Source organism: Triticum urartu, chromosome 3A, assembly GCF_056163025.1.
Source record: "Triticum urartu cultivar PI428250 chromosome 3A, HENAU_Tu73, whole genome shotgun sequence".
Taxonomy (NCBI): Eukaryota; Viridiplantae; Streptophyta; class Magnoliopsida; order Poales; family Poaceae; genus Triticum; species Triticum urartu.
In genome coordinates this window covers 210,129,354-210,200,945 of record NC_141875.1, presented here as the reverse complement: position 1 = coordinate 210,200,945, position 71,592 = coordinate 210,129,354, and the positions used below count along the sequence as shown (strand labels likewise).

Sequence of the window (71,592 nt, the reverse complement as noted above, 5' to 3'; positions counted from 1 at the left end):
GGGAACAAGCACATGCGCTGTTTGGCATTCGAAGACCTCGCTTGCACCCAAATACACGATCTCGGGATATTTTATGTGATGGGCAATTCTCTGACAATGAGAAGGTTGTGATGATCTCTGTCATGTGGTCTATATGGCATTCAAGAAATAGGGTTACCTATGATGACGAACAGCTCGACCCATTCACTTCGGTCAAGCGCATCAAGGAGGATCTGGCATTGCTCGATATACCCGAGTCTCATGCTTCCATTCTTCCTGGACATGGCTGGGTACCGCCTGATGTAGGGGTTGTTAAGATCAATACGGACGCGACTTTGAGCATGGATTCCGACAAGGTGGGCGCAGGCGGAGTGACGCATTCCAGCACTGCTTTACTTGGCGCTTGGAGTAAAACCCACTTTGGGATCTCTGATCCGTTCATTGGTGAGACGATGGCGCTGCGAGATGGGGTGATCTTTGCAAACTTACGTGGATTCTCACATGTGATAATGGAAACAAATTGCCTGGAGATTGTTAAATCTCTAGAAAACTCGTGACTATAGCTTGTCTGTGGTGGCACTTGTATTATTAGAAATTGGAGAGTTAGCTTCCTCTTTTTCTTCTTTTGATATTCAACATGTAAACCGATCAGCCAAAGTACCGGTCCATCTTTGTGCAAAACATGCATGCAAAGTTGGACTGGTTCGAGACCCTCTTTCCTTCTTACCAGCTTGTTAGCTGATGATGCCAGGAGTTCGTTTGTTGAATAAATTTCTTTGATTGGAACGCAAAAAAAATATTATCCAACATCTGTAAAACGGTCAAATTCACATACTCACGAACATGCACTCCATATTGTTTATTCTATTAATATCGCTGTCAAAGAAGTATACTCACTCAAGGATAAACTTTTTTAGGGCTTGAAAATAAATTGAGAGGTGCTTTCCACTTTATACACGTTTATAAAAAGTTTACGAAAAGTCTAACGCCTACACGTGTGGACGTTCCTTAACTCGCCCACACGCCTGGATCGTCGTCCAGTGCCTTTTGCACGAATCTTGGCACGAAAAGATTAATTTTTTGTGCCACGTAGGATGGGGCTGGTGTGTGGGCGTTGGAAAATTTGCCCACACGCCCGCACCATGCTGTTTGCCAACTGCGTTGTGTGGGCGAACTAGTTTCTGCCCACACAGCCACCACTTAGGTCATGCGCGTGTGGGCGAACTGCTTTTTGTTCACACGACACTCCTATGTTGTGGACGGCAACTGCAGTTACGCGAACGTGGTAACTCGGAACACACATGGCAACTGTGATTCTCTGCTACACGGCAACTGCAGTTACGCGAACGTGGCAACTCGGTACACACATGGCAACTGTGATTCTTTGCTACACGGCAACTGCGGTTGCGCGCACGTGGCAACCAGATAAACACACATGGCAACTATGATTAACAATACATGGCAACTATGGTTGGACCACACGTGGCAACTAGGTAAACACACATGGCAACTACTGTTTTGACCATATGTGGTAAGTAGTTAATCACACACGGCAACTACGGTTTGATTACACGCGGCAACTACCATAAATTAGACATGGCAACTATAGTTAACCAAAACAGATAGAGTTGCCATGCTTTTACAACTACACTTGCCATCCCGAATAACTACATCTGCCAACCAGGATGGCAACTAAATAGTCATCCCGCGGGGTACCTAACGTAGCTGCGTCAGGACGTGTGGACATTTTTGCTTCGTGCCACATGTACGGGATAAAGATGAGTAGTACTTGTTGGGCGTGTGGCACGAAGTAGCCGCGCCCACATGTGTGGGCAATTCCAATGTCCGCCCACACGCAACTCGTGTGGGTTGCCTCCTACTCACACCACACACGGTGTGTGAGAGCATGTCATATATACCACACGTGTGGCAGTTAGCGGCGTTCAAAGTTTAAATAAGGTTTCAAGGTTGACGCAATGGAGATAAGTGCCGGGACAAGAGCAGGTGGTTGCGTTGTGGACCCTGGACAACAACCATTGAGCCGCCATCAGCGTAGGTGTGTCAAGCTGTCCACGCCTCCAACCTCTCTCTCTTCCACGGACACACAGTAGCGCTACAGACTCTCCACTCACCATCCTTGCTGCCTGCCACCAGCACTCTCCCCCTTGTTGTTTTGTGAAGCGACTGGACTGGTGTCATTTGGTGCGCGTCGCATTGGAGGAGTAGGAGCAGGAGTGCTGGACAGCAGTACCAGGCAGGCAAAAGCCACCTGTATGTGCAAGATTGGTTGCCGCTTTCTCCTTCTCTAGTGCCTTTAGGTTCCAGAAAGCTCTGGTGTGTTTTCATTAGGGTTTGCGCCTGCGCAGTTTGGTTGGCGTTGGACTCTCTTTTCTTGCGGTGGAATTTCGGGAAATGCTCCGGGTTCCAATCAGTGGCGAAAATCTCTCGCGGGTTTAAGGTACGCAGAATCTCTTCCCCCCTTCGAGTTTTCAAAAGAATGAGTGTGCTTGATTCTTGGTGTCAGTTTGGTTCTCCCTTTCTGGCAAATTTTCGGTTCAGTCAGCGTGGTCAAATTTCGGTTGACTCTTGAGTGGATGATGTTTCACTCCCCTCCTAGGAATGTTCCTCTGTTTCTTGTCCATTTTTCTATCTCCCTTTCTGGCACGGAGAAGGGATGGTTTCTAGATCTGAGCAGCTGGATGGGGGCTTCGGTGTTAATCCCAGTTCGGGAGTTATTTCGTCTGATTGGTTTCCGTTAGTATCTTTTAAAAGTTCCAAATTCCTTCCTCCTTTTCTGTTGCCGTAACAAGTGTGCCGTCAATTTCTTGTTAAGAGATCCAACGTTCTGCTCTCCTCTTTTAGGTTATATAATAATATTCCTGTTTTTTTTATGCATCCTATAGCTGAATTGTAAATAATTCAGTCTGTCTGAGCAAACTGCGAATCTGTGATTTTACTTTCCTTCCCGCTGATTTGTATCCATCACGATTTTTTTTACCTTTCTATTTGTGGATAGAACAGGAAATGCATGTTCTATGAGTTTGTTTCGCCGAAAAAGGCAGTAACTTGATTGCTGTCCTTTCAGCAGAGACAAGGAGAAATTGCCCTGAGAGGTAAATAAAGATGGAGATGCCTGATATTGAAGCTGGCACGGTAGTCACCGATTCTGATAGTTCAAGAAGGCCACAAGACAATACTGCGACATCAATCCCAAACAGTGGAAATTTAGAAGGTTCAAGCCACAGGGCTACAAAGACCACCAGGTTCAAAGACGACGACGACGGGGTTGTTGAGATTACCCTTGACATACAACGCGATTCAGTGTCAATCCAAGATGTCAGGCCAGTTGACGATGGTGGCTCAGCACACAGCGGTGCACTGGTGTCACCTTCCTCATCAAGGAGCGGCAAGCTGTCATCGAAACTGAGACAGGTGACCAACGGGCTAAAGCTGACGAATCCGAGCAAGAAGATGCCACCGACGCCTGCACCAAAGACCGTGAGGAAGAGATATGACCGAAGCAAGAGTAGTGCTGCAGTGGCACTCAAAGGCTTGCAGTTTGTGACTGCCAAAGTTGGCAATGACGGCTGGGCTGCTGTGGAGAAACGGTTCAATCACCTACAGGTTGATGGCATGCTACTCCGTTCGAGATTTGGGAAATGCATTGGTAACTGAAAACATCTTCAGTGAATAGAGGCAAGTATCTGAAAGAATGGTAATTCAAATATTGCTGCTTTTGATTGTGCAGGGATGGATGGGTCAGACGAGTTTGCGATGCAAATGTTCGACTCGTTAGCAAGGAAGAGAGGGATGGTGAAGCAAGTGCTGACTAAGGAGGAGCTGAAAGATTTCTGGGAGCAACTCAGTGATCAGGGTTTTGACAACCGTCTCCAAACGTTCTTTGACATGTTAGTAGTTTGTGCTGAATAATTTACTTGTTTTGTCGGCTTCGTTCTTGATAGATGCACTCTATGGGATTAATTAATCCAAATTTCACAACAACTCATATTTAGTACTTGACACCATTTTGTAATTTTGAATTAAAACTATCGCAGCGACTTATATTTGGTTATGATTTTGGATCTGTCCTCCATCACCATAGGTTGCATTCCTTTTATTCCAGACGGCTGAGTGTGAACTCTTTCTGGTTCTATTGCCTTGATGCAATTTGTTGAGTCAGTGAAAACTCCCTTTATCGATAAAATCTTAGTTTTGATTTGTTTTCATCATTTAATATAGCACTTTAACATGTCTTGACCTCTTTGTCCAGGGTTGACAAAAATGCTGATGGAAGAATCACCTCGGAGGAGGTTAAGGAGGTTAGTAGGAAGACCCCAAACTGAAAGATCTAGTCTTAATGTCCTCAGGGTGTAAATTTGAGGCATTAAGCAAATGATAACATGCTTTCGCAGATTATTGCGCTTAGTGCATCAGCAAATAAACTTTCCAAGATCAAAGAGCGAGCTGATGAGTACACAGCACTTATTATGGAAGAGCTTGACCCAAACAACTTGGGCTACATAGAGGTATGTCCAATAAACTAACTGTTGAGAATTGCGGCACAGTTTTTTCCTAACCACTCTAAACATTAACAGCTCGAGGACTTGGAGGCACTCTTACTGCAGTCACCATCTGAAGCTGTTGCAAGATCAACGACCACCCACAGCTCGAAACTTAGCAAAGCTCTTAGCATGAAGCTCGCACCTAGCAATGACACGAGTCCACTTCGCCGCCACTGGCAGGAGTTTTTGTACTTTGTTGAGGAAAACTGGAAGCGCATATGGGTCATGACTCTCTGGCTTTCAATCTGCATCACCCTTTTCATTTGGAAGTTCATCCAGTATCGTAACAGGGCTGTATTTCACATCATGGGCTACTGTGTGGCCACTGCAAAGGGTGCCGCAGAGACCCTAAAATTCAATATGGCCCTGGTCCTTCTTCCTGTCTGCCGTAATACAATCACATGGATTCGATCAAAGACAAAGATTGGAGCTGTTGTACCCTTCAATGACAACATAAACTTCCATAAGGTAATGTTAATATTATGAACCTGTTCTTATGTGCGAAAACCTCTTGATCTGATATCGTATAGTGAGAATGTGAGATGTGGTAAGCACATTTACTATCAAAGAACAAATTAGAGAGAGAGAGAGCTCGAAACGAGAATGATTTTTCCGGGCCTCTGCATCGAGCGATGCACACAACCAACGTTATTATATTATTCAACAGTCTGACAAAACAAATACATGTATCAATCCAAAGTCACCTTCCTATGATCTATGTCGCTACACCTACTAGTTTGATGATGTGCCCTGACCACGCATCAACGCACACCATCTAATCCAGTGGCCTCACCAAGCCGTCCAACGGCAAGCCGGGAGCACCAACCGTATAGCGGACCCTCAGCATGCACCGCATGCGCATGCTCCAGAATCCGCCGCTGCCATATTCCGCCGCCCAACTTTATGACAGATCAATGCATTGACCTTGGCAGGCCCAACTATCGTCAGACAGCGCCACTACCCTGCACGCGTCCAATGCCGAGACCCCGCTGTGCCATGCCGCCGAGACCCGTCGTTGCCGACGAGGTAAATGCCACACCGCGCCACCTCCTGATCAAGATCGACGCCAACACCAACCCAACATTGTCCACCAGCCAACTATCTCCCAAGGTAGCGCCTTCAGGAAGGGAACAACGCCGAAGGCCCCGTCGCCGCCTACTGCAGTTAGGGTTTTCACCCGGAAGACAAATAGCGTGGTGGAGGTAGAGCAGATCTAATGAACGTCTCCATGGAGAAAAGACGATGCCCACGGGCGTCGCCGCCATCGCGGCCGACTGGTGTCGCCTAGGGATTTCTCCCGATCTGAATCCGCACCTCCAGCTCCAATCGCATCGAGGACCGGCAAGTCTCACGACCCAGATCCGTATGGAGGAGCACAGAGCCGCCTCCTGACCTATCATCCCCGACGGACGGGCCGCCGCCGCCGCTATGACCGGAACGCCGTTCCGGGGCCCTTGCACCGTAGATCACATCCCATCCGAGTTCGCCATCCCCACGTTGTCAACGGAGTGTCGCCGCGCTGGCGGGAGGAGCATCCGCCGGCGGAAGATCTCGTGCCATCGTGTACAACCCCTCTAGGCAGCCAAGCGACAGTCGCGGGACGCGAGATCCCCGCTGTCCCCGTCAGTGGCGGCACACGGGCTTTTCCGGCGGCCACCTCTAGGGATGACGAGGGGAGAGGGGAGGATGGAAGAGGTGGTGGCGGCGCTGGCTAGGGTTAGCGCCCCCGGTCGCCCTGGAGGAGGCGACATGTGGAGCGCCTCAGAATCTGACCCATGCTCCGCACTGTTGATGTTCCCCACGAAGAGAAAAACAATGAAATGTTCATGATGAGAGAAGATTTTGCAAGTCACACATTTGCCTTACATACAACCTCGAACGAGTTGAAGGGATTTTTGTTCTCTTACAATCCTTTCAAACCATTTAGGACCATTGGATCCTTTCTTATACAAGAACCTACTATTATACCCTGAGATAACTTTGTCTAGTTTGTTTTCCACTTTTCTTGCCTGTATATATCTGTTTTTTTAAATGCATGCAGTATGAAATGTATTGTTTCTTGTAAAGCAAAAAACTAGCCTCTAATCCTCTCAAACACCTCTAATTGCTCCTACCTTGCTTTGTGTTGATTGCGTTTGCACTGGCACAACTAATGTTATTACATATTTCTCCATGGGCCCAATCACCTGGCCCTTTCCTATCTCATGAGATCTTGCATCCCTCATGTCCCCGCGTCGCCCTCCCGCTAGGGCGGCTCGGGTGGAAACCCTAGCCCCCGCCGCCGGGCACGTCCATCCTTCCCTTCCCCTCCGCCGCCGCTAGAGGAGGTCGTCGGGTGAAGCCCCAGGTGGCTGATGGCGGCGGCGGAGGCTCTCTTCTCTTCCCTTCCGCGCCAGATCGGTGAGGCGGGTCACCCATGGCGCCGGGGCGCTTTCCCCCGATTTGCGTCGCGGCGGCGCAAGGCGGTGGCGTGGTGCTGGGCGGGGTCGGCGGAGCTGCTAGACTCCGAGGAAGATCTGGTGGCGCCGGCCGTTCGATGGGCTAGCGGGGTCATGGTGGCCTTGGTCGCGGTGGCCGGCGGCTCAGCCTATCGGCGGCGATTGGTGTTAGAGTATTATATATATAGCCATGTAACCTTTCGTATTTACCCTATTGTATAAGGGGTTTCCTGCATATATTCCACACCTGTGCATGTATATATACTGGCCTATGGCCTTCTGGAAATACAAGTTGCATATTTCCTAACATGGTATTAGAGCTAGGTCAATTTTTTGCACGCTGCAACTCGTGCTATTGATCTCCGTGTCCGTCGTCGCTGCCTTTTTCTGTCCCGTAGCAGCCGGTCAACCCAAGGCCGCTCCTCTCCTTCCCTGCAGCCGCCGTTCAACTCCTTCCCGTCCAGATCACGCTAGCTCCAGATCCTATCATGCTAGCTCCAGGTCCTGCCCCGTGATCACTCTAAATCAAGTCAGCACAGGAGCCTCCGCCCGTAATCGATCTTCCACAGCCAGCCTGGTTTTTTGCCGCCCCTCATCGGACCCGGACGCCTCTCGCCGGAACAGGCCGCCAGTCGCCGGTCTTCGTCGCCTGCGTCCGATCCGGCCGTCCCTCGCTGGATTTCGCCCCTGCTGCTGGCTCTTGTACCATCCATCTGCTGCCGCCGCGAGCGCTGACTACGCTGATCGTTAGGACCCTCTGTCTGTACTGCTGTCTGCCGATGATTGCCAAAAAAAATGTCTACACCGTCAAGCTATGTCGCAGTTCCTCGCTGTCCGGTGATCTTTGATGGCACTAACTACATCGAGTTTGTTGGCTTCATGAGCATTCATATGCGTGGCATTCGTCTTTGGGGCGTTCTTTCTGGCGAGGTCCGTTGTCCGCCATGTCCGGTTCCACCTGTGGCCCCTACTCCGCCGACGCCACCGGTTCTTGCTGCCGATGCTAATCAAGCTGCGAAGGATGCAGCTAAGCTTGCAGATGACACTGCCGTCCATGCTTATGATGCGCAGGTTTCGACTTATGAGGAGGCTCTTCAGACTTATAATGAGGCTCTTTCTGCTTACACTCAGTGGCTTGATGAGGATGCCCGTGCCGCAGCTGTTCTCACTGCTAGTGTTCTGCTTCAGTTTGCCTCTGAGTTCTTGGGGCTCCCTACCCTATCTGAGATGTGGACCCGTCTTCGTCAGCGCTGTCAGCCCTCTGGTGATGCCTTATATCTGTCTGTGGTCCGACAGGAACATGCTCTTCAGCAGGGTGACTCCAGTGTTGACGATTTCTATGCTCAGAGTTCTGCTATCTAGCGTCAGCTTGATTCTCTCCGCACTGCTGGTTGCCGTACTTGTCAGTGTTGCCAGGCTGTGCGGGCTGATTTGGAGTTTCATCGTGTCTACGAGTTCTTATCTCGGCTCCGTAAGGAGTTTGAGCCCCGGCGTGCTCAGTTGTTTGCTCGTGGTCGTATCTCCCTCATGGAGGCGCTTTCTGAGATTTGTGCTGAGAAGACTCGCCTACGTGGTGCTGGTCTACTTGAGGTTCCCTCTGTGCTCGCTGCTCGAGTCCTTGTTATGTCGCCTGCTGCACCGACTCCATCCCGCTCCAGTGCTCCTCCGCTCTTGCCTACTCCTACGGGCGGCCAGGGTTGGTCTCGTCCTCACTACGGCTACTGCAATATGGATGGTCATGTTGAGTATCAGTGCTTCCAGAAGAAGAAACACCTGCGTAAGGCGCGATCATCAGCTTCAGGGACTTCTTCTACTTCGACATCTTCCGCCACTGCCTTGACTGAGCAGGATATTCTGCGACTTAAGCGTCTGCTTGCCGCTTCAGGTTCTCCTTCGACGGGTACTGCAGCTTCTGTGACTGATGCTTCCCGTACTGAGCAACCACCCTCTACACAGTCAGGTACATCCTTGTGGGTTATGGACTCCGGAGCTTCTTTTCATATGTCTTCTCATTCTTCAACTTTGTCCTCTCTTAAATCGCTTGGTTTTCCTGTTCATGTACTCACTGCCGATGGTACTCCTCTTTCTGTTGCTAGTCGAGGCAATCTTACCACACCTTCTTACTCTGTTCCTGATGTTGCTCATGTTCCTCGACTTACCATGAATCTTTTTTCTGCTGGTCAACTTACTGATTCTGGTTGTCGCGCATCCTTGACGTTGACTCTTGTTCTGTTCAGGATCGTCGAAAGCACACTTTGGTTGGGGCTGGCCCTCGCCGCCGTGACTCTCAGGGTCTTTGGGAGCTAGACCGGCTTCATGTTCCTTCCGCTGCTACCACTATCGCCAGTCCATCCGCTTTTGTCGCTTCAGCTACCGGCTCCTTCCAGCAGTGGCATCATCGACTTGGTCATCTTTGTGGCTCTCGCTTGTCGTCATTAGTTCGTCGAGGTCTTCTGGGGTCTGTCTCAGGAGATGTCTCTTTAGAGTGTCAGGGTTGTAGACTAGGAAAACAGATTCAGTTACCTTATCCTACTAGTGAGTCGGTGTCTCAGTGTCCTTTTGATTTAGTCCATTCTGATGTATGGGGTCCGGCTCCCTTCGCTTCGAAAGGGGGCCATCGATACTATATTATTTTCATAGATGATTTCTCTCGTTACACTTGGCTTTATTTTATGACTTCTCGCAGTGAGGTTCTTTCCATCTATAAGCGTTTTGCTGCCATGGTTCACACTCAATTCTCTTCGCCTATTCGTGTGTTCCGTGCTGACTCCGCTGGCGAGTATATTTCTAAGATATTGCGTGGTGTTCTTGCTGAGCAGGGCACTCTTCCTCAGTTCTCTTGTCCTGGTGCTCATGCTCAGAATGGCGTGGCTGAGCGAAAGCATCGCCACCTTCTTGAGACGGCTCGTGCGTTGATGATCGCTGCTTCTCTTCCACCTCATTTTTGGGCCGAGGCTATCTTCACCTTCACCTATCTCATTAACCTTCAGCCGTCCGCTGCTCTCCAGGGTGGTGTTCCTTTCGAGCGTCTCTTTGATCGTTCTCCTGATTATTCGACGCTTCGCTTGTTTGGTTGTGTTTGCTATGTTCTTCTTGTCCCTCGCGAACGCACCAAACTGACCGCTCAGTCTGTTGAGTGTGTTTTCTTAGGCTATAGTGATGAGCATAAAGGCTATCGTTGTTGGGATCCTATCGGTCGTCGGATGTGTATTTCTTGGATGTGACTTTTGATGAGTCGCGTCCCTTCTACCCGCGTCCATCTTCCTCGACCTTTTCAGTGGAGGATATCTCTTTCCTCACTTTTCCCGACACGCCTATCACTCCAGTTAAGCCCTTGCCTCTCCGTCCTGCTCACTCTACTGCTCCATCGCTTGCCGATTTGCCGCCACCATCTCCCACGGTTTCCTCGCCTCACATGTCACCGGATTCTGCACCTTCATCCCTGGTGATTTCTTCGTCTCCACCTCCTGATTCTACCTCGGCTATTCCTCCTCGTATTCTTCCATCTTTTCCTCAGCATTACACTCGTCGTTCACGTATTGTGGATGCATCTGCTGATGTGCCGTCCTCCTTGTCTTAGCCTACCTATGGCTTGCGTCCTCGTCCGCTTCCGCCTGTTGATCGTCTTGGTTTTCCAACCGCTGGTGCTGCTGTTCTTGAGCCGACTTCTTATCGTGAGGCTGTTGTTCATCCAGAATGGCATTTTGCGATGGCAGAGGAGATTGCTGCTCTTGAACACACTGGTACATGGGATCTTGTTTCTCTTCCTCCAGGTGTCCGTCCCATCACTTGTAAGTCGGTCTACAAGGTTAAGACTCGCTTCGATGGTTCTCTTGAGCGTTATAAAGCTCGTCTTGTGGCTCGTGGCTTTCAGCAGGAGCATGGTCGTGATTACGAAGAGACTTTTGCTCCTGTGGCCCATATGACCGCTATTCGTACACTTCTTGCCGTGGCCTCTGCACACCACTGGTCTGTATCTCAGCTTGATGTTAAGAATGCCTTTCTTAACGGTGAGCTGCGTGAGGAGGTATACATGCAGCCACTACCTGGGTATTCTGTTCCCGATGGCATGGCATGTCGTCTTCGTCGCTCTCTCTATGGCTTTAAGCAAGCCCCCCGCGCCTGGTTTGAGCGTCTTGCCTCTATGCTGACCGTCGCTGGTTTTTCAGCGAGTGCTCATGATCCAGCATTGTTTGTCCACCTTTCTCCTCGTGGTCGGACTCTTCTCTATGTTGATGACATGATCATCACTGGCGACGACCCTGAGTATATTGCCTTTGTCAAGGCCCGTCTTAGTGAGCAGTTTCTTATGTCCGATCTTGGACCTCTTCGCTACTTTCTTGGGATTGAAGTCTCTTCTACCTTTGATGCCTTTTTTATATCCCAGGAAAAGTATATACAGGATCTTCTTGCTCGTGCTGCTCTCGCTGATGAGCGCATTGTTGAGACTCCCATGGAGCTCAATGTTCACCTCCGTGATACTGATGGTGACCCCTTGCCTGACCCGACGCGTTATCGTCATCTTGTTGGGAGTCTTGTCTATCTAGCTGTCACTCGTCCGGATATCTCTTATCCGGTTCATATTCTGAGCCAGTTTGTCTCCGCTCCCACTTCGGTTCACTATAGTCACCTCCTTCGTGTTCTCCGATATCTTCATGGCACGATCTCTCGCCGTCTATTCTTTCCTTGCTCTAGTTCTTTACAGCTTCAGGCCTATTCGGATTCTACGTGGGCTAGTGATCCCTCCGATCGCCGTTCACTTTCTGCTTACTGTGTTTTTCTTGGTGGTTCTCTCATTGCCTGGAAGACGAAGCAGATTGCAGTTTCCCGTTCGAGTGCAGAGGCTGAGTTACTTCAAGATTTTGGTGTTTCTATTACTACACCTACTTTGCTCTTATCTGACACAGTACAGGCGCTAGTAGCATTGCGCGCGATCCTGTGAAGCATGAGCTCACCAAGCATATTGGTGTTGATGTTTTCTATGTGCGCGCCGGTGTGCAGGATCAGGTTATTGCTCTTCAGTATGTGCCTTCCAAGTTACAGTTGGCGGATTTTCTGACGAAGGCCCAGACTAGAGCGCAGCATGGCTTCTATCTCTCCAAACTCAGTGTTGTTAATCCACCATGAGTTTGAGGGGGGTGTTAGAGTATTATATATATAGCCATGTAACCTTTCGTATTTACCCTATTGTATAAGGGGTTTCCTGCATATATTCCACACCTGTACATGTATGTATATATACTGGCCTATGGCATCCTGGAAATACAAGTTGCATATTTCCTAACAACTGGATCCTGGGGCGGCGGCCTTGGAAGGTGGCGGCGGGTGAAGCTCGGGCTTCCCGCGGCAGCATGGCGTGGTGCTGTCCCTATCCAAGGCGGATCTGCATCGCCGATCTTGTGGTTTTGCCGCGGATTGGTTCAGATCAGAGACGGTGATGAGCGTGCGGGATCCATCTCGGCGGCTCTCGCGGTTTGGCGAGGTGGGGTGGTAGCCCTCCTCCCAGGCTTCAGTGGTGGCGCATTCAGGCAGTGGCCGGTGCGCCAGGGCTCCTACGGTAGCACTGCTGTTGCGGTTGGTCGCCGGATCTAGGCGGCTAGATCTAGGGCTTTGAAGGTGATCGAGACAGTGCACAGGTTGTCGGGTGGATTCCTTGGGACGGATCCGGGTGAAAAGTTGGTCTTTGGTCGTTGGCCGGAGCCGGTGATGACGATGCCCTTATCATCGTTTCCTTCATGAAGGCATCATCGAGGTGAAGCTCCCAACCCCACCCAATACCTCCAGGGGAAACCCTAAATCAGCTGATCGGATGACGGCGGCATTCATGTGTCGTTACCCCCTTGGGGGCGGCATTCTTGGAGTTGCACTCGGGCTCGAGGGACCTGTGGATGGCTTCTTCGGTGGAGCGGTGTTTATTTCTACATATTCATGGCGGCGGTTCTCGGCGGCATGGAGCAGTGGAGGCTTGGCGTCAGATGTGTGGCGATGGACACGCGCAGAAGGTCGACGTTGTCTGGCGTCGTGGTGGCGTCGATGGCAGAGAGGCCTGACAAGGTCGATACGTCAGTACATGCTTTGAGGATGAATCGAGGGAAGACGGAGGTGACGGCCCTTTGCAGCGTGTGCGTGTGGTACTCACTGAGAGTGCGCCGGACCGGAGTGTTACCCAGTCCCGCCTATGTGGCTTTGGATGGGGCATCCGGCGTTAGATGTTAGGCTTTTGTGCGATGCCTGTTTGGTATTTGGCCCGGACATTCGGCACACCTTCATCAAGAGGATAGGAGTAGCGACAGTGTCTTCTAGATGGTGGCCTTGGGCTTACTGTTGTATTTCTTTGTAAGGTCTTTGTGAATAATAAATAATATGGCCGCATGCATCTCCCAGATGCAGAGGCCGGGGGTGATTCCTCCTTTTCTGAAAAAAACAAACATATTTCTCCATGACCTAAAAAGAGAGGGTAGTAATCCTGGCCATAGTACGGTTGCAAAATCCTCTTATCTTTGGACTCTGGGAGTCCTGACTGGATTAGGATGTTGTCCACCGTTCAGTCATTATGGAACACAAATGGATTTTTGGCATCCTGAAGCTTTGCATTGCATGTGAGCACACAATATCTTATCAATGAGCCAATTAGAGTAACCTGTTGACGATGTCTGATAGATAATTTAGCACTAGTAAATTGTGACCAACATAATCCTCGGTACGATATTTTATTGTGCAGGTAATAGCAGCAGGTGTTGCAGTTGGTGTTGCTCTGCATGCAGGTGCTCATCTGACATGTGATTTTCCTCTCTTGCTCCATGCAAGTGATGCAAAATATGAACCAATGAAGCCTTTCTTTGGGGACAAAAGGCCACCAAACTACTGGTGGTTTGTAAAAGGAACTGCAGGGTGGACAGGTATTGTCATGGTAGTGCTCATGTCAATAGCTTTTGTATTAGCTCAGCCATGGTTCCGACGTAACAAGCTGAAGGACACTAATCCACTCAAGAAGATGACTGGTTTCAATGCCTTTTGGTTTACGCACCACCTATTTGCTATTGTGTATGCGCTGCTCATCGTCCATGGAACAAGTTTGTATCTGACGAAGGAGTGGTACAAGAAATCGGTAAAAGCCTATACCCTAATGCCACTAAAAAATGCAATGGTCAATATTAATACTTATTGATAGTTTCTTATTGTTATCAGACATGGATGTACATCGCTTATCCTGTCTTCTTATATTCATGCGAGCGCATTGTTCGGTTATTTAGGAGCCATGATGCAGTTAAGATTCAGAAGGTACCACTATTAAACAACCCCTTTCATATAGTTTTTCCTTGTTTGTCTTTTTGACCTTAAACAATCCTATAGACAACTACTTTTCTTGTAAATGTAGTGGGTCTTAATAAATACCAACCCATTTAATATGGGAGATGTATTGTGAACAGAAATAAGCTTTCAACTTTTGTGTCTTCAACAGGTTGCGGTATATCCTGGGCATGTGTTGGCTCTTTATATGTCCAAGCCAACTGGTTTTAGATACCGGAGTGGGCAGTACATCTTCATAAATTGCAGAGCTGTATCTCCATATGAATGGTGCCTACCGTTACAACCTTTGAGAAACAGTTGCGTTAATTTTATTATGAAATCAGCAGATGACTAATAGTACGGAAAATTTGTTCCATCACAGGCATCCGTTTTCCATTACATCGGCACCAGGAGATAATTACCTCAGTGTCCACATCCGCACAAGGGGTGATTGGACTTCTCGGCTTAGGACAGTCTTCTCTGAGGTAAATCAGCTTCTCTTGGCTTTCGGTTCATCCAGTGATCACATCCTATTGGAAGTTTGTCCAAGTAACCGATAACAACCTTAACTATAAACCAGGCGTGTCGGCCTCCAGCTGAAGGAGAAAGTGGACTCCTTAGAGCTGACCTCTCCAGGGGAATCACTGACTGCAACGCAAGGTGAAAAGGAACTTCTTCAGCTTTTTCAAAAATGTATTACGGCGCAATATATTGTAAACTCCTGTCTGACCCTAAACTTTGTTTGACATGTACAAGATTCCCTAAACTTTTGATTGATGGACCATATGGTGCTCCAGCACAAGATTACCGGGAATACGATGTGCTACTCCTCATTGGGCTTGGCATTGGAGCCACCCCTTTGATCAGCATTGTGAAGGATGTGCTTAACCACATCCAGCCTGGGGGATCGGTTGGTGGAGCAGAGCCGGGGAGCACCACTGGTAAGGCAAAGAAGAGACAATTTATGACGAAGAGGGCCTACTTCTACTGGGTCACAAGGGAGGAGGGCTCCTTTGAATGGTTCAGAGGGGTGATGAACGAGGTGGCTGAGAAGGACAAGGATCAAGTGATCGAGCTCCACAACCATTGCTCGAGTGTGTATCAAGAGGGCGATGCTCGTTCCGCGCTCATTGTCATGCTCCAAGAACTCCAGCATGCAAAGAAGGGAGTTGACATCTTGTCTGGAACCAGCGTCAAGACTCACTTTGCCAGGCCTAATTGGCGAAGCGTCTTCAAGCGTGTCGCGGTCAACCATGAGAACCAGCGCGTCGGTCTGTCTTCCTTCCATTCTCACATCGATCTGGTACTACAAATGTGGGTAATTACCATCATCATCTGCTAACCTTTAATTTTGTTTCAGGGGTTTTCTATTGTGGTGAGCCTGTTCTTGTGCCACAGTTGCGGCAGTTGTCGGCAGATTTCACCCACAAGACAAACACAAAGTTTGAGTTTCACAAGGAGAACTTCTAGTACTGTAACTTGTATAAGAACATGTCTATGCCATGCTTCATCAGGTGAATTATATGGGTTGTATTATTATTATTATTTTGTAAAGGTAGGGAAATAAAATGGGAGGTTTTGCCTAGTCTTGTGTTCAGTCTTGTTTACTCTATGTTGTTAAGGAGTATAAGGTTTAGGAATCCTATTAGACCATGTTTCCTTTCCTTGTACCCAAGTCTTGTGTAAGATATATGCTCCTTGGACCTTGCAATACAATCAAGTTGCATCCATAACATGGTATTAGAGTCTAGGTCTACTTTTAGCATGCACAACTTGTGCTTGATCCTCTACTCACGCGGTCGTTGTCTCTTTGCCGCCTCTTGGGCCTTGCAATACAATCGAGTTGCATCCATAACATATGTAACCTACGTTATTTTTGCAAGTTGATGCTAATAGGGTTGATTTGCATAAATGAAGTTTTTTTTAACTGGTTCAACCCCTTTATGGTGCTTTGCATGACGGAAAAACATCAAACCAGTTCCAACAGATTGTCTTTGGTTAGATCATTTTATCCAAAGAATTTTTGAAAATCTTCCATTCATTCCCTCTGGTTGATATTTGCAGTTACAGCCATCAAACACAAATAACACATGATCCGCGGGGAGGATATATGCGTCCCTCCCTGGTCTTGGGATTTCCAACACCAAAAAAAAAAACAACCTAGCCCTCTTAACCAAATAGATTTGGAAATCTCTCAAAATGACACCAGTCTCTGGGCCCAACTCCTTAAGAAAAAAAATACTTGCCAACTTCTTCATTCTTCACTTCTAAGAAGCGGGGCTCCCAAATCTGGACTGGGATTCAGAAGTGCATTTTTAATGTGGGAGTTCATTTCTCGGTTTGTAATGGGGGCCGATACCAAATGGCTCCACAACACTGCTCTATATGCCAAATACCAGAGCTTTTCGTAATTGCTTCTAATCCAAAAATTCTTGTAAAGGAAGTGATGCAACATGGGTATCAACCTCCCCTTCCTCGGAAACTTCAACACAACGGATAGGGCATCTTATTGAAAAAAGGCTTTCGCTTCGCTTTATATATAAAGCAAACCGCCCGAGCCACAAACATCCACATAAAGGTTCACACCACACACTCTTCCGAAGCCCTTCTCCTTGAACTCAATCAAGTTCATCTCATTGACGAAAGGGACGTCATCCGTGGGGACCTGAAAAGCATCGGCTTGCTTCTTGGTGAAATATATCTATGCTAAAAATTTCCATGGCCCTCCGATGCATTACACGAAGGCCCTCTGGTCCACCGTGCCCCCCTTAAGATTTAGGTCTTCCTTTGGCAAGCGACCAATGATAGACTTCCCTCGACCTTAACCTCCAAAAATGCCATGGACCTAGGAACTTTTCACGTGCTCCTTGCAGAGCTCCTGAGGACGTAGACCACATCCCCTTTCAAATGTGCTCCGGTCAAATTTCTTTGGAGTTGTGTTTGGAAAAGCTTTGGGTGTACCCGGGTCCTCAAATCGTCTTAGCATATTCCTATTCTTCTATCTGATATCCGAGGTCTATAATGTAGAATCATTTAGCGCTTGTTTGCGGCAATGGCTTGGGCTTTTCAGGCTTGGCACAACAAACTTACTATAAAGAGTTGTATCCTACACCATTCGACTGATTACATTTTTAAATAGGCTATATTTTTTCAGCACAGAGGCCTCTAAGAAAAGAGGAAGGACAAGGTGGCCTGAGGGGTGTTAAAAAAGATTAAGGATGTCCACTTCTGCAGCCTATTATGATGTAATCAGTCGATGTGATCCTTAGCTTTATGTCTTTTCTGGTCGTATTGCTCCTTTGATTTGAGCTAGTCTATATAAGTACTATCATTTGCTCTAGTTGTAATGTCTGACTTTGTACATTGTATACTCTTATCTAGTTAGCTTCATTAATTTAAAGCCGAACGCTCCTTAGGCCTTTCTTTTAAAAACACAAATAAACAATGACAAGGTTCAACATAGAAAAATGAAAACCCAACTTAGTATGACGGGAAAGCACGAAAGTCCACAGAAGTTCGCTCACCACTGAAAAATATACATTCATGTATTACCTCTGTTGGAAATTAGTGTCTTAGATGTATCCAGAAGTATTTTAGTGCAATATACTAGTATATCCGTTTAAGCGGCGGGTAATTCCGGACTCAACGAGTATTATTTAGTTACTCCGGTGACAACTGACGGGAAGACAAAATCTCCATGTTGTACTTGTCATTGCTGATTACGGAGGGAGTACTTGACTACCTCCCCAGTGTCCCCACGATTATCAGCAGCTCCCGCAAATTTGCAGCCGCCGCCGCCGCCGCCGTTGCTGTTACCCTGCCGCCGCCGCCGCCGCCGCCTTGTTCGGAGAAATGGGGAAAAAAGCCATCCGATACGCCGTGGTCAGTACTACTATCTTCCCCTCTCCTGTTCTTCACTCGCAAATCTGTCCGGAAGGAGAAGTGACGCTGGCGCGGCCGTCATCGTCTGTCTCGTCGCAGGTGGATGCCTTCGCGGCTGAGCCGTTCAAGGGCAACCCCGCCGCAGTATGCCTCCTCGAAGAGGAGGGCGCCTCCGCGGCCGTGGACGACCGGTGGATGCAGTCCGTCGCCGCCGAGTTCAACCTCTCGGAGACCGCCTTCCTCGCCCGGGACTCCTCCGGGGGAGCCGGCGCAGCCCCGCGGTTCCACCTCCGATGGTTCACTCCCGTCACCGAGGTATCCTGGCTCCCCATCCATCTCGTCCACAAATCCCAGAGCCCCCTCTTACGACCAGTATCGACCTGAACTTCTGAACATGTTGATTTGCACAGTTACCTACCTTGACTCATCATTTCATTGTTTTCAGGTTGACCTCTGCGGCCACGCGACGTTGGCCTCTGCGCACTTCCTCTTCACGACTGTTCTTCCGGAGCATGGCAAGCTGGAGTTCATGACCAGGTCCGGGATCCTGACTGCCAAGAAAGTCCCTGCACCAGGGAGCACTGGCGTCCCTGGTGAGGAGCAGGGGAAGCTGTTTATTGAGCTGGATTTCCCCATGATTGGTTTTCTGGAATGCAACGAAACGCCGTCGATTCTGGAGACCCTAAACGGTGCACCCATTGTCAGCGTTCACAAATCGGCTACCGACGGCGACCTCATTGTACTGTCTCTCCCCATATTTTTGTTTCCATAGTTACATTTGAGGATCAACTTCCTCATTTTATAATGGAGCATGCTGGTGCGAATGTATGGTCTTTCAGAAACATTAATTGTCAATAAAAATCTTGCATGATTTTCAGGTGGAACTTTCTTCAGGAAAAGAAGTTGTTAATATCCTTCCTAGCATCGATGAAATTAAAAACTTGGCCTGCAGGGGTCTTATTGTTACAGGACCGGCGCCGGCTGGATCTGGTTATGACTTCTTTACACGTTTCTTCTGCCCAAAATTTGGGATAGATGAGGTGATGTCCTTTGTTAGTCCAAAGCATATAGAAACGGCGAAACTTATTTAACTTACCACATCATCGACCATTTTTTGTACTTCAATATGTACTTAGCTAACTAAATATGAGTGCATGATTGCCTCTCCCAAGTTGCGGTACCTAATTATGCTCATGTGTAATGTTTACATCTTTCAGTCTGGTTACCATAGTCATGTAGTCTATTGAGTTGTCTACTTCCAGCTTGTTCTGAGCCTTCCTTGTCTCGATTTCGTAATTAGTAGTGTTAACTAGGCAGTTTTTACCTTGCAGTTGTGACAGATAATTTCACCAAGGAATTGGAATGTCTTGTATTACATAGGAGTAGTTGAACACTAAGTATATACTCCCTCCGTCCCAAAATAAGTGTTGCTGATTTAGTACAACATTGTGCTAACTTTGTACTAAATCAGCAACACTTATTTTGGGACGGAGGGAGTATAAGAAAAAACTCATTCATTCAACATTTACCATTGGGCGTATATTGGCATTCGATATTCTCCATGTAATACATCTTCCTGTTCCATAACTCATACCCTTTGATCACTATATTTCGACAGGACCCTGTTACTGGCAGTACACATTGTGTTTTGGCACCCTATTGGGGTAGAAAGCTGGGGAAGCAAAAAATGACGGCATTTCAAGTATGTGCTTAGCTGTGTTTTCAGCAATTTAATTGATATAAACTCAAAAAATATTTTATTTAAAAAATGGTGCTGCAACATGCACTCGATCAGCTGAACCATGATGTTGGCTTTCCTTCATATGTATCATCAGGCATCTCCAAGGGGTGGAACACTATACCTGCAACTGGATGACGCAAATCAGAGAGTGCAGATCCAGGGAGAAGCTCTTACTGTGATGGATGGAACGCTCCTAGCCTAGCCAGCATGCCTTTAGCAATTTGGCATCCATCTACTCGTATATGCCTTGAAGGACAACCATTCATCCATCTACTCGTATATTCGTGGAGTTATAATATGACTTTGGATGGTGGTGATTCTGTTTGTTGTTATATGCTTGTTGAACAGTTAACTGCTTATGGGTACAAAAAATAAAAAACATCCTGAGCTCTTCTAGAGACCTGAACAATGTCCGGCAATTGCGGATACCGATGGGGGCTTGTCTGAGGGGAAGTGATTTCATTGTATTTCCGTGCCACAAATGCCATGTATTGGGCTTGACGAGATGACATCCAACTTGCCGAAGGCACTATATGGTGTTTGTTGCATAATGAGGAGTATGGACTGTATGGTGTTTGTTGCATAATGAGGACCGAACCTCGGAAATAATCCGTGCCTCGTGACCATCTGGTACGTGAGGTTATGTCTCACTACCAAACAAATCTACGTGCAGTTATAGTTTTGATTTTATGTATTTTACAAAACACGGTTGACATTTTTCAACCAAGTGTCTTATTTATGAACTAATTGCACATTTGTCACGAGACATGCTGCCATATCGTTGTCCTCATGCACGGGAACAACCTCCCCCCCCCCCCCCCCCCCCCCCCCCCCGCGCGCGCTAACGGTAGCCGCCACTACTACAAGGAAGCTAGGCCCCGATACCATAGCCAGGGGCAATGGTGCTGCAAGGTCGGCAACAGGGGCCACCATGCGTGTTGCACTCCAATGGGGGTGGGGTGCTGCATGGCGGCACTTCGTGCTAAAAAGGCACATGTCGCAATGCTGCAAGAGGAGCGTTGCAACATCGACCGCACACAGTTGTAAGGAGTTGTGAGAAGTGCTTCGATGGCGACCGTGGTATGCTATGAAGATGCCAATGACTAAACTGAAGGAGGAGGGTGATGTGTGTTGTGATGGGCAGTGGATGCTACGACAGGGAGATGCCCGACGATGTCTGTTACAATAGGGCCTCCAGGGGTGCTGCAAGAGCAGAGCAGGGATGAGGGTTCACAACATCACCCACTGCTCGCAGCATCACCGATGCTAGGAGGTCATGTGACTGCAGCATCACCCTTGTTGTGATGTGGGCATCGTCGCGCTGCTAGCTCATCGAGTTGCAGCATCACCACTGCTACAATGAGGAACGACGTCGGTGCCGTGAGCTCATTTGTTCGGAATGTAGAGATTGCCGACGCTGGGATGGGGACGGCGTCGGTGCAACGAGTTCATCAGTTGACAACATAAGTCATTGTTGCGAAGTATGCGACGTCGTCGTCGAACAGTGCTTGTTCCTACTACAAGAGCGGCACTACGAGTGGGTTGTGCTGGGACGTGAGAAGAATATAAGGAATGAGGAAGGGGAGGGACAACCGTATGTTGCATTGACCAAATCAAATGACCATGTGGCCTAGCTCATCGAGTTGCAGCATCACCACTGCTACAATGGGGAACAATGCCGGTGCCGCGAGCTCATTTGTCCGGAATGTAGAGATTGCCGATGATGGGATGGGGACGGTGTTGGTGCAACGAGCTCATCAGTTGACAACATAAGTCATTGTTGCGAGGTATGCGGCATCGCCGTCGAACGGTGCTTGTTCCTACTACAAGAGCGGCACTACGAGTGGGTTGTGCTGGGACGCGAGAAGAAAATAAGGAATGAGGAAGGGGAGGGACAACCGTATGTTGCATTGACCAAATCAAATGACCATGTGGGGGCAGATTGGACGTTTGGTGAGCTGGCTGATTTGTGATCCCCTAAAGAAACTGTTGGGTATACCTTCTACCTCAGATCCGAAGGCAAGATCTTTGTTGCCAAGAATGGGTCCTTTCTAGAGAAAGAGTTTCTCTCGAAAGAAATAAGTGGGAGGAAGGTAGAACTTGATGAAGTATTACCTCTTGAACCGGTAAGTGGCGCAGCTCAAAAAAATGTTCCTGAGGTGCCTGCACCGACTAGAGAGGAAGTTGATGATGATGATCATGAAATTTCAGATCAAGTTGCTACTGAACTTCGTAGGTCCACAAGGACACGTTCCGCACCAGAGTGGTACAGTAACCCTGTATTGGAAGTCATGTTGTTAAACAACGATGAACCTTCGAACTATGAAGAAGCGATGGCGGGCCCAGATTCTGACAAATGGCTGGAAGCCATGAAATCCGAGATAGGATCCATGTATGAAAACGAAGTATGGACTTTGACTGACTTGCCTGTTGATCGGCGAGCCATAAAAAATAAATGGATCTTTAAGAAGAAGACAGACGCGGATGGTAATGTGACCATCTATAAAGCTCGGCTTGTCGCTAAGGGTTATCGACAAGTTCAAGGGATTGACTACGATGAGACTTTCTCACCCGTATCGAAGCTGAAGTCCGTCCGAATCATGTTAGCAATTGCCGCATTCTATGATTATGAGATATGGCAAATGGACGTCAAAACGGCATTCCTTAATGGTTTCCTTAAGGAAGAACTGTATATGATGCAGCCGGAAGGTTTTGTCGACCCTAAGAATGCTAACAAGGTATGCAGGCTCCAGCGATCCATTTATGGGCTGGTGCAAGCATCTCGGAGTTGGAACATTCGCTTTGATGAGATGATCAAAGCGTTTGGGTTTATGCAAACTTATGGAGAAGTCTGCGTTTACAAGAAAGTGAGTGGGAGCTCTGTAGCATTTCTCATATTATATGTAGATGACATACTTTTGATGGGAAATGATATAGAACTTTTGAGCAGCATTAAGGCCTACTTGAATAAGAGTTTTTCAATGGAGGACCTTGAAGAAGCTGCTTATATATTAGGCATCAAGATCTATAGAGATAGATCAAGACGCCTCATAGGTCTTTCACAAAGCACATACCTTGATAAGATATTGAAGAAGTTCAATATGGATCAGTCTAAGAAGGGGTTCTTGCCTGTGTTGCAAGGTGTGAATTGAGCTCAGCTCAATGTCCGACCACGGCAGAAGATATAGAAGAGATGAGTGTCATCCCCTATGCCTCAGCCATAGGGTCTATTATGTATGCCATGCTGTGTACCAGACCTGATGTAAACCTTGCCGTAAGTTTGGTAGGAAGGTACCAAAGCAATCCCGGTAAGGAAAACTGGACATCGGTCAAGAATATCCTGAAGTACCTGAAAAGGACTAAGGACATGTTTCTCGTTTATGGAGGTAACGAAGAGCTCGTCATAAAGGGTTACGTCGACGCTAGCTTCGACACAGATCTGGATGACTCTAAGTCACAAACCGGATACGTGTATATGTTGAATGGTGGAGCAGTAAGCTGGTGCAGCTGCAAGCAGAGCGTCGTGGCGGGATCTACATGTGAAGCGGAGTACATGGCAGCCTTGGAGGCAGCGCATGAAGCAATTTGGGTGAAGAAGTTCATCACCGACCTAGGAGTCATACCCAATGCGTCGGGGCCGATCAAATTCTTCTGTGACAACACTTGAGCTATTCCACTTGCCAAGGAGCCCAGGTTTCACAAGAAGACCAGGCACATCAAGCGTCGCTTCAACTCCATTCGTGAAAATGTTCAAGATGGAGACATAGATATTTGTAAAGTACATACGGATCTGAATGTCGCAGATCCGTTGACTAAACCTCTCCCTAGAGCAAAACATGATCAACACCAGAATTCCATGGGTGTTCGATTCATCACAATGTAACTAGATGATTGACTCTAGTGCAAGTGGGAGACTGTTGGAAATATGCCCTAGAGGCAATAATAAAATGATTATTATATTTCCTTGTTCATGATAATTGTCTATTATTCATGCTATAATTGTATTATCCGGAAATCGTAATACATGTGTGAATACATAGACCACAATGTGTCCCTAGTGAGCCTCTAGTTGACTAGCTCGTTGATCAACAGATAGTCATGGTTTCCTGGCTATGGACATGTGGATGTCATTGATAACGGGATCACATCATTAGGAGAATGATGTGATGGACGAGACCCAATCCTAAGCTTAGCTCAAAGATCGTGTAGTTCGTGTACCCAACAGTTACTTGGGGTGCCTCGGGCATCCCCAAGCTTGAGCTCTTGCCTCTCTTCCTTCTTCTCACATCGAGACCTTCTCGATCATCGAACACTTCATCCACACAAAACTTCAACAGAAAACTCGGTAAGATCGTTAGTATAATAAAGCAAATCACTACTCTAAGTACTGTTGCAAACCAATTCATATTTTTTTGCATTGTATCTACTGTAATATAACTTTTCCATGGCTTAATCCACTGATATAAATTGATAGTTTCATCAAAACAAGCAAACTATGCATCAAAAACAGAATCTGTCTAAAACATAACAGTCTGTAATAATTTGAACATTCACCATACTTCTGATACTTTAAAAATTATGCCAAAATTAGGAAAAATAAACAATTTGTATAGAAAGATAGTGCAAAAAGAATCAGAACCATTTGATGTTCCAGTAAAAATGTAAAATCATGCGCTACAGCCAAAGTTTCTGTCCTGCACCGCACAAACCAACAAGCATTGTAAACATCCTAAAGGCAAACCTTGGCACATTATTTTTATAATACAATGGAATTGTACAAGGGGATAATTATTTTTGTTTAAAAGTTTCTGTAATCAAGATTCACAAAGTTTCCGTGAGCATGAACAAAGTTCAAGGCTAGCTCCCACTTCAACAATGCTTGTCTTTCTCACTTTCGCTTTTCTTTTTGAAAAGTTTTGGGTTCCCCTCTTTATTTATTTTTTGTTTTTAAACTATATAAAAGCACTCAACAGAAATAAATGACTCTCTAAAACTTCTGGGTTGTCTCCTTGCCAGCGCTTTCTTTAAAGCCATTAAGCTAGGCATATAGTGCTCAAGTAATGGATCCACCCGGATCCCAAGGTATATCAAAGCCAATTTTAATTTACAATGATTTTTAATTTAGTAGTGAGCACAAAGTAATATATATCATGCAACAACGAAGTCTAACTCTCTTCCTATGCATCGGCATGTCATAAAATAACAATTCATGCACACAAAGTAAAGACCAATGCATAGTATAAACAGTTTCTTGCAATTTTACCATGTTGAAACATAGAGAGGTGGAGATATAGTTCCCCTCTCATAATAACTAGATCATTTAAGGCGCGCGTTGCTGCGCCCATCTATTTTTGCACTCTAATGTTAAGGATTGATACAAATATATTGTTTTAATATGATAACGTACTGTATATATTTGTAACTTTAAGCTAATTTGGTCTATCATACCCTAAATCAGTGATGGGCGTTCACTTGTTGTGATTGCGCTGCTTTATTTCGTTCGCTTGTTGTAATTGCACTGCTCTATTTTATAATCCATCATTTTTAGTTGATTAGTTTTTTTAACACAATTTTTAGCTGATTAGTTGGGGTTACATAGTCCAGGAAAAGAGCTCACTGGTCTCCCTCAGTGTTAAAAGGATTCAATATTTCCACTAATGACATACCTGGACTGCGTAAAGGCAATATGCACTACCCAATTTATAATCTCTTCTATCAAGAATGTACAGAAGAATCCATGAACATAATATTGAAACCACGTTGGAATGTTGTGGCTCTTAGTTGCCATGGCCTTCCTTCTCCTCTCCCGAACATGGCCTTAGTCCTTGGGTGGCTAGGCAGGCTTGTCATTCTTCCCTTGCCGTTGTGCTCGCCATTCTCAATCTGCCTTATGATTCATCAGGGCCACCTACCTCTCGGCATAATCCGTCTTGGACAATTTAGCATCTGATTGTGTTTTCTTCTTTACTTGAAAGCCAAAATTGCTGCAGAATTGCAAGTGTAAGTGGTACACAACATTGGTAATGGTCATAATTAGCTAACAAAAAGAAACCTGATGTGCTCATGGGAGGGTCACTTTATCTTTTTACATGCGCAAAGCAAACAAGTACCGTACAGTCATTAGAAGTGTGAGTTTTTCCATGCCAATACTATTAATAAGAAAGATCATGTGGCTCATTTCATGATATAGGGAATATATACACATTGGAAAACAAATAACAGTATGATTGGTTCCTTTTGGCCAATTGAATTTTTTTGCTAAGCCTAAGATTTTGGGAGCATAAATGAAGATGCCTTCTTATAAATAAAACATCAGTAGTGATGATTTCACCTTGTACATATGGAACCATGCAAGATGAATAGCCTTTCGAATGTTTTTTCGCACTTGAAATAGCCTAACTTCTAGTTAGAGCATCAGGAAGCTATCAAGAAGTTTCCTGACCAGTGTACAACAGATTAAAAAAATCCAACCGTCCAAGTTTCCTGTCAACTGCGTATCACAATTTCTACTGACAAGATCAGATATATGATGTTATCAATGAGATGGATCAGCTTAACATGATAATTTTTTTAATTATGCACGCATGTAGCTTAAGTCAAGTAAATTAAAAGAATTGTGTGTTGAGAGTTTGTTGGTTCATTATATATAGTAGATTAAAAGAACCCAGGCACTTCATGGTTCAGAATATGCATGGGAGTACATTGGTAGCAGCAACAACACAAGACATTGATTCATAAGCAGTAAAGTCAATATATGCTATATCATGCATGTATGTATACATTCGTCCTTTCTTGGCATGTTGTACCATATATTTAGGAAAGAGATTGTTGGTGTTTTCTTGGCATCACCTCTTTCTAGAATATCTTGATTGTGTTTTTTGTCCATTTTACTGTATCATTATAAGAAATCTGCTGGATACATCAACAAACAGTACCATGTCATGAGTAAAACATATACATGGATTCACACGTCCTAGATAGATGGATGTTAAAGTATGAAGGGATCAGCTCTGCTAGTCTACGTGAACTAATTAGCTGGATATCAGCTATTGCAGATTGTCAGGAGAAGAATACTCCAAGCCAATATACAAGAATCAACCTCCAAGATTTGCCCAAATCAATTAACCAGAAACAGGATGAGCACTTCCTGTACAAAATTGAGATTGAAAACACATTAGCACATTGGAATCACTGGGTGGGAGAGGCAAATTGTAGGGGAAATAAATTCTGCAGGAAAGATGAAGATGAAGAAGCAACCTAACCAAAAACATATTTTCACACATGCGCATGAACTCAAGCATGTGTAGGTTGCCAGTAACGTACCTGGATTAATCGCGGACAGTAAGTGACGTACTTAACTACCAAGAATAGGAACTACCTTCACGCCGGCTGATAGCCTTCAATGACCTATAACCAAACGAAGGTGTGGTTCCCGTCTCCTTGTCTAAATCACCTTCTGGAAGCTGTGTTGCGGCCGTCTCCCTGTCTAAATCACCTGCTGGAAGCTGCGTCGCCTTGCTCTACATTAATCGTCCATGCCTACGTCGAGCCACCCTGCATCACGCCGCTTTGCGAGCCGAATCACCGCACTTCGCACGCCATCGGCACGCCCCCGCATCACCTCCGCCTCGTCTGCATAGGTCAGCCTCGCTGGCTTTTATTCCCTCTCCCTAACAGATCGATTGGATCGGATGAAAGGCAGGGAGGAAGAAGCATATATACACATACTACCTAGTAGAAACTGAAGTTTCAAGGAGATGAGTCGTCAGCCCGGCCATGAATGCGTGCTTCAATACGAAAGTATGATTGCATGTTTGAAGTCTGAGCGGAGCAGTTACCAGCAGATGAGGCGCCGGCCATTAGAAACAGACCATCCTGCCGCGCCGCTGGACCGACGGACCATGGAGGCGATGTACGCCTCGTCCGTGCAAACCCAGCACAGCCGCCGATGCAATCCGAGACCGTGGTCAGGCCGCACAATCAGAACAGAGGAGGAGTAGGGTCGCGACCGGTTTTAGGGTTGTACACTTCTGCGTTTTATAATTGCGTGTTGCGTTGGACGGGGTGGTAGTACAGGCCCAGTACGCTAGTAGGCCCAATTGAACCACAGACGCCCAAAAAAACCGCTGGAGCAGCGGCCCGAGAAGGCTAGCCCAGCCTGACAGGTGATTTAGCCTGTATAGAAGATTAGGTGGGATTAAGAGCAAATCTGACGGTCAAAAAAGCCTAAAACTGTCGATCCAACGGATAGAAATGTTGATGGCCTGGGAGGGATGGAAAAGTGCTCAGTTATAATGTATTTAAATTGCAAGTAGGAGCAGAAAGCACATGCATATTATATTCATCAAAATCATCATGTGTAATAGTAAAGAGCAACCCATCAATATAATCCTTAATAAGCACAAACTTCTCCGATATAGTGTAGTTTGGAGAATTTGAAAAGATATTATGACTATCATGTGTGGGTGCAATAGCAACAATTTCATGTTTAACATAAGGAACCATAGAAAATTCATCTCCATAAGCATAATTCATATTGGCATCTTGGCCACATGCATAGCAAGCATCATCAAAAAGGGATATTTCAAAAGAATCAACGGGATCATATTAATTATCGTAGCATTCATCCTTCGGTAAGCATGAAGGGGAATTAAACAATGTATGAGTTGAAGAGTTACTCTCATTAGAAGGTGGGCACGGGTGATCAATCCGCTCTTCCTCTTTTTGTTCTTTGCTCTCCTCCTCATCTTTTTCATCCAATGAGCTCACAGTTTCATCAATTTCTTCTTCCATAGATTCCTGCAAAATATTAGTCTCTTCTGGGACAGCGGAGACTTTCTCAATAAACGCATCAATATCGGAATTGTATTCATAATTCTCATAACAATATTTAAGGATAGCTAAATTTTCAGGTCTGTAGATAGTATCATGAAGATTTTCATATTCTTTGAACATAGATTCAATTTCATAAGCACCCATAAAAGCAACAAATTCTTCTATTTGTTCCACATCATAGTAGTCATATATACCTCTAGCATAAGAAGCCAAGGTTTCATTATCATTAAATTTGCATGAAAAGGGAAGGTGTGGAGACTTCATCCTAGAGCAACAAGTATAATCATATCTCAAGCATAGGTGCCTAGCATACCACTTCAACATATAAATTTGATCCCATAATAGTTTCCCTTTTTGAGTCAAGCGATAATCCCTAAAGTATTCACATTGATCCAACGTGTCTCCCATTACCAAATTGAATGGGGTTTTCTCTGGATTATCAAAGTAGTACATAATATCTGTCACATAACGAGCATCGAGGGTTTTAGGAGGTTCCTCATCTCCATGAGCAGCAAGTACACCTAATTTATTTGGTATTTTGTGTTCCATATCCATAACTAAATATAAAGAACAACTAAGAACAGCAAATAAAAATTACTTAGTGATAAAGCAAACAAGCACACACGAGAATATCCACCCCACGCTATTGCTCCCCGGCAACGGCGCCAGAAAAAGGTCTTGATAACCCACAAGTATAGGGGATCGCAACAGTTTTCGATAAGTAAGAGTGCCGAACCCAACGAGGAGCTAAAGGTAGAACAAATATTCCCTCAAGTTCTATCGACCACTAATACAACTCTACGCATGCTTGACGTTCGCTTTACCTAGAACAAGTATGAAACTAGAAGTACTTTGTAGGTGTTGTTGGATAGGTTTGCAAGGTAATAAAGAGCGCGGAAATAAAAAGTAGGGGCTGTTTAGATAAAGACACAACTAAGTTAGTTTTAGTAAAGAGGTTTTTGTTACACAAGAAAGTTATTTGTCCCTAGGCAATCGATAACTAGACTGGTAATCATTATTGCAATTTTATTTGAGGGAGAGGCATAAGCTAACATACTTTCTCTACTTGGATCATATGCACTTATGATTGTAACTCTAGCAAGCATCCGCAACTATTAAAGATCATTAAGGTAAAACCCAACCATAGCATTAAAGTATCAAGTCCTCTTTATCCCATACGTAAACAACCTACTTACTCGGGTCTGTGCTTCTATCGCTCACGCCACCCCACCATAAGCAAATCATGAACATATTGCAAACCCTACAGCGGGAATCCCTCACGCTTGCGCGACACGGAGAGCACCATAGGATAGCACCAATAATAAAACATGCAACTCAAACCAATCACGATCATCAAATAACCCATAGGATAAAACAGATCTACTCAAACATCATAGGATAGCAATACATCATTGGGAAATAATATAAAGCGTTGAGCACCATGTTTAAGTAGAGATTACAGCGGGTAAGAGAGAGATTACACCACTGCATAGAGGGGAGAAGAGTTGGTGATGATGGCGGTGAAGTTGTTGGTGAAGATTGCGGTGATGATGATGACCCCCGGTGGCACTCCGGTGCCACCGGAAGCGAGGGTGAGAGAGCCCCCCTCCTTCTTCTTATTCCTTTACCTCCTCCCTAGATGGGAGAAGGGTTTCCCCTCTGGTCCTTGGCCTCCATGGCGTGGGAGGGGCGAGAGCCCCTCCGAGATTGGATCTGTCTCTCTGTCTCTCTCTGTTTCTGCTTTCTCAGATTCTGCCCTTTCACCGTTCCTTATATTCCCGGAGATCCGTAACTCCGATTGGGCTGAAATTTTAACATGGTATCTATCCGGATATTAGCTTTCTTGCGGCGAAAGAAGGGCATCAACCGCCTTACGGGGTGGCCACGAGGGTCAGGGGCGCGCCCCCCTGCCTCGTGCCTCCCTCTAGCACCGTCTCGCGTGGATTTTTCTTCCCAAAAATCAAATATATTCCAAAAAAAATCTCAGTCGGTTTTTATCCCGTTTGGACTCCGTTTGATATGGATATTCTGCGAAACAAAAAACATGCAACAAACAGGAACTGGCACTGGGCACTGGATCAATATGTTAGTCCCAAAAATAGTATAAAAAGTTGCCAAAAGTATATGAAAGTTGAATAATATTGGCATGGAACAATCAAAAATTATAGATACGACGGAGATGTATCAGCAAGTCCCTCGTACCTACACAAACAAATAAGAACCTCGCAACCAACGCGATAAAAGGGGTTGTCAATCCCTTCACGGTCATTTACGATAGTGAGATCTGATAGAGATGATAAGATAATATTTTTTGTATTTTTATGATAAAGAGTAAAAGTAAAGATTGCAAAATAAAAGGTAATGGAAATAGCTTGTTGATGGAAGATTAATATGATGGAGAATAGACCCCGGGGCCATAGGTTTCACTAGTGGCTTCTCTCAAGATAACATAAGTATTACGGTGGGTGAACAAATTACTGTCGAGCAATTGATAGAAAAGCGAATAATTATGAGAATATCTAGGCATGATCATGTATATATGCATCATGTCCGCGACAAGTAGACTGACTCCTGCCTGCATCTACTACTATTACTCCACACATCGACCGCTATCCAGCATGCATCTAGAGTATTAAGTTCATAAGAACAGAATAACGCATTAGGTAAGATGGCATGATGTAGAGGGATAAACTCAAGCAATATGATATAAACCCCATCTTTTTATCCTCGATGGCAACAATACAATACGTGTCGTTTCCCTTTCTATCACTGGGATCGAGCACCGCAAGATTGAACCCAAAGCTAAGCACTTCTCCCATTGCAAGAAAGATCAACCTAGTAGGACAAACCAAACTGATAATTCAAAGAGACTTGCAAAGATAATCAATCATGCATAAAAGATTTCAGAGAAGAATCAAATATTGTTCATAGATAGACTTGATCATAAACCCACAATTCATCTAATCTCGACAAACGCACCGCAAAAAGAGTTACATCGAATAGATCTCCAAGAAGATCGAGGAGAACTTTGTATTGAGATTCAAAGAGAGAGAAGAAGCCATCTAGCTAATAACTATGGACCCGAAGGTCTGAAGTAAACTACTCACACATCATTAGAGGGGCCATGGAGTTGATGTAGAGGCCCTCCGTGATCGATGCCCCCTCCGGCGGAGCTCCGGAAAAGGCCCCAAGATGGGATCTCTTGGGTACAGAAGGTTGCGGAAGTGGAAATAGGGTTTCGTGGTGCTCCTGGATGTTTTCAGGTATATGAGTATATATAGGAGGAAGAAGTAGGTCGGTTAAGCCACGAGGGGGGACGGCGCGCCCCCCTGCCTCGTGGACTCCTCGTCCGTTTCTTGACATCCACTCCAAGTCCTCTGGATCACATTTGTTCCAAAAATCACGTTTCCGAAGTTTTCATTCCGTTTAGATTCTGTTTGATATTCCTTTTCTGCGAAACACTGAAATAGGCCAAAAATCAAAATTTTCCACTGGGCCTTGGCTTAATAGGTTAGTCCCAAAAATAATATAAAAGTGTAAAATAAATCCCATTAACATTCAAAACAGATAATATAATAGCATGGGACAATCAAAAATTATAGATACGTTGGAGACGTATCATGACCTAAATGGCAGTGCCACAAATATGTTGCACTATCATTATCAACTTTGCATCTTTTGGCATCTATATTATAAATATGTGTATCACTACTATCGAGATTGGATAAACCATTCACCTTGGGTGTATGACCACAGAAGGTTTTATTCATGTAAACAGAATAACAATTATTCTTTGACTTAAATGAATAACCCTATTGCAATAAACATGATCCAATCATATTATTCTCAACGCAAACATCAAATAACATTTATTTCAGGTTCAACACTAATCCCGAAGGTAAAGAGAGTGTGCGATGGTGATCTTATCAACCTTGGAATCACTTCCAACACACATCGTCACCTTGCCCTCAACTAGTCTCTGTTCATTTTATAACTCCCGTTTCAAGTTACTAATCATTGCAACTGAACCAGTATCAAATACCCAGGGGCTACTATGAATACTAGTAAAGTACACATCAATAACATGTATATCATATATACTTTTGTTCACTTTGCCAGGGGATGTATCTGGTGCACCCGCACTATTTGTGCTATCGGTGCACCGTTCGTCTGTGGCACATTCAAAAATGTTCGAAAAAATCCAAAACAAAATGAGCGCATTGACACAACATCAACGTACGTTGTCACAAAAATTCAAATCAATATTCGAAACATTGCTTGAGATACAAAAATAACAAATTTGACACTGAATAGTACATAACACAAGTTGGGCTTCAATTTTGGCCCATTAGCACATTGACGTCAAATTCGTCATTTTTGTATCTTGAGCATTGTTTTGAATTTTGATTCAAATTTTGTGACAACATACATTGTTGTTGTGTCAATAAATTATTCTTTTTCTAGATTTTTTTGAACATTATTTAATATGCAATGGGGTCTGGTGCACCGGTAGCACCAATTCCGTTGGTGCACCAGATATGTTCCCCACTTTGCCATCCTTCTTATCCGCCAAGTATTTGGGGCAGTTCCGCTTCCAGTGACCATTTTCTTTGCAGTAGAAGCACTCAGTTTCAGGCTGGGGTCTAGCTTTGGGCTTCTTCATGGGAGTGGCAACTTGCTTGTCATTCTTCTTGAAGTTCCTTTTCTTTCCCTTGCCCTTTTACTTGAAACTAGTGGTCTTGTCAACCATCAACACTTGATTATTTTCTTGATTTCTACCTTCGTTGATTTCAGCATCGCGAAAAATTCGGGAATCGTTTTCGTCATCCCTTGCATATTATAGCTCATCACGAAGTTCCAGTAACTTGGTGATAGTGACTGGAGAACTTTGTCAATCACTATTTTATCTGGAAGATTAACTCCCACTTAATTCAAGCGATTGTAGTACTCAGACAATCTAAGCACATGCTCACTGGTTGAGCTATTCTCCTCCATCTTGTAGGTAAAGTACTTGTCAGAGGTCTCATACCTCTCGACTCGAGCATGAGTCTGAAATATCCATTTCAACTCTTGGAACATCTCATATGCTCCATGGCGTTTCAAAATATTTTTGAAGTGCCGGTTCTAAGCCGTAAAGCATGGTGCACTAAACTATCAAGTAGTCATCATACCGAGCTTGTAAAACGTTCATAACGTCTGCATTTGCTCCTGCAATAATTTTGTCGCCTAGCGGTGCATCAAGGACACAATTCTTCTGTGCTGCAATGAGGATAATCCTTAGATCACGGACCTAGTTTGCATCATTGCTACTATCATCTTTCAACATAGTTTTTCTCTAGGAACATATCGAAAATAAACGGGGAGCTACATCGCGAGCTATTGATCTACAACATAGTATGCAAATACTATCAGGACTAAGTTCATGATAAATCAAAGTTCAATTAATCATATTACTTAAGAACTCCCACTTAGATAGACATCCCTCTAATCATCTAAGTGATCACATGATCCATATCAACTGAACCATGTCCGATCATCACGTGAGATGGAGTAGTTTTCGATGGTGAACATCACTATGTTGATCATATCTACTATATGATTCATGCTCGACCTTTTGGTCTGAGTGTTCCGAGGCCATATCTGCATATGCTAGGCTCGTCAAGTTTAACCCGAGTATTTTGCCTGTGTAAAACTGGCTTGCACTCGTTGTATGTGAACGTAGAGTTTATCACACCCGATCATCACGTGGTGTCTCGGCACGACGAACTGTCGCAACGATGCATACTCGGGGAGAACACTTATACCTTGAAATTTTAGTAAGGGATCATCTTATAATGCTACCACCGTACTAAGAAAAATAGGATGCATAAAAGATAAACATCACATGCAATCAAAATATGTGACATGATATGGCCATCATCATCTTGCGCCTTTGATCTCCATCTCCAAAGTACCATCATGATCTCCATCGTCACTGGCATGACACCATGATCTCCATCATCTTGATCTTTTATCAACGTGTCGTCACATGGTCGGCTGGCCAACTATTACTTTTGCAACTATTGCTATTGCATAACAATAAAGTAAAGCAATTATATGGCGCTTGCATCTTATGCAATAAAGAGACAACCATAAGGCTCCTACCAGTTGCCGATAACTTCAACAAAATATGATCATCTTATACAACAATTTATATCTCATCATGTCTTGACCATATCACATCACAACATGCCCTGCAAAAACAAGTTAGACGTCCTCTACTTTGTTGTTGCAAGTTTTATGTGGCTGCTACGGGCTGAGGAAGAACCATTCTTACCTACGCATCAAAAACCACAACGCGGTATAGTGATTGCTTTTTGATATTCAGAAAGAACCCTGTTCATTGAATCTGATTCAACTAAAGTTGGAGAAACAGACACCCACTAGCCACCTGTGTGCGAAGCACGTCGGTAGAACCAGTCTCGCGTAAGCATACGCGTAATGTCGGTCTGAGCCGCTTCATCCAACAATACCGCTGAATCAAGAATCAACTAGTGACGACAAGCAATATGTATATACCCATGCCCACAACTTCTTTGTGTTCTACTCGTGCATATAACAACTACGCATAGACCTGGCTCGGATGCCACTGTTGGGAAACACAACAATTTCAAAAATTTCCTACGCACACGCAAGATCCATCTAGGTGATGCATAGCAACGAGAGGGGAGAGTGTTGTCCACGTACCCTTGTAGACTGTAAGTGGAAGCGTTATGACAACACGGTTGATGTAGTCGTACGTCTTCACGATCCGACTGATCCTAGCACCGAAGGTACGTACCTCCACGATATGCACACGTTCAGCTCGGTGACGTCCCACGAACTCTAGATGCAGCTGAGTGTCGAGGGAGAGCTTCGTCAGCACGACGGCGTGATGATGGTGATGATGAAGTTACCGACGCAGGGCTTCGCCTAAGCACTACAACGATATGACCGAGGTGGAAATCTATGGAGGAGGGCACTGCACACGGCTAAACAATCAAATTGTGTGTTTATGGGGTGCCCCCTCCCTCGTATATAAAGGAGGGGAGGAGGAGGAGGAGGGCCGGCCTCAAGGGGCGCGCCCAAAGGGAGGATTCCTACTCCTAGTATGAGTAGGTTTCCCCCTTTCCTAGTCCAAGTAGGAGAAGAAGGAAGGAGAGGGAGAGGGAGAAGGAAAGAGGGGGCGGCGCCCCTCCTAGTCCAATTCGGACCAGCCCATGGGGGGCGCGCAGCCACCCCTTGAGGCCCTTCTCTCCTTTCCCATATGTCCCATTAAGGCCAACTACTTCCCCCGGCGAATTCCCGTAACTCTCCGGTACTCCGAAAAAATACCCGAATCACCCGGAACCTTTCCGATGTCCGAATATAGCCTTCCAATATATCGATCTTTACATCTAGACCATTTCGAGACTCCTCGTCATGTTCGTGATCTCATCCGGCACTCCGAACAACCTTAGGTACATCAAATCACATAACTCATAATACAAATCGTCATCGAACGTTAAGCGTGCGGACCCTACGGGTTCGAGAACTATGTAGACATGACCGAGACACATCTCCGGTCAATAGCCAATAGCGGAACCTGGATGCTCATATTGGCTCCTACATATTCTACGAAGATTTTTATCGGTCAAACCGCATAACAACATACGTTGTTCCCTTTGTCATCGGTATGTTACTTGCCCAAGTTTCAATCGTCAGTATCATCATACCTAGTTCAATCTTGTCACCGGCAAGGTTCTTTAATCGTTCCATAATGCAACATCCCACAACTAACTCATTAGTCACATTGCCTGCAAGGCTTATAGTGATGTGCATTACCGAGAGGGCCCAGAGATACCTCTCCGACAATCGGAGTGACAAATCCTAATCCCGATCTATGCCAACTCAACAAATACTATCGGAGACACCTGTAGATCATCTTTATAATCACCCAGTTACGTTGTGACGTTTGATAACACACTAAGTGTTTCTCTGGTATTCAGGAGTTGCATAATCTCATAGTCATAGGAACATGTATAAGTCATGAAGAAAGCAGTAGCAATAAACTAAACGATCATAGTGCTAAGCTAATGGATGGGTCTTGTCCATCACATTATTCTCTAATGATGTGATCCCATTCATCAAATGACAACACATGTCTATGGCTAGGAAACTTAACCATCTTTGATTAACGAGCTAGTCTAGTAGAGGCATACTAGGGACACTCTGTTTGTCTATGTATTCACACATGTACTAAGTTTCTAGTTAATACAATTCTAGCATGAATAATAAACATTTATTATGATATAAGGAAATATAAATAACAACTTTATTATTGTCTCTAGGGCATATTTCCTTCAATATCTGATCTAACTCGCCGAAGGTACCATTGTCTTTCTCCGTTGTAATATCATCTTTGTATAATCCCACATAAGCATGGGTAGAGTTGTTTGCTGCATGGGGGAGGAGGGGGTGGGCTAGCAGGAGGACTGATACGTCTTAAACGTATCTATATTTTTCCTTTTTTCATGCCACTTTATCATAATTGCTAATTTCGTGGGCCTGAAAAATAAAAGAAAAATACACCATGAAGTTTTAGACCAAGACAGAGCCAGGGAGCCAAGAAACAACGAAGAGGCCCCCTATGGGCCCCACACAGCCAGTTCCCTGGCCGAGTCACGAGGCCGTGTGGGACCCAAAGGGCACCTCTCCACTGCCTCTTCATTTTGCCACCTTTATATTGACCCGAATATTCTCAACAGATTTGTGGAGGAATTTTTCGCCACAACCTCCTCTCTATTTGGTGGATATCCAATCTGGAGGCCTGGTCCGGTACTCTGCAGAAGGGGAATCCATCACCGGAGATATTTTTATCAAGCTTGCTACCACTATGACCATGAATGAGTAGTCCTCCTTGGACTATGGGCCCATAATAGTAGCTTAGATGACATCTTCTCCCCCCTGTTCTTCAATACAAAGATCTAATGAGCCGCCCTGCATGATTGAGATCAATCTGATGTAAATCTTGGTGTGTTTGTTATCACTTCATGATCATATATATACATGATTGTTTTGGATTTTTAGTTCTTGTTGCATAATTTGTGCACATATATGCTCTCCAATCTATTAGTCTTGCACTGGCCATATTTAGATGAATGATCTCCAAGAGAGAGTTGTATATATTAGTTGAGTTCAATCTTGCAAGTAATCTATTAGTGACAAAAAGTGGAAAAGACTTGTACCATGTCGTTGCCACTATGGATAAAAAGATAGTTATGTTTCTATGCTGGATACATTCATAGAAGTTTGAAACTGAGATTCAACATTACGAGGAAAATTTTAAGACAAGAAACATACTCCATTTCAAATTAGAAGTCTCATCTTTATCTCAAGTCAAACTTTACTAGAACCAACCAAGTTTTCTATCTAGATAAGATTTAACAATGTCTCATCTAACTCCTGTGTCATTTGATTTTACGCGAAAATCCATGTGTGTTTTCTCTTTCTTTTTTATTTTTTCCACGCTAATGTTACCTAGATGAGATTTAGTTTTGTTGCGAGGAAAAACTTTCGATCTATTCTTCAATTATCAAGGTAGTATAAAGAACACCGGAAGTAAAAAATACATCCAGGTCCATAGACCACTTAGCCACGACTACAAATACTGGAGTGAGCCGAAGGCGCGCCGCTGTCTTCATTCCTCCCTCATCGGAGTCGGCCAAACTTTTTTGTAGTAAACAGTCGGGAAGTCATCGTGTTAAGGTCCATAAGACCAGTGCACCAGAACAAACAATCAATAGAAGCGTAGATCAAAATGATCCAACCCGTAGACATACGAACAAAGACAGGATCCACGTGGATCCACCGAAGACGTCTGAACGAATCCCGCGAGATCCGCCAGAGACAAACTCCACACGTCCTCCGATGATGTTAGAAACACCATTAGAATGGAGACTAGATGGAGAGAACCTTATTCCATCTTCAGAGAGCCGCCTCCGCCTCGACTTTCTAAGCAGGACATAAACCCTAACAAAACTCAAGAAATTATGAAAAACCGGAGACCTCCCACCAGCAAAGGTCGAGATCTATCGCGCCACCATGGCCCTAAGACCACATAAGACGAGGTAGACTGGCGGCAGCACGACGATAGGCACGAGAAACCGTAGCCAGATGGTTCTCTTTCTTCGAAAACGATAAATTAATTTGTGGATGATGTAGTTTTTATCTCTACTACTACTCAACGTAAGGTTCCCATTAGATTCTCATTTCACCTTTCTTCTCACTATCCCTTCGTCCAACCTTTCATGTATATGATAATCAATCATCTCAATTTACTTACCTTCTGAATCAATTCCACTTTGATTTACTTACCAAATTTCTAATCAAAATATAAGGTAATTCACATGCAGAATTTGATGAACATTTATTTACACAATTATATTATTATTGACAGGTAAATCACAAACTAACGTATTAAAATATTTATATCTCATTGCAACGCACATGCATTGTTCTAGTAAAATTAATCAAACTAGGAAGTTTGACTTGGAAGTTAAACTAAAGCTTCAATTGATTTGAAGGAGAGAAAGTATGTTATCTTTTAATAAAAATGATGGTTATAGCGTAATTGCAGAGTCAGCGTCAATGTCCAAAACGATGTTTTCTTGCCAAAGAATTTATTCTTCTACCATCTAAAAATAAGAGGAAGCAGTATATATTGCTGAATCTGAAGAGAGAAAAGGCCTTCGCTAAGGATTGTCTTGTCAGTAAGAAAAAACAAAGCCTTCGCCACGGGCCTGTCCGTCTTCCGACCACACCGGTCCATCGATCTCGGCGATGGGGATCGGCATGAGCAGCGGCCGGCAGTACTTCGCCGGCCGGACGCTGCCGCTGTTGGCTGTGCAGATGCTTCTACAGTACGGCCCGGCCGACGCAAGCCGCCCGCCCTTGACGGCCGCGCTGGTCGCCGCCAACGCGCTGGTGTACTTCCGCCCGGGCGCCGTCGACGCGCACCTACCCCGGCTCCGGCACGTCATGTTCAACCCCCATCTCATCATCAAGGTACCCACCTACACCACCACGCCTCAACCGGCTGATTTTTTTAGGGCTAATGGCAGGTGCTCTGCCTTCGCATTATAGATTAGACATTTACAAGAGAAAGGTCTGAAGCCCTAAGGCAGACAGGGAAAAACAGCACATTTACATAGCTAAATGCCTCGAATAGGCCATATCCAAGTATATTAAGTCAGACCTGACTAAGCAACCGGCTGATTAGATGGCGGAATTATGTGCATGTTATCTTTTCTTTTGCCATGGAATTATGTTTGGATTCAGTTGGCTACTGAACAAATTACATCGAGCACCCTTATCCAGGGGTACAGGGTTGCGGAGTTCAGCACCGCATTATGTTGTGCCGATATTTTTGTCTCCGGTTGCCGCATTGTTGGGTTTAGCTAATAAAACTTATGCTTTTGATCTGCCTAGCTTGCAATTGGGCGAAATTTAGAAGATGATTACTGAGCAATGCTGCATAGGAGCAGGATTCCGACCCTGATTATAATTGGGATTCCCTATTGGTAGTATTTGGCAACGATACTCTATTAGAGTTGGCTAAATTTTCTCTTATTTAGTTCAACATAACGCTGTTGAAGCAGAGATTGACCCTATGTCTGTATACAAGTTTAGGGACTCACTTGTCCAGTTGTCTAGATCATGGATCAAAATGACATTTTCGCACACACACAAAAAGGATCTAAATGACATGATGCGCAAGTTTTGCACCCCATGCCCATGGCTCACTTTACAGAATTGGTAAAATGCACGCTACACCATTCGCAATGTTGTGCTTCTCCTGTTGCATTGTTTCCCTACCAGCAGGGTGCAGATGATGTGCTTTGAATGTCGTACTGCAAGTAATTGCAAGTTGTTCTTTTCAGACTTTTCTAAGCATCATTTCCAGAGTTTTATATATCCACCACTCTAAAAAGTACTAACAGTTATGAACATTGTTGCAGTTCGGCGACCTGAGACGTTTCTTCCTCTCAGCTTTCTACCACTTGAGTGAAGGTCACTTCTTCATGAACATGGCTTCTCTCTTGCGCACGGGGGCAAAGCTTGAAACATCAATGGGCAGTCCCGAGTTTGCTTGCATGGTGGTTTCCTTGCTTGGCCTTTCTCAGGGCTTCACACTGCTCTTGTCTAAGGGCTTGCTTTCGCTCGGCAACGACATGGTGTATTATCAGTATTCTGCTGGATTTAGTGGAGTGCTGCTTGGCATGAATGTTGTGCTGAATGCCCGAGAAGGCGATGTTGTCTGGCATGGGGTGACCGTTCCTGCAAAGTATGCGACATTGCTTGAACTAGTACTCGTCCATGCTTTCAATCCGGAGGCGCACTTGATTTGCAATGTTGGTGGGATACTTGCTGGCCTGGCCTACCTTTTACTGAGGCACGGTCCAGAACGTCTCGTTCCTATGTTTTCAGGCATTGCAGACGTCGTGAGTCAGCCGGCGAGATTTGCTAAGAAACTTCTAAGGCCAGCAGCACATAGTCGGGGGAGCAGTGTCCGGCGCCATGTTGCACCGGCGCAAGAAGAGGTTGGGCAAGGTATGCGGTGGAGATGCATAACATGTTCTTGTGACAACTCGCGTTACACAGATGTCTGTGAGATGTGCAGCACTCCGCACCCGGACCATGCCTTTTCCCGCAGACGGCATCTCCAAGACGATGGAAACAACGAGCTCTCAGTCGAGGAGATCCGCCGTAGGAGGCTCGAAAGATTTGGAGGATGATGTAGTCTGCACCAACGCAACTTCCATAGGGAAGTAGCAGTGCAATGTCCAAGTAGTCCGCACGGAGAATGGCAGGCATCTGCCCGTTTTGTGCTAGATGGTTTAGTGTTCCTTGGTTCTAGCATTAGTTATATGTGGAATGCTTTACGTAATTGAAATTGGTCTTAATCACCATTACTGTTGCTGATACAGTTATGTTCTTTAGCTTGAATCTTTGACAACCAGAAAGCAGTTTCCCGGTGATGATTTAAATTGGTGTTTAGGTGGTAGCTGCAGATTAGACACCTGTTGTGCTTTACACAGGTTTTATTTATATGCATTGCCTTGTGAGAGGAGCACTGAATCACTTCTCACCCATCTGTCCGATATGTGAGACCTTTCCGTCTAGTGGAAAGATTCGATTCAGCCTGCCTGCCAGACAATCTGTTTTCCATTATGAAGATCTAAGGATCGATCTCTCGTCCCATCATAAAAACAAATCAACGGGAATTCTAATTTTGCGTGTCCTTGCCTGAAAGCACTTGGATAGCATCTCTCAGTGCCAATTTTGTCATCTGATTCAATTCGACAGAGAAGCACTTTGGTGGGAGTTACTAAAACTGGTGTACGACTGCATAATACTGCCTGGTAGTAGACATACAAGCAACACGGCATGGATTCTGGCTATGGTTTCATGGTTTGGAACTCATGAAATTGCACAATTTTGTACTACTACTACAAAGCTTCGAATTGATACGTATATTACTCGGGGAAACTCGTACTCCCTCCGTTTCAAATTACTCGTCGCAAAAATGAATATATCTAGAACTAAAATACATCTGGGCAATGTCTCGTGGTACAATTTTAGTCTCACACCCAAAACAGGGATAGCATCCGAGAAGAGAAAAAAGCAGGCTCCCTACTTGTGCGTGTTGCATTCTTGGCTGTAGAAATCGTTGCGTTCGATCAGGGATCTGGTCCCTGCCGCGACCACCTTCCTTGAGGGGGGCCTGATTGCCTTGGCCGTCACCGGCGTGCCATGTTCGTCGCTGGCCGTGCCGCTCCCCCTCCTGCTCCGCCGGATCGGATGGCTCGTCCAGCAGGAGAGGCGGCTTCTGGGGGAAGAGAAAGACGATGATAGCCTGTCTCGGATGGTCTTGGCGATCTCGCCCTTCTTTTTTTCCTTGCTCGTGCTATTATTGTCCCCTTCGGTGGCCGGCGGCGCGCTGGGAGCGGGCGGCTGCGGCGGAGGACGCCGTCGGCGGAGAAGCCCCGTGCGAGCGCCTTCCTCATCATCTCCACCCTCTCGCGCCTGCCATGAGAGGAAAGCAACACCGGAATCACCCCAGCTACCTTGGTCGATGGGCGCACGCCGGGGAGTAAATATAGTCAAAAATGACGAAGCGTAGGTAGGAGGTGATGAGAGGGTGGAGGCGGTGCGAACCTGAGCCAGGATGGACGAGGGATGGATGGGAGGAGTTTGCTGCCGCAGAGAGGAACCGGTGCGGTGCGGTGCGGTGCCGGTGGGCGCCTTCTCCTTGAAATCAGAGGGGAGGTCCGCAATTCCGCCTCCCCTTTTCAGGCGCTGTTTCCACACCCGAAAGTCTCTCTTTCCAGCCCCATTCGAAACTCTGAATTTGGTCGGTCGTATCCTACTCTCTTCGCCCCCCAAAAAAGTGTCGCTAATAATATGAACATAAAAATGGAGCATTCTAGTTTAATAAAGTAAATACTCTAATTTGAAAATACTGAGTTCTATTGATTGGAATAGGCCCTGGGGTTGAAGAAGGTCCCATGGGTTTGGTTGTTTGCTGGGAAAACAAGTTTTTTTCTTTCAAATAATTTTTACGAACATGCTTTTTTCACAGCCATATTTGGAACATATAGACTCTAGTAATCATGCACGTGCAATGCAACGCCTTATAAATATAGAAATGATTGTGTGACTCCTATATTTAACCCAACAATTAAGGGATGAAAATATTCAATCTAGCTCACACACAAACAACCACTCTCAAAGTATTAATAGTCATAATTACAATTCAAGTTTTATAATAACCTGGAATTGATGTGTTCGTTGCAAATTCAGACTATTTTATAGTCATAATTACAATAAAACCTTCGATCCATTTTATCACTAAAGATTCTTCAACACTCAGGGAATAGCTTTTGTGCTTACAAACTTGATTTTTCTAAAGCATTTGACTGTGCAGATTGGGAATTTTTAAGGCAGGCGATGGAAAAGTTTGGCTTTGCTCACCAAATCGTACCGTGGGTAATGACATAGGCGATCTTTCTGAGATACTCCATGAAATTCAATGGAGCCATCTTGGATCCGTTTGCACCGATGTGTGGGCTTCGGCAAAGTGATCCCCTATCCTCGTTCTTATTCTTATTGGTGGCTAATGGTTTGTCTGTGCTACTCATATGGGGTGCAGAAATATGTGCTTTTGATCCACTAAAAATCTGTCGGAGAGCTCTGGGTATTTCCCGCCTTCTCTTTGCTGATGACACTATGTTGTTCTTGAAGGTGAACCCACATCAAGCAAATTATAGGGACTTATTGCTAGCCATGCTCAGATGACTGGTTAGTATATTAATCCTCGTAAATGTTCAATAGAATTTGGTGAGAGGTGCTCCATGGCTATGCAGCAAGAGGCCAGACTTGTTCTGGAGAATGTGAGTACTGAATTTGAATCATAGTATCTTGGTCTCCCAACTCCAGAGGGCAAGATGCACAAAGGTAAATTTTAAAATTTGCAAGAAAGGACTACACCAACATAGCTTGATATGGGGGATGTCATCTCTCAGGCCAGTAAAGAGACCTTGATTCAATCAGTTGCACAAGCGACCACGACATATATTATGAGTGTGTTCAAACAACCGATGTGAGTGTGATGATTTAATAAGATTCATTTGAAACCTGTTTTAGCTAGGAATGAAGTTGGTTCAGAGGTGTCAAGTAGAGAGGTTAGATCTTCTCTTCCTTCTCATACTGCGAGTAATATCTCTACTACACTTTCCACTTTATGTTGATCAGTTTGAGCATGAGCAGCTCGTTCAGAGCGTAAATGACCGGCCCTTGAGGCGCGAGTAGACTTATCATATAGAAAGGAAAGAGATAAGCGGAGGGAGGATGGTTTGATGATAGCCAAGATCTCCATCTCATTTGTCACTCTCGTATTCTTAATAGGAATCGGCAAGCAGATACAACCACTAGGCCATTGCCATTCGACTAGTCTATCAGAGTATCCTACGAAGTCAGGTCCAGTAGGCGCAGGATGCGCTAAGAGGATAAAGGAGGATGTTCCCTGCAGGGCATTTCGCGGGGTTAGGATGTGCATGTTTACCAAATGAGCGGAAGACTTGACGCGAGCCAATGAAGCGCTGCTAAGGCGCTCCGGCTTTCCCCTGTTGAGTCGCTCTTTCCTGACCTTCTAAGTGAGTTCTAGCTTGAGCTGGCATAGTTTGTTCCAAGGAAAAATGGCAAAGCCAGAAAAGTTCTCCAGGAAATCACACTAACTATTTTTTCTGCATAGACTCGTATGATTATGAATCAAAAGCAAAACATCCTAGCTCATTGCCTGAAAGTGGAGCTCGTATTATACACCTTGACCGCCACCGTCCGATCATTGGAATCGGCTTAGCCGAAAAAGGCAGATCTGGTTTCACTAATAGGAAGAACACCCTTCTAAGGTGAAGGTATTCCATTTCTAAGAAGGAAGTTCTATATGTTCGAACAAAAGAGAAGCTCTAAAATGGAAATCGAGATGTGAGGTGCAGGTGGTGATGATCACCCCGGGGTATGCGCTAGCACCCTTGACGGGCACTCCAGGACCCGCCTACGCTCGTGAAAACCCAGGTCGCGGAGGTAGAGTGAAAGATTCGCCAGGTGTGAAATCCCATTGTATTCGAGGAGTCAAGGATTTGCTGGGAATTCCGGATCGTAGAAAGGGAAGATCTAAATATGGTGCAGAAAGACCTAAATCGAAATGAATGGAAGATGCCTCTGGAACTTTTTGGTTCTTTTTTGGGGGACCTGCATTTGTTAAAGCTGAAAATGTGTTCCTGCCCGGAAGCGATTCGGACCTGCATTTGTTAAAGCTTAGAATTTGTTCCTGCCCGGAATGTGTTCCTGTTCGGAATAGGAAGCAAGCCCAACCACGGACTTGGGCCTCTCGGTGAGGACCGAGTCAGTTGTTGGTTCGTTTTTCCTTCCCCGCAAGTATAGCATGATGAGCCCAAGTTACGGCAGCTCCGGATGAAGGGAGAATAGGGGTATTAAGAAGAGGGATTTCCCAAGGATCTAAAACCCCAATCCTTTCTAATGGGATTCAAAGAAGGGTAAGTGAAAGGTGCACTGGATGGCATGGGCGAAAATTATTCAGCCAAAATGCCAGGGTGGACTGGGTTACTGGGACTTTCATCTCTTCGATCAAGCATTACTTGCGAGCCAAGTGTGGAGGCTTCTCACCTGACCAGACTCACTGTGTACCCATGTACTGAAAGCAAAGTACCTAACCAGGCTCTCGAGGACACTGTGTTTTCAGGTAATGCATCCTCAACATGGCATGCTATTCATAACGGACTTGAACCGTGCAAGAAGGGGTTGATCTAGCATGTTGGCAACAACAGCAAAATTAGGATCTGTAGGGATTCGTAGCTGCCTCATCCGGTCTCATACATGCCAGTCTTCCAGTGGAGAACATGTCAGCTACGATGAGTAGCGGAGCTCTTGGACGATGCCAATCGATGAAATGGCGAACTCCTGCACCGCCACTTCCTTCCTATGGATTTGGTAGCCATCATGTAAATCAAACAATTTTTTTCTTTTTTCACGGATACGCAAAGCTTGCGTATCTTTTCATTGATAGAAGAAGAGAAAATTAGTACAATAGAGGGTACAATACACTATACATGGCATGAATGCAAGAAGGCATGATCATGGAACCCAGAGCATAGAGAGAGGGATGCCCAGCCCGAACTGAGAAAGACACAACAAAACCCACCAAGCCAAATGAAGGAAATATGCCCTAGAGGCAATAATAAAGTTGTTATATATTTCCTTATATCATGATAAATGTTTATTATTCATGCTAGAATTGTATTAACCGGAAACTTGATACATGTGTGGATACATAGACAAAACACTGTGTCCCTAGTAAGCCTCTACTAGACTAGCTCGTTAATCAAAGATGGTTAAGTTTCCTAACCATAGACACGTGTTGTCATTTGATGAACAGGATCACATCATTAGGAGATTATGCAACACCCATCCGTTAGATTAGCATATTGATTGTTCAATTTTATTGCTATTGCTTTCTTCATGTCAAATACATATTCCTTCGACTATGAGATTATGCAACTCCTGGATACCGGAGGAATACCTTGTGTGCTATCAAACGTCACACCGTAACTGCGTTATTATAAAGATACTCTACAGCTATTCCGAAGGTGTTTGTTGGGTTGGCATAAATCGAGATTAGGATTTGACACTCTGAGTATCGGAGAGGTATCTCTGGGCCCTCTCGGTAATGCACATCATAAGAAGCCTTGCAAGCAAAGTGACTAATGAGTTAGTTACAAGATGATGTATTACGGAACGAGTAAAGAGACTTGCCGGTAATGATATTGAACTAGGTATGTGGATACCGACGATCGAATCTCGGCAAGTAACATACCGATGGACAAAGGGAATAATGTATGTTGTCATAACGGTTCGACCGATAAAGATCTTCGTAGAATATGTAGGAGCCAATATAAGCATCCAGGTTCCGCTATTGGTTATTGACCGGAGAGGTGTCTCGGTCATGTCTACATAGTTCTCGAACCCGTAGGGTCCGCACGCTTAACGTCCGATGACGATTTAGTATTATATGAGTTATGTGATTTGGTGACTGAATGTTGTTCGGAGTCCTAGATGAGATCACGGACATGACGAGGAGTCTCGAAATGGTCAAGAGGTAAAGATTGATATATAGGACGATGGTATTCAGACACCGGAAGTGTTCCGGAGGGTACCGGGTACATATAGGGTCACCCGAAGGGGTTCCGGGCACCCCCGGCAAAGATATGGGCTTAATGGGCCAAGGGAGGGACATGCCAGCCCACAAGGAGCTAGTACGTGAAGGAAATATTCCCTAGAGGCAATAATAAAGTTGTTATTTTATATTTCCTTATATCATGATAAATGTTTACTATTCATGCTAGAATTGTATTAACCGGAAACTTGATACATGTGTGGATACATAGACAAAACACCATGTCCCTAGTAAGCCCCTACTAGACTAGCTCGTTAATCAAAGATGGTTAAGTTTCCTAACCAGAGACATGTGTTGTCATTTGATGAACGGGATCACATCATTAGGAGAATGATGTGATGGACAAGACCCATCCGTTAGCTTCGCATATTGATTGTTCAGTTTTATTGCTATTGCTTTCTTCATGTCATTTACATATTCCTTTGACTATGAGATTATGCAACTCCCGGACACCGGAGGAATGCCTTGTGTTCTATCAAACGTCACAACGTAACTGGGTGATTACAAAGATGCTCTACAGGTATCTTGGAAGGTGTTTTTTGGGTTGGCATAGATCGAGATTAGGATTTTTCACTCCGAGTATCAGAGAGGTATCTCTGGGCCGTCTCAGTAATGCACATCATAAGAAGCCTTGCAAGCAACGTGACTAATGAGTTACTTGCGGGATGATGTATTATGGAACGAGTAAAGAGACTTTCCGGTAACGAGATTGAACTAGGTATGAAGATACCGACGATCGAATCTCGGGCAAGTAACATATCGATGACAAAGGGAATAACATATGTTGTCATAACGGTTCGAATGATAAAGATCTTCATAGAATATGTTGGAGCCAATATGAGCATCCTGGTTCCTCTATTGTTTATTGACCGGAGAGGTGTCTCGGTCATGTCTACATAGTTCTCGAATCCGTAGGGTCCGCACGCTAAACGTTCGATGAAGATTTTGTATTATATGAGTTATGTGATATGGTGACCGAATGTTGTTCAGAGTACCGGATGAGATCACGGACATGATGAGGAGTCTCTAAATGATCGAGAGGTAAAGATTGATATATAGGACGATAGTATTCGGACACCGGAAGTGTTCCGGAGGGTTTCAGGTACATATCGGGTCAGCGGAAGGGGTTTCGAGCGCTGATGACCCACAAGTATAGGGGATCGCAATAGCTTTTGAGGGTAAATTATTCAACCCAAATTTATTGATTCGACACAAGGGGAGCCAAAGAATATTCTCAAGTATTAGCAGCTAAGTTGTCAATTCAACCACACCTGGAAACTTAGTATCTGCAGCAAATTGTTTAGTAGCAAAGTAATCTGATAGTGACGGTAACGGTAACAAAAGAGTAACGAAAGCAAAGTAATGTTTTTGGTATTTTGTAGTGATTGTAACAATAGGAACGGGAAAGTAAATAAGCATAAACCAGTATATGGAAAGCTCATAGGCATCGGATCAATGATGGATAATTATGGCGTATGCGGTTCATCATGTAACAGTCATAACATAGGGTGACACAGAACTAGCTCCAATTCATCAATGTAATGTAGGCATGCATTCCGAATATAGTCATACGTGCTTATGGAAAAGAACTTGCATGGCATCTTTTGTCCTACCCTCCCGTGGTAGCGGGGTCCTAATGGAAACTAAGGGATATTAAGGCCTCCTTTTAATAGAGAACCGGAACAAAGCATTAGCACATAGTGAATACATGAACTCCTCAAACTACGGTCATCACCGGTAAGTATCCCGATTATTGTCACTTCGGGGTTAACGGATCATAACACATAATAGGTGACTATAGACTTGCAAGATAGGATCAAGAACTCTCATATATTGATGAAAACATAATAGGTTCAGATCTGAAATCATGGCACTCGGGCCCTAGTGACAAGCATTAAGCATAGCAAAGTCATAGCAACATCAATCTCAGAACATAGTGGATACTAGGGATCAAACCCTAACAAAACTAACTCGATTACATGATAAATCTCATCCAACCCATCACCGTCCAGCAAGCCTCGATGGAATTACTCACGCATAACAGTGAGCATCATGAAATTGGTGATGGAGGATGGTTGATGATGACGACGGCGATGAATCCCCCTCTCCGGAGCCCCGACCGGACTCTAGATCAGCCCTCCCGAGAGGTTTTAGGGCTTGGCGGCGGCTCCATATCGTAAAACGCGATAAAATCTTCTCTCCTATTTTTTTCTCCCCGAAAGCAGTTATATAGAGTTGGAGTTGGAGTCGGGAGGTCTCCAGGGGGCCCACGAGGTAGGGGGGCGCGCCCCCCACCCTCGTGGAAAGGGTGTGGGGCCCCTGGTCTTCATCTTTGGCGTGAATTTTTTATTATTTATTGTAAGACATTCCGTGGAGTTTCAGGTCATTCCGAGAACTTTTGTTTTCTGCACATAAAACAACATCATGGCAATTCTGCTGAAAACAGCATCAGTCCGGGTTAGTTCCAATCAAATCATACAAGTTAGAGTCCAAAACAAGGGCAAAAGTGTTTGGAAAAGTAGATACGACGGAGACGTATCAACTCCCCCAAGCTTAAACCTTTGCTTGTCCTCAAGCAATTCAGTTGACAAACTGAAAGTGATAAATAAAGACTTTTACAAACACTGTTTGCTCTTGTTGTTGTAAATATGTAAAGCCAGCATTCATGTTTTCAACAAAGATTATGAACTAACCATATTCACAATAACGCTTAGGTCTCATGTTTACTCATATCAATGGCATAATCAACTAGAGAGCAATAATAATAAATCTCGGATGACAAGACTTTCTCAAAACAATCATAATATGATATAACAAGATGGTATCTCGCTAGCCCTTTCTGAGACCGCAAAACATAAATGCAGAGCACCTTTAAAGATCAAGGACTGACTAGACATTGTAATTCATGGTAAAAGAGATCCAGTCAAGTCATACTCAATGTTAACTAACAGTAATGAATGCAAATGGCAGCGGTGCTCTCCAACTGGTGCTTTTTAATAAGAGGATGATGACTCAACATAAAAGTAAATAGATAGGCCCTTCGTAGAGGGAAGCAGGGATTTGTAGATGTGCCAGAGCTCGGTTTTGAAATAGAGGTGAATAATATTTTGAGCGGTATGCTTTCATTGTCAACATAAAAACCAAGAGATGGCGATATCTTCCATGCTACACACATTATAGGCGGTTCCCAAACAGAATTGTAAAGTTTATACTCCCCCTCCACCAACAAACATCAATCCATTGCTTGCTCGAAACAACGAGTGCCTCCAACATACATCAGGTCCCAGGGGGAGTTTTGTTTTGCAATTATTTTTGATTTAGTTTGCATAAAGCATGGGACTGGGCATCCAGGTGACCAGCCATTTTCTCGTGAGTGAGGAGCGGAGTCCACTCCTCTTGAGAATAACCCGCCTAGCATGAAAGATACAGACAGCCCTAGTTGATACATGAGCTATTCGACCATACAAAACAGGATGATTATTTGAAGGTTTAGAGTTTGGCACATACAAATTTACTTGGAACGGCAGGTAGATACCGCATATAGGAAGGTATAGTGGACTCATCTGGAATAACTTTGGGGTTTAAGGGATTGGATGCACAAGCAGTTCCGCTTTGTACAGGTGAAGGCTAGCAAAAGACTGGGAAGCGACCAACTAGAGAGCGACAATAGCCATGTACATGCATTAAAATTAATAAACATTGGATGCAAGCATGAGTAGGATATAATCAACCATGAACATAAATATCGTGAAGGCTATGTTGATTTGTTTCAACTACATGCGTGAACATGTGCCAAGTCAAGTCACTTAAATCATTCAAAGGAGGATACCACCCCATCATACCACATCATAACCATCTCAATAGCATGTTGGCACGCAAGGTAAACCATTATAACTCATAGCTAATCAAGCATGGCACAAGCAACTATGATCTTTAATTGTCATTGCAAACATGTTTATTCATAACAAGCTGAATCAAGAACAATGAACTCATCATATTTACAAAAACAAAAGAGGTCGAGTTCGTACCAGTTTTTCTCATCTCAGTCAGTCCATCATATATCATCATAATTGCCTTTCACTTGCACGACCGAACGATGTGAATAATAATAAGAGTGCACGTGCATTGGACTAAGATGGAATCTGCGAGCATTCAATAAACAGGAGAAGACAAAGCAATGTGGGCTCTTTTGTCAGATAAACAATAATGCATATAAGAGCCACTTCAACAATTTAATTATGGTCTTCTCCTATCGACCCCCAAAGAAATAAAAGAAATAAAACTATTTACACGGGAAAGCTCCCAACAAGCAAAAGAAGAACGGGAAATATTTTTGGGTTTTCTTTTTAATGACTAGTACAAGCATGGAAAGTAAATTAATTAAAAGCTACAACTAAATTTTTTGGTTTTTCTTAAGGTTTATCAAACACACAAGAAGAAAGGATAAAAGGAAATAAACTAGCATGGATGATACAATGAAAAAGTATGAGCACCGACATCTAGCAATGAGTGTGTGTGAACATAAATGTAATGTCAGTGCGAAATACGTACTCCCCCAAGCTTAGGATTTTGGCCTAAGTTGGTCTATGGCCACGGCTGGCCTGGCTAATATCCATAATAATAGTTGGGGTCGTACTGCGATGAGGAAGAAGAAGGCTCCGATTGCCACTGGCTGGCAATCATCTCCGGATCCCACTGATAGTTAGACTGTCATGAAGGATCAAATTGTGGTTCCGGTTCTGGCTCCTCGGCTGGTGCAGGGTTCCGGTAGGCGTGGATAGCCATCAACGGAACAAGGTACGTGCCTACAGTCAAATCAAACAAAGAAGGAGCAGGCAAGGTAATAGTCTCAGGATGATGTTTATTAAAGAACAATTGATATTTAAGCTCTCCTGCCCTATTCTTAATAATAAAATCATGTGCCACCATACTTTTATAATCTAGATAAACACGAGGCAACACTTTTTCTTCCTTCTCAGCATGCCTAATAGGTATGTTAAAATGTGCAGCTAGGCGTGTAGCATAGATGCCTCCAAAGATGGGGCCCTTTATACGGTTCAGACTTAACCGTTTAACAATAATACCGCCCATACTAAAAATGTTATCACTATATAAACCTTGGAGCAAAATAATAATATCAGGGATACTAAGGTTTCCACAGTTTCCGCGACCAATTAAGCAACGACTAGCAAATAATGCAAAGTAACGTAAGACAAGAAAATGTATGCTAGTGATTCGTGCATCGAAAACCTTCCTAGTTTCCCCTATAGTGATAGTATCAATAAATCCCTCCACATCATCCCGATGCGGTTCTTCTGTCTTGCCCTCAAAAGGGACTAAACAAATCCGACAAAATCATAAAATGACATCTCCTTATGCTCATCATATAAATGAAACTCCACCGTAGGTGGTGAGTTCCTAGAATGACAATGAAAGTTTTGCACAAAGGTATTTGTGAGTAGGAGATACTGATCGCATTGGTCATGGAGGAAAACAGTGATGCCTGCATTATGAGCCAATTCATGAAAATCTTCATAAATCCCGGCTGCTCTCAAGATATCCTCGGAAGGCCATTTACATGCCCGAACCTCCGTGGTGCGCGACAAATTATACTTAGGCTTCGGTGCCTTTTCCTTCGAGCTTTGGCTCGATGAGCCCCTCAATAATCTCCTCATCATTTTCTGAAAAATTCTGAAATTTTTAGTAACTTCAAAATAAAAGTAAACCAAACTCACTAATATTGATAGCAACCACTCCTACAAGTGCCTAGGGCCTGTATCGTGCATCAAAACTACTTTTGACCATATAAATTTGACATGCAAACTCAAGAACAGGGTCACCTAAGCAGCAAAAATTTGCAATGAATAAAGCACTAGAACAAAAACTAATTGGACCAATGGAGGAGTCACATACCAAGGATCAATCTCCACAAGAAGTTTTGTGAGAGGTGCTTTGAGCAAGGAGATCGAAAATTACAGCAAAGAGGGCTGGAACTCGTGCTTGAGTTGGTTTTTCGTGTTTGTGGAAGGAAGAAGAAGAGGATGGGTGCAGGAATAAGTGGAGAAGGGCCACCGTGGGCCCACGAGGCAGGGGGCGTGCCCAAGGGGGGTGGGCGCGCCCTCCACCCTCGTGGCAAGGTGGTTGGCCCCCCTGGTGTGTTCTTTGTTCCATAAATCCTCAAATATTCTAGAAAAAATCATATTTAATTTTCAGGGCATTTGGAGAACTTTTATTTTCAAGGTATTTTTATATTGCACGGATAATCAGATAACAGACAGAAAATTATTTATTTTTACTTTATTTCAACTAAATAACAGAAAGTATAGAGAGGGTACAGAAGGTTGTGCTTCTAGTTTCATCCATCTCATGCTCATCAAAAGGAATCCACTAACAAGGTTGATCAAGTCTTGTTAACGAACTCATTCCAAATAACATGGAACTGGAGAAATTTCGAATAACACTATGTTACCTCAACGGGGATATGGACATCCCCAATAATAAGAATATCATATTTCTTCTTGACAGTAGGAAGATGAAATTCAAAACCTCCAAATATAATCGATGGCATTTTTCCAGTAGAATTGATACTATGAACTTGAGGTTGTTTCCTCGGAAAGTGTACCGTATGCTCATTACCATTAACATGAAAAGTGACATTGCCTTTGTTGCAACCAATAACAGCCCCTGCAATATTAAGAAAAGGTCTTCCAAGAATAATAGACATACTATCGTCCTTGGGAATATCAAGAATAACAAAGTCAGTTAAAATAGTAACGTTTGCAACCACAACAGGCACATCCTCACAAATGCCGACAGGTATAGCAGTTGATTTATCGGCCATTTGCAAAGATATTTCAGTAGGTGTCAACTTATTCAAGTCAAGTCTATGATATAAAGAGAGAGGCATAACACTAACACCGGCTCCAAGATCACATAAAGCAGTTTTAACATAGTTTCTTTTAATGGAGCATGGTATAGTAGGTACTCCTAGATCTCCAAGTTTCTTAGGTATTCCATCCTTAAAAGTATAATTAGCAAGCATGGTGGAAATTTCAGCTTCTGGTATCTTTCTTTTATTTGTAACAATATCTTTCATGTACTTAGCATAAGGATTCATTTTGAGCATATCAGTCAATCGCATACGCAAAAAGATAGGTCTAATCATATCAGCAAAGCGCTCAAAATCCTCATCATCCTTTTTCTTGGATGGTTTGGGAGGAAAAGGCATGGGTTTCTGAACCCAAGGTTCTCTTTCTTTACCATGTTTCCTAGCAACAAAGTCTTTCCTATCATAACGTTGATTCTTTGATTGTGGGTTATCAAGATCAACAACAGGTTCAATTTCTACATCATTATCATTACTAGGTTGAGCATCATTATGAACATTATTATTGACATTATCACTAGTTTCAGTTTCATTACCAGGTTGTGTTTCAGCATCAGAAATAAAAATATCCTTTGGATTATCAGGTGGTTCAGCAATAGGTTCACTAGAAGTTTGCACAGTTCTATCATTTTTCTTTTTCTTCCTTTTAGAAGAACTAGGTGCATCAATTTTATTTATCTGAGAATCTTGCTCAATTCTCTTAGGGTGGCCTTCAGGATACAAAGGTTCCTGAGTCATTCTACCAGTTCTAGTAGCCACTTTAACAGCATAATCATTTTTCTTACTATTCATCTCATTGAGCAATTCCTTTTGAGCTTTAAGTACTTGTTCTACTTGAGTGGTAACCATAGAAGCATGTTTGCTAACAAGTCTGAGTTCACCTCTAATATTAGCCATATAATCACCCAGGTATTTAATCATATCAGCATCTTGTTTTAATTGTCTACCAAAATAAGCATTGAAGTCTTCTTGCTTAAACATAAAATTATCAAACTCATCCAAGCATTGACTAGCAATTTTAGCAGGAGGGATTTCAGCTTTATCATATCTATAGAGAGAATTTACCTTTACTACCTGTGTCGGGTTATCAGGTCTGGAGGTTCTTCAATAAATAAAGGATTAAGATCATATGTTTCTTCAATAGGCGGTAAATTAAGACCATGTATTTCTTCAATAGGAGGTAAATTCTTAACATCTTCAGCTTTAATACCTTTTTCTTTCATAGATTTCTTTGCCTCTTGCATATCTTCAGGACTGAGAAATAGAACACCTCTCTTCTTCGGAGTTGGTTTAGGAATAGGATCATTAATTGGAGCAGGAGCTGGCTCAGGAGGTTCCCAATTATTTTCATTTGTCAACATATTATTCAATAAGATTTTAGCTTCATCCGATGTTCTTTCCCTGAACAGAGAACCAACACAACTATCCAGGTAATCTCTGGAAGCATCGGTTAGTCCATTGTAAAAGATATCAAGTATTTCATTTTTATTAACAGGATGATCAGGCAAAGCATTAAGTAAATTGTGAAGCCTCCCCCAAGCTTGTGGGAGACTCTCTTCTTTAATTTGCACAAAATTGTATATTTCCTTTAAAGCAGCTTGTTTCTTATGAGCAGGGAAATATTTAGCAGAGAAGTAATAGATCATATCCTGGGGACTACGCACACAACCAGAATCAAGAGAATTAAACCATATTTTAGCATCACCCTTCAATGAGAACGGAAATATTTGAAGGATATAAAAGTAGCGAGATCTCTCATCATTAGTGAACATGGTGGCTATATCATTTAATTTAGTAAGATGTGCCACAACAGTTTCAGATTCATAGCCATGAAAAGGATCAGATTCAACTAAAGTAATTATATCAGGATCAACAGAGAATTCATAATCCTTATCAGTAACACAGATAGGTGAAGTAGCAAAAGCAGGGTCAGGTTTCATCCTAGCATTTAGAGATTGCTTATTCCATTTAGCTAATAACCTTTTGAGTTCATATCTATATTTGCAAGCTAAAATACCTAAAGAAGCTTATTGATCAAATAAATAACCCTCAGGAATAACACGTGATTCTTCATCATCACTTTCATCATCATAATCAGATTCAATATTTTCAATCTCTCTAGCCCTAGCAAGTCGTTCCTTGAGAAAATCACCAAGTGGCACAGTAGTATCAAGCATAGAAGTAGTTTCATCATAAGTATCATGTATAGCAGAAGTAGCATCATCAATAACATGCGACATATCAGAACGAATAGCAGAAGCAGGTTTAGGTATCACAAGCTTACTCATAACAGAAGGTGAATCAAGTGCAGAGCTAGATGGCAGTTCCTTACCTCCCCTCGTAGTTGAGGGATAAATTGTTGTCTTAACGTCTTTCAAATTCTTCATAGTGTCTAGCAGATATAAATCCCAAGTGACTCAAAGAATAGAGCTATGCTCCCCGGCAACGGCGCCAGAAATTATTCTTGATGACCCACAAGTATAGGGGATCGCAACAGCTTTCAAGGGTAAAGTATTCAACCCAAATTTATTGATTCAACACAAGGGGAGCCAAAGAATATTCTCAAGTATTAGCAGCTGAGTTTTCAATTCAACCACACGTGGAAACTTAGTACCTGCAGCAAAGTGTTTAGTAGCAAAGTAATATGATAGTGATGGTAATGGTAACAAAAGTGTAACGAAAGCAAAGTAATGTTTTTGGTATTTTGTAGTGATTGTAACAATAGCAACGGGAAAGTAAATAAGCGTAAACCAGTATATGGAAAGCTCGTAGGCATCAGATCAATGATGGATAATTATGCCGGATGCGGTTCATCATGTAACAGTCATAACATAGGGTGACACAGAACTAGCTCCAATTCATCAATGTAATGTAGGCATGTATTCCGAATATAGTCATACGTGCTTATGAAAAAGAACTTGCATGACATCTTTTGTCCTACCCTCCCGTGGCAGTGGGGTCCTAATGGAAACTAAGGGATATTAAGGCCTCGTTTTAATAGAGAACCGAAACAAAGCATTAGCACATAGTGAATACATGAACTCCTCAAACTACGGTCATCACCGGTAAGTATCCCGATTATTGTCACTTCGGGGTTAACGGATCATAACACATAATAGGTGACTATAGACTTGCAAGATAGGATCAAGAACTCTCATATATTGATGAAAAAATAATAGGTTCAGATCTGAAATCATGGCACTCGGGCCCTAGTGACAAGCATTAAGCATAGCAAAGTCATAGCAACATCAATCTCAGAACATAGTGGATACTAGGGATCAAACCCTAACAAAACTAACTCGATTACATGATAAATCTCATCCAACCCATCACCGTCCATCAAGCCTAGGATGGAATTACTCACGCACGGCGGTGAGCATTATGAAATTAGCGATGGAGGATGGTTGATGATGACGATGGCGACGAATCCCCCTCTCCGGAGCCCCGATCGGACTCCAGATCAGCCCTCCCGAGAGGTTTTAGGGCTTGGCGGCGGCTCCGTATCGTAAAACGCGATGAAATCTTCTCTCCTATTTTTTTCTCCCCGAAAGCAGTTATATAGAGTTGGAGTTGGAGTCGGGAGGTCTCCAGGGGGCCCACGAGGTAGGGGGCGCGCCCTAGGGGGGTGGCGCCCCCACCCTCGTGGAAAGGGTGTGGGCCCCCTGGTCTTCATATTTGGCGAGGATTTTTTATTATTTATTGTAAGACATTCCGTGGAGTTTCAGGTCATTCCGAAAACTTTTGTTTTCTGCACATAAAACAACATCATGGCAATTCTGCTGAAAACAGCGTCAGTCCGGGTTAGTTCCATTCAAATCATACAAGTTAGAGTCCAAAACAAGGGCAAAATTGTTTGGAAAAGTAGATACGACAGAGACGTATCAGGTCCCAACGGCAAAGATATGAGCCTAATGGGCCAAGAGGGGAAACACAGTGGCAAGGAGGGGCTGATGTGCCCCCCAAATGGGCCGAACCAGAAGGGGAAGGAAAGAGGGGAAGAGAGAAGGAAGGGGAAGGATTCAGCCTCCCCCTTCGTTCCCTCCTCCCTCCTCCTTCCTTCCCCCTACGAAAAATATGGTAAGGGGGGCGAATTGGACAAGGCCCCCAAGTAGGATTCCTCCTACTTGAGGCGCCCCCTTGGCTGCTCCCTCTCCCTCCCACCTATATATATGAGGGGGGAGGCGCCTAGAATACACAACAGCAACTATTAGCCATGTGCGGCACCTCCCTCCACAGGTTACACTCTCGGTCATATTCTTGTAGTGCTTAGGTGAAGCCCTGCACGGATCACTTCACCATCACCATCACCATGCCGTCGTGCTGACGGAACTCATCTACTTCCTAGAAACTTTCCTGGATCAAGAGTTCGAGGGACGTCATCGAGCTGAGCGTGTGCAGAACTCAGAGGTGTCGTACGTTCGGTGCTTGATCGGTCAGAACGAGAAGAATTTTGACTACATCAACCGCGTTGTCAAACGCTTCCGCTTTCGGTCTACGAGGGTACATAGACACATTCTCCCCTCTCGTTGCTATGCATCTCCTAGATAGATCTTGCGTGAGCGTGGGATTTTTTTTGAAATTGCATGCTACATTTCCCAACAGTACGCCCCTCCACTAGGCCGGCCAGCCCTAGGGAAAGGAAAGGGGGAGGGCAAGTCCCTCCTCCTTCCCTCCTCAAGGGAGAAAGGAAGGGGGGCACCTCCCCCTTCCTTCCCCTGGAGCCTATACAAGGAAGGAAGGGAGGGTCGAGCCAGGGCAAGAGCCCAAGTGGGATTCGGCCCCATTTGGGGCGCCTCTTGGCCTCTCCCCTCTCCCTCCCACCTATATATATATGAGGAGGGGGCTCCTAGAACACACAACATCAATTGTTAGCCGTGTGCGGCACCCCCTCCACAGTTTACACCCCTGTTCATATTCTCGCTGTGCTTAGGCGAAGCCCTGCGCGGATCACTTCACCATCACCGTCACTGATAACCCACAAGTATAGGGGATCGCAACAGTTTTGGAGGGTAGAGTATTCAACCCAAATTTATTGATTCAACACAAGGGGAGCCAAAGAATATTCTCAAGTATTAGCAGCTGAGTTGTCAATTCAACCACACCTGGAAACTTAATATCTGCAGCAAAGTATTTAGTAGCAAAGTAATATGATAGTAGTGGTAATGGTAGCAAAAGGTAATGGTAGAAAAAGTAATGTTTTTGGTATTTTGTAGTGATTGTAACAATAGCAACGGAAAAGTAAATAAGCGAAGAACAATATATGGGAAGATCGTAGGCAATGGATCGGTGATAGAGAATTATGCCAGATGCGGTTCATCATGTAACAGTCATAACCTAGGGTGACATAGAACTAGCTCCAATTCATCAATGTAATGTAGGCATGTATTCCGAATATACTCATACGTGCTTATGGAAAAGAACTTGCATGGCATCTTTTGTCCTACCCTCCCGTGGCAGCGGGGTCCTAGCGGAAACTAAGGGATATTAAGGCCACCTTTTAATAGAGTACCGGACCAAAGCATTAACACATAGTGTGTAAGTGCATCTAGTGCTCCTTAGTGATTTCGGTGTATTGAAGACTTATAGGTTAAGGGACTAATGCGTTTGTGAGTATACACAGGTCTATAAGTCTATGAGGAGTTTGATATTTACAAAGAAAGTCGACCCCTAAAAATGAAGTTCTTCGACTGAAGACTTTGGATTTCTGAAGACTTTGAAAGTGAAGAAATTGGTGTGACCTTGAAGACTTGGTATTCATTCGAGGAACATGAAGCATGAAGACTTTTGTTTTTGTAGTTTCATTTTCTCTTTCTTGAGTCATAGGAAACACCGTACTGTTAAAGGGGGTCGAGGAAATACTAAGGAAAAATTTCCATGTGATTCTCAACTCAAAATCCTACACCTACCAATCCCTTTGAGTGAAGCCATTGGAAATCTCATACAGTCCAGTCATATTCTTCAGTGACAGAGACGATGTTCTTCTGGTCTCTGAGGAATTTGTTTCTGACTGAGGAGTTAGGAATTCGCCCATGCGGATTGCCTACACAGTGAGGAACATGATAGCCCTGTGGATTTTGCTACTCAAAATTCCGACCGTTGCTGTGCTATGCGCCAGCTGTCCCAAAATATCCATCCACCTAACGGTCATATCATTGAAGGGCATTTATGTCTTATCATGTCGGGCTGCTCCCTAGGCTATAAATAGCCGCCCCCTACAACCACCAGCTGGTTGGCTGCTCCGAGAGAAACTGACACTTGTCATTTGAGAGCAACCCATCCTCCGAGGACTTTGAGCAAAAATCATCAAGTGAGGAAAAACCCAAACCCAAACACCTACAGACCCCAAGTGATTGAGCATCACTGAAGAGATTGATCCTGCGTGGATCCGACGCTTGTTACCTTTGAAGACCGTGCTTCTTCCAGACAGTTAGGCGTCATGATCTAGAGAATCCAAGAGGAATTGTGGATCGTCGAGTGACCAAGTTTGTGAAGGTTCGGAAGTCACCTGAAGACTTACCACGAGTGATTGGACGAGGTCTGTGTGACCTTAGTTCAAGGAGAATACGGTGAGGACTTGGTGTCCCGAGCTGCGTGTTCAGGACTGGGTGTCCGGGACTGGGTGTCCTTGAGTTTAAATACTCAGCCGCTCCAACCAGACGTACAACTGAGACAGCAGTTGGAACTGGTCTACCAAATCATTGTTTTCACCAAGCCTACTGGTTCTATTTCCTCAACTCTTTCATTTCCTCACAACTGTGTTGTGTGTTTATTCATATATGTGCTTGAAGACTTTGACTGAAGACTTTCTCAATTTCCTCAGTTCAATTTCTTCAGTCTGTTTGTCTTCATCCTGTGTTATCCTATGCTTACGCTTCCTGTACTCTGTTCCTGTCTTCATTTCATCATGATGACTATGCTTGTATTCTATTATGTTTACTTTTGAGTACTTATTCCGCTGCTAGTAGTTCTTCGCTAAGGAATTTCCTCACCGGCAAATTCCTCGGTGAAGAATTTCATAAAAATCGCCTATTCACCCCCCTCTAGTTGATATAACGCACTTTCAATTGGTATCAAAGCAAGGTACTCCCTTGTTTTGTGTGATTTTGGTTTAACCACCTGGAGTTTAGTTATGTTGACCGCAGGTATGAAGAAAGTGACATGCCCCATCTTTGACGGTCACGAGTATCCCAAGTGGAAGGCCATGATGAAGAAGCGCCTCATGGCGATGAACAGCGAGCTGTGGACCGTCACTGAGATTGGTCTGACCGATCTGTGCAAGATGGCGGAAGCAGATGACATTCGCAAGTACACTCTTCTCAACCTCACGACGAAGGACGTCATCTGCTCCTGTCTGTCTCAAAATTAGTTCAGGAATATCATGCATCTCGATCATGCGAAGCTTATCTGGGACCGTCTCTCTGAGGTCTATGAAGGTCATTGAACCTGTCATGATCCTTGGTTTGAGGACTTCAAGGAATCTCTCAAAGCGATGGCATTCGAACCAGAATCATCATCTTCTACATCATGCCTTATGGCAAAAGATGCTAAGGTAACTGAATGCTACCTATCCGAGTCTAGTGATGATGAATCTGGTGATGAATTTGGACCCAGCTATGTCAAACTTGCTTCCCTTGCCACTAAACAACAAAGAGCTTTGGAAAAAGTTCATTACATGCTAAATAAGAGCGACGCTATGTTGGGTGAAGAAATGGATCAGTCAAAAGCTTTGGCTGAAAGTCTTCAGAGACTTCATACTAAGTATGACACCCTTCAAGATCATCATAACACTCTCTTATCTGATCATGAGAAGATTTCTTATGAATTTCTTCAAAGAAAGCAAGACCTTGAGAAGCTAAGAGTGAGTTATGAAGATCTTTAGAAGGAGCGCGATTCATTACTTGCTCAACAAATCAGCGCTTCTCAGGAAGAATTTGTTCCTCCTTGTTTGAAATGCATTGAACGTGAATCTGCTAATTCTTCACCTGAATGTTCAAATGCTGCTAATGTTTCAAATTCTTCACATGCCTCTGCTATCACTAATTCCTCATCTGAGGACATTGCTAGTATCACCAACAATGCAGGGTTGAAGGAATTGTACATGACATGCATGTACAAAAGCAGGGCCGTATCTCTGCATGTGCAACCGGAGCAGCCGCACAGGGCCCCCAAAACTATGGGGCCCCTAATTTTTCTAAGCACGTACTAATAATAAGTGGATCGCAAACTAATGAACCGTGAAATGGAATTGTAAAGAGAAAAATAGCAGTCAACCGTGGAACCACCACCGACCGAGGCCCACAACCAAACCTGTCTCTCTGCATAACGCAAGGAGAACTCCTGAAGCAGATTACTTATCAAGTTCTACAGTGCTCTTCTCTATCTTCCTTGAGACCTCAGTGCTCAGTGGCAAATCAAACCCCTGAATTAATTCCCTGGAAATTAACTTTACATCATTCTTTCTCGAGTTCGTGCACCCTCTGGTATCCTAATAGCTCAAAGTTTTTTCTTTTGGTGTTCTGTAATCCTTTGAAATACTGTACTACTACCACATTGCTAAAAAATCTATACTACTACCACAAATATACAGTGATTAATAAAAATATTTTTATTGGCTTTATTATACAATGGGGCCTAAATTGTGATCTTGCTCCGGGGCCTAGATTTCCGGGATACGGCCCTGTACAAAAGCCTAAAAGGGCATCAGACTCTTTGTGATGTGCTTAAAAAGCAGATCCTCAACAGGAACCCTAGGAAAGAGGGTATTGCCTTTGAGAGGAAACTCAATGTCGATGGTACATATTGGAAGCCTGAGCAGTACCCCAAAACTACATGGGTTGCTGCAAAGGGACCTCCAGTTGATCCATCTAACTTATCTGGATTTGCATGTGAATCTCCTCGTTTTGATGATGAGTCATTTGACTCCAACTATAAATTGTTCAAAAATTAGAATGGTGAAATATTTGCTAGATATGTTGGCACTAACTGCAGGAACGGTCCCCCTATGAAGAAAATCTGGGTTCCCAAAAGATGCCTTGAAAATCTTCAGGTGAATGTCATCATGACACCACCTGTGAAGAATAGGAACCCCAGATCAAATTCTTCATATGGACCAAATACTTCATATGGATCCAAGTCCTCATACGGACCAAACTCCTCACATGGATCATATTCCTCAAAAGGATCAAAGTCCTCATATGAACATCATCGTGCTAACCCGTCTGTTTCGCAGGGAAGATCTAAGGATTATGGATATGTGCATTATTCTTCAAATCATTATGTCCATAAGTCCCCGAAGAATTTATCTGCTTACTCTTATGCTTACTCTAACCCCTCTTATGTGAAACGAAATGGACTGGCATCTATGCCACCTTTCTCTTATGGAGCTCACAGAATGATGAACTCTTAGCCACCCCTTCAGATGTGGGTGGTGAAGAAAAAGAACTAATCTCTTCTGCAGGGTCAGGTCTCCAGACGTACGTAATCGTCTGAAGAATTTGCTGGAGACCTGAGTATGTCTGATAGGACGCAGGCTAATCATGAAGAAATGAACTTTCATTTCTCACGTCCTCATACTGTCTTTTGCTTGATGAAATTGATCTGATGAATTGATGTGATATTCTTCACTGATGAAGTATATGAGTTTGTAAGCTGCACTAATTCATCTGCAGGATGATCAACCCAAAGCCACTGAGTGGGTCCTCGATAGTGGATGTACAAATCACATGACTGGTGACAAGTATCTATTGATGGATGCTCCATTATCTCCGTCGCATATGAAGCATATCATCTTTGCCAACAAAGGCAAAAGTCAGGTATTGGGTCTAGGTAAGGTTGCGATCACAAAGGATTGACACATGAACAAAGTCATGCTTGTTGAGTCCTTAGGATACAACCTTATGTCTGTCTCAATGCTTTGTGATCTTGATATGGTTGTTGTCTTTGGCATGTACCGTTGTGTTGTGGTTATGGAAGCTGACAATTCCAAAGTCTTCGAAGGCTTTAGGAGAGGAGACCTGTATATTATTGATTTCTCTACAGGACCACAACCAGCCGTGTGCCTACTTGCAAAAGCTTTAGAAGGCTGGCTCTGGCATCGACGACTTGGTCATGCAGGCATGAGGAATTTGCACATGCTTGCGAAGAAGAAGCATGTAGATGGCATCGAGAATGTCAAATTCCTCAAGGATCACCTATGCGGAGCCTGTGAAGCTGGGAAAATGACAAAGGCTAAGCACCCAGCGAAGACTATCATGACCACTACTCGTCCATTTGAACTGCTTCACATGGATCTCTTCGGTCCTAACCATTATTCTGCAGTCTCAAATGAGGCATCTCAATATGGCTTTGTTATTGTTGATGATTACTCTCGATACACATGGGTACACATTGTTACTTACAAACATGAAGTGCAGGAAGTCTTCAAACGATTTTCCTCGAGGGCTTCAACCAACTTTGGTGTGAAGATCAAGCACATCAGAAGTGACAATGGAACTGAGTTCAAGAATTCTGGTCTAAATGACTATCTTGATGAACTTGGTATTACTCATGAGTTATCTGCTCCTTATACTCCTCAGCAGAACAGCATCGTGGAGCGCAAGAACATGACTCTTGCTGAGATGGCTCGCACTATGCTTGATGAATACAAAACGCCTCATCGGTTCTGGATTGAGGCAATTGATACTGCGTGCCACATCATGAACAGAGTATATCTTCACAAATTCTTCAAGAAGACTACCTATGAACTCCTCACTGATAAGAAACCCAATGTAAGTTATTTCAAAGTCTTCGGTCCTAAATGTTGGATTAGAGATCCTCATCACAACTCAAAATTTGCACAGAAAGCACATGAAGGTTTTATGCTTGGTTACGGTAAGGACTTGCACACCTACAGAGTCTTCAACAACGTTCTTCACAAGGTTGTTGAAAATGTAGATGTGCGGTTCGCTGAAACTAATGGCTCGCAAAGAGAGCACCTACCTACTGTGATAGATGGACCAGCACCTGAGGAAACTATCAAGTTCAAGGCTACTGAGGATGTCATTCCTACTGAAGAATCTGCTGAAGAATTCATTCCAGAACATGAAGAACGTCGAGCTAATGCACCTGAAGAAAATACTGAAGAAAATGGTGCTGAAGAGAATGCTGGTCAAATTCCTCAACGACAACCAGCTTATCCTCGCATTCAAAAGAAGTGCAAGTTGAAAAGATCATCAATGACATCAAAGTGCTAGGTCCTCTCACACGCTCAAAAGCTTCACATTTATCTAACTTTTGTGGGCACTATGCTTTTGTCTCTATCACAGAGCCCACTAAGGTAGATGAAGCATTTCTGGAGCCTGAGTGGATTCAGTCCATGCAAGAAGAATTACATCAGTTCGAGCTCAACAATGTCTGGGAACTGGTCAAATGTCCAGATCCTCACAAGCACAATATCATTGACACAAAGTGGATCTACCGCAACAAGCAATATGAAAATGGCCTTGTGGTGAGGAATAAGGCACGGCTCGTAGCTCAAGGCTACACACAGGTTGAAGGAATTGATTTCGATAAAACTTTTGCACCTGTTGCTAGACTTGAGGCTATTCACATATTACTTGCTTATGCTAACCATCATGAGATCACTTTATATCAAATGGATGTGAAAAGTGCATTCCTCAATGGTAAGCTTGAGGAAGAAGTATATGTTGCTCAACCCCCAGGTTTTGAAGATCCAAAGAATCCTGACAAAGTCTTCAGGCTCAACAAGGCCCTCTATGGCCTCAAGCAAGCCCCACGGGTGTGGTATGATACCTTGAAGGAATTCTTCATGAAGAAAGGCTTCAAACCCAGTTCACTCGACCCTACTCTTTTCACTAAATCTTATGATGGTGAATTGTTTGTGTGCCAAATATATGTTGATGATATTATCTTTGGCTATACTGACCAACGTTATAGTAATGAATTTGCCTATATGATGAGTGAAGAATATCAAATGTCTATGATGGGAGAGTTGAAATTCTTCTTAGGTCTTCAAATTCATCAACAACGCAATGGCATATTCATATCTCAGGAGAAATACCTCAAGGATGTACTGAGGAAATTCGGCATGCAAGATTGCAAAGGCGTCAAAATTCCTATGCCCACAAATGGCCATCTGTGCACTGATGAAAATGGTATCGATTTTGATCATAAGGTATACCGCTCCATGATTGGCTCTTTATTGTACTTATGCGCATCTAGGCCAGACATAATGCTTAGTGTTTGCATGTGTGCCCGATTTCAAGCTACACCGAAGGAATCACACCATAAGGCTGTGAAGCATATTCTTCGATATCTAGCTCACACACCAACACTTGGATTATGGTACCCCAAGGGCTCGGCTTTTGATCTCATTGGATATTCTGACTCTGACTATGCTGGTGATCGTGTGGACCGCAAGTCAACATCTGGTACATGTCATTTCCTCGGACGATCTTTGGTCTGTTGGTCCTCGAAGAAACAGAACTGTGTATCACTATCTACTGCTGAAGCTGAGTACATTGCCGCTGGTTCTTGCTGTGCTCAATTCCTATGGATGAAGCAAACTCTCAAGGACTACGGCGTCAACATGAAGAATGTGCCTCTCTTCTGTGACAATGAGAGTGCCATCAAGATTGCTCACAACCCAGTTCAGCACTCGAAGACTAAGCACATTCAGATTCGTCATCATTTTCTTCATGATCATGTGTTGAAGGGCGACATTTCTATTGAGCATGTGAAGACTGAAGAACAGCTAGCCGATATCTTCACAAAGCCCTTGGATGAGAAGAGATTTAGCAAGTTGCGGTGTGAGCTAAATATCCTAGAATCTTCGAATGTTCTTTGAAAAGGATACTCATCCTAACACTTATGCAAAATTGATGACTTAGATGTGCAACACATGAAGAAACGTTTTTCTTCAATCAATGAAGAATAACACTCTAAGTGTGAAGAAATTAACGAAGAATTGATTCTCAGAACCCTACGATAATTGTACGCGGTGTCTGAAATCATCATTCTTATACGGTGGGTCACGCCACCACCAAAAGTTGAAATTCCTCAGTTGTTCAATATTCTTCAACTTTGCATTGTCTTCACTGTTTACGTCCTCTACAACATTCACTTATTGCTAATTCTTCAAGTTGGTTTTTGTTCTAAGTGAATGTGATCGGACCCTTCCCCCTCTATGCTAAACTCAACCCAATCTATTCACTAATTCTTCACGTGCGTTCTAGTTGAAACTCGTTCAAAATCTTCACTGTGTCCTTGTCAGCTGAAAAAAATTGCGAACGGAACTTTAAAACCTATCTTATCTAAATTTTCGGCTTTGCCGCTCAAACCATTCCGCATCCCACGATACACTTATCCATTCACCCACGATCGCACACGATCTCCACCTCTCAGTACGTGGGTGACACATGTCAAGTGAATGAGAAGGGTCAGGGGCACGTTCGTCCAATTTCTTCGGGCGAACGGTTTTCACCATGGCTATAAATACCCCTCTTCCCCTTCCTCACTTCTTTTACTCCGCTCGGCCTCTCTCCAGCTTGAGCTTCTCAAACCCTAGCGCCGCCGCTACTTCATCGTCGCCGGTGAGGAAGAGCTTCACTACGTCGACCTCGTCGCCGCCGTACTCGCGCCGGCCGCGGAAATCTTCACTCCGCCGTCGTCGTAGCCGTCTTCCTCCGCCGAGTTAGGGCGTGGAAGATCTACACAGACGAACATCACTTCTCCACCTCACTGTTCGTCGTGTTCTTCGTCCAGGGTAATTAAAAGTTACTTTTACTGCCCTCGTTGATTCAAATTATTATCTACAAAACCTTCAAAGGTGTTTTTCTTCATTTCTTCACACACTAAACACCTCACAAGTCATCTGCTCTTGATTCGTTTCTCTAAGCATCATTTTTCTTCAAGATTCCTCAATTGTGTGGATCTTCGATCTATACAACTCTGGAACCTAAGACAAAGAACGCTTAGTGAAATTCTTCAAGACTCATCTGTTCAAATTCCTCAAACTTGTCCTTTTTACAAAACCTTCTGAGAACGCATATGACCTCTCCAAATTCCTCGCAACTATACTCTGTTCACAGGTACTCATGTCAGCTGCTGAATCACTAGGTTCTCATGAACTTAACTCATTTACAGCGTTCCTCGAAGAAAAGTTGCATACTTCTTTAGAGAATTCAATTGTTCAAATTCCTCAACTGAAGAAAATGGCTGATGGTAAGAAGCCACAGAAAGGAGGAAAGAGGGCTGAGGTCAACACATTGTTTGAAATCTGTGATGATATATACAAGGATTACTGCACTCCTGATGAAGCCAAGTTTGGAAAACAGGACAAAAATCATCGCAAGGTGCGCATACAGAGGATAGAAAGGAGATGGGCAAGAGAATGGAGGGAGTGTAGGTATGTAACTCCAAAATACATGAAGAAATTCGCACTCAATCCTCCATGCCCAAGACCTCCATTGGCACCTGGCCAAATAGCTGATCCCACCAGCCTCAAGCGCGGTGAGGACTATCCTGATGAATGGGCCAAGCGCCAAGCCAAGTTGGCTAAGCAAGCCAGAGAAGCAGTGAGGAAATTCAATGAAGACTCTGCTGCTGCTGCCTCTGCTGAGGCCTTTGCTGTCAAGCCGAAGCAGGCTATGTCAAAGAAGCCTGCGCGCAAGCCAAGTGCTTCACCAACAGTGCCCTCAAGGCCAAGTTCCTCAGCAATTCCCTCACGGTCAGAATCAGCAATGCCCTCGCGGCCAGAATCAGCAATGCCCTCACGACCAGAATCCTCAAAGCCCTCACAGCCAATTCCTCGTGCTGCTCCTGCTCCTCCAAAGTCCTCAGCTCCTCCGCCAAAGTCTTCAGCCGCTCCGACAAAGTCCTCTACACCCGTGCATCTCGCCACGTGTCAAAGGACCACAGGCATCTCAATTGCCTCAGGAGCTTCAGCTAGTTCCTCAGCCGCACCAAATTCCTCAACGGGACCCTCTCTACTGAAGACAAAGGCCACTGCTGGACGAGGTCCTTGCCCTAGTCCTCAGAAGAAGCAAGTCGCCTTCCAAGTGCCGTTTGAAGAAGACGAAGCTGATGATGATGAACTTGCTGAAATCATCAGAGATAGGCAAGTCAGGGCCGCTAGAGCCAAGGTAACAAATGTGCCACTACTTTTGGATCCAAAGTTGATCCTCGAATACATTGACATTTGGCACAAGGACCCCAACACTCCCATGTCTGACTTCAAGCTGACTCCTGGCCAAAGTCACATGCTGACCCACTTCATACAAGAAGAAAAATGGAAATTTGAGAAGGCCAGGTAGATCAAGAAAGCGCAGTACAAGAAGGAGTGCTATCTGAAGAAAAACGTTGTCTCTATGACAACTGAAGAACTTGTCACTATTCAAACTGAGATCAAGAAACTCAGTGATGATTTTGACGCATACCGCGCTGATTGTCTTGGAGCCAAGGTTCGTTTTGTGAAACTTGCAGATAACTTCACTTCAAATGTTGCAGCCCCAATGCAACAGGAAGTTCCTCAGGCTGAAGCATCTGCTCAGCCGACTGAAGAACATGCTAGCACCGCTGATGAAAATCAGGCTACTGAAGAACATGTAAGTTCCAGGGCTGATGACTGCATACCAGCCGCTGAAGAAATTGCCAGGGCATCCACTAGTGGTGTGCCTGAAGAAACTGATGAAATCAGGGCAACTGCATCAGTTGTGCCTGAAGAAAATCAACCAGATTCCTCTGCTCCTCCTGCGCCAACACCAACTCTAATCCTTCCATCTGCATCAGATGTGAAGAAGACCAAGGCTGCAGAGCGTGCATCAGTGAAGAAAAGGAAAGCATCAGCTAATTCAAATTCTTCAGCTGCGAAGAAGATGAAGCCTTTGACCAGCTCGTTTGAAAATCCCATTGATGTTGTTCCTCTCTCTACCATGCCATCAAAGGACCTTGTTCCTTTCGATGAAGAATATGTGATCCCCAACGGATCTGATGAAGAAACTCCTTCTGCTACTTTGTCAGAGTAGTTAGATGAAGAAATTGAAGTGGATATGATCCCTTCAACACCTGTTATCTCCTTGCCTATGCCCCAGTTCACGGCTGAAGAGGCCGGAGTTGAAGAAATGGAAGATGAAGATGTGGACGTTGGCTGCTCCACACCAGTGATGAGTGATGAATTCTGGGAAAGTCAGCATCCAAACTCTCCAATGTTCACACCATTGCAGCAAATACCTCAGTCCCCTGCACAAACTGTTCAAATGGGCTCTGAAGAAACTCACCCCACTTCATCTGTACGTGAAGAAATTCCAGCCACTAGTGCTGAAGAAACTGCTGCTGCTAAACATGTGAAGACGCAGTCTGCCACTGAAGAGGAACCAGAAATTCCTCAGCCTGAAGAACCTGAGATTTCGATTCCTGAGGTCGTGATGCAACTCACTGACACTCCTCTGCCCAAGCCAAAGGATCCATTCTCACGCAAGAAAAAGTTCAAGGCTGATGATTTCTTCGCCGAGCACGTATTCTTCGAAGACTACAACCCATATGATTATGCTCGCATAAGGAAGAGGCGTTTCTAGACTGCTAGTCAAGCAAATTTCTATTCCTCAGTGTTGTTCAACAAAGAGAAAATCTTCTACCATGAGCACATTCCTCACATGGATATGGAATCTCTGCCGTGCTTCGTGCCAGTCCTCAGTGTTCTTCACGACGCTGGACTGTTAAATTTTTGCTCTGACATCTGCGATTGGAATGAAGAACTGATTCTTCAATTTTATGCGACGCTGCACATCACAGGAGATTCTGAAGATTTGAATTCATGGGTGCTGGACTGGATGTCTGAGAACACTCACTACACAACACCAGCCACTGAATTGCTTCGTGCTTTACCACTCAGTCCTCCCCTTGAAGAAGCTCGTTGCATCTACAGTGAACCTGAGCTTACAAATCACTACATGCAGGTTCTGATGAAACCTTTGAAGCCAGGTCAGGCCCCACAAACCAAATTCCTTGTGAAGTAATTACTTTATGTGCCCAGAACTGTCTATCATATTCTTACGAGGACAATGAGTCCTATCAAAGGCCACGACTCATCTGATGAGGAAATTGTTGGCATCATGAAGAATCTGGTATTCAATATCGTTCATGTCATTCCTGTCAACTATTATGATTTC

At 44.2% G+C, this 71,592-nt stretch overlaps 4 protein-coding genes across 6 annotated transcripts; 3 read left to right on the top strand and 1 right to left on the bottom strand.

Moving 5' to 3' along the window:
* The first annotated feature begins 2,023 nt into the window (after positions 1-2,023).
* Positions 2,024-15,922, top strand: LOC125543642 (respiratory burst oxidase homolog protein B). Of its 2 annotated transcripts, none has more exons than XM_048707054.2 (13): positions 2,024-2,437; positions 3,068-3,646; positions 3,728-3,887; positions 4,250-4,298; positions 4,392-4,505; positions 4,575-5,009; positions 13,701-14,087; positions 14,168-14,260; positions 14,442-14,557; positions 14,652-14,754; positions 14,850-14,929; positions 15,026-15,540; positions 15,630-15,922. In XM_048707054.2, exons 2-13 carry the CDS (start codon positions 3,103-3,105, stop codon positions 15,737-15,739), a joined length of 2,706 nt encoding a protein of 901 aa, XP_048563011.1. In that variant the 5' UTR covers positions 2,024-2,437; positions 3,068-3,102; the 3' UTR covers positions 15,740-15,922. The 2 variants fall into 2 exon arrangements, with proteins under 2 accessions (XP_048563011.1, XP_048563010.1); XM_048707053.2 differs by having other exon boundaries at positions 3,065-3,646.
* A 2,026-nt stretch (positions 15,923-17,948) lies between these two features.
* LOC125543641 (uncharacterized) lies at positions 17,949-20,292 on the top strand. Of its 2 annotated transcripts, XM_087546820.1 has the most exons (6): positions 17,971-18,151; positions 18,251-18,466; positions 18,597-18,890; positions 19,030-19,191; positions 19,770-19,853; positions 19,987-20,292. In XM_087546820.1, exons 1-6 carry the CDS (start codon positions 18,122-18,124, stop codon positions 20,092-20,094), a joined length of 894 nt encoding a protein of 297 aa, XP_087402946.1. In that variant the 5' UTR covers positions 17,971-18,121; the 3' UTR covers positions 20,095-20,292. The 2 variants fall into 2 exon arrangements, with proteins under 2 accessions (XP_087402945.1, XP_087402946.1); XM_087546819.1 differs by having other exon boundaries at positions 17,949-18,151; positions 18,251-18,890.
* A 19,175-nt stretch (positions 20,293-39,467) lies between these two features.
* LOC125543640 (rhomboid-like protein 14, mitochondrial) lies at positions 39,468-41,773 on the top strand. The gene is made up of 2 exons (XM_048707051.2): positions 39,468-39,791; positions 40,745-41,773. The coding sequence occupies exons 1-2, from the start codon at positions 39,567-39,569 to the stop codon at positions 41,519-41,521; spliced, it is 1,002 nt and encodes a 333-aa protein (XP_048563008.1). The 5' UTR covers positions 39,468-39,566; the 3' UTR covers positions 41,522-41,773.
* Positions 41,774-42,240: 467 nt separating this feature from the next.
* Positions 42,241-43,226, bottom strand: LOC125546785 (uncharacterized). Its single transcript, XM_048710917.2, has 2 exons — positions 42,945-43,226; positions 42,241-42,812 (listed from the first exon to the last, which is right to left on the bottom strand). Exons 1-2 carry the CDS (start codon positions 43,209-43,211, stop codon positions 42,420-42,422), a joined length of 660 nt encoding a protein of 219 aa, XP_048566874.2. The 5' UTR covers positions 43,212-43,226; the 3' UTR covers positions 42,241-42,419.
* Positions 43,227-71,592: the final 28,366 nt, after the last annotated feature.

Bases quoted from the DNA above. Each gene is read 5' to 3' on its own strand.
- LOC125543642 (XM_048707054.2), top strand. From the start codon at position 3,103: ATGGAGATGCCTGATATTGAAGCTGGCACGGTAGTCACCGATTCTGAT. The intron at 3,888-4,249 runs GTTAGTAGTTTG...CTCTTTGTCCAG, and splicing joins CTCCAAACGTTCTTTGACAT to GGTTGACAAAAATGCTGATG. The intron at 14,088-14,167 runs GTAAAAGCCTAT...TATTGTTATCAG, and splicing joins AGGAGTGGTACAAGAAATCG to ACATGGATGTACATCGCTTA.
- LOC125543641 (XM_087546819.1), top strand. From the start codon at position 17,967: ATGTTGTACTTGTCATTGCTGATTACGGAGGGAGTACTTGACTACCTC. The intron at 18,152-18,250 runs GTCAGTACTACT...GTCTCGTCGCAG, and splicing joins AAGCCATCCGATACGCCGTG to GTGGATGCCTTCGCGGCTGA. The intron at 19,192-19,769 runs GTGATGTCCTTT...ATATTTCGACAG, and splicing joins CAAAATTTGGGATAGATGAG to GACCCTGTTACTGGCAGTAC.
- LOC125543640 (XM_048707051.2), top strand. From the start codon at position 39,567: ATGGGGATCGGCATGAGCAGCGGCCGGCAGTACTTCGCCGGCCGGACG. The intron at 39,792-40,744 runs GTACCCACCTAC...ACATTGTTGCAG, and splicing joins ACCCCCATCTCATCATCAAG to TTCGGCGACCTGAGACGTTT.
- LOC125546785 (XM_048710917.2), bottom strand. From the start codon at position 43,211: ATGCTCCATTTTTATGTTCATATTATTAGCGACACTTTTTTGGGGGGC. The intron at 42,813-42,944 runs GTTCGCACCGCC...CTCTCATGGCAG, and splicing joins CCTCGTCCATCCTGGCTCAG to GCGCGAGAGGGTGGAGATGA.